This window comes from Lontra canadensis, unplaced genomic scaffold (genome assembly GCF_010015895.1).
Source record: "Lontra canadensis isolate GAN:19392208 unplaced genomic scaffold, GSC_riverotter_1.0 scaffold281, whole genome shotgun sequence".
NCBI classification, from domain to species: domain Eukaryota; kingdom Metazoa; phylum Chordata; class Mammalia; order Carnivora; family Mustelidae; genus Lontra; species Lontra canadensis.
Window position 1 is genome coordinate 135,703 of NW_022631275.1, and position 72,089 is coordinate 207,791.

Genomic DNA, 72,089 nt, shown 5'->3' on the forward strand with positions numbered 1-72,089 from the left:
CCCCATGTACTTTAAGATAATTTAAAACAATTTCTTCTCTTCCAAACAGCTACAGATCATGACTATTTATAGCCAGGACCTATGATTCTGGGGGAAAGTGAAGAAATGGGTCATATTACGTTTGAGACGTACCCCTGTGGGTGGGTTACTTAGAACTCCTGGCCTAAGGGAGGACCCCACGAAGGAGAGCTGAGTTCATGTGTCAGCCGGTGCTCGCTCAGGGATGGGTTCAGGTAACCAGAGCCACCAGATCACCTTCAGAGAGCACCCTGACAGAGATGCAGGGGGGGTTCTGAGATTTGGGGGGATAGAAAGCCCTGAGCATGACAGCCCCCTTCTTAACGGGCACCACAGGATTTCTCTGGCCCTCTCCCCAGAAACGGAGAGTTAGGCATCACAGAATGAAGTTAGATACCACTCTGTGGGGGTGACTACCCCAGGTTTGATGTCTTCTATACGTGGATCACACTTGTGGAAAAGAAATACACTTTGTTTTGGTGATGGCCGCTAATATCTGACATTACCATAGCATTTTCTAGTTAAACCTTTTGCTTTGGCAACAAACAGCAATTAAAAAACAAGCCATTATCAATGACATATAAATAAATGTGACAGAATTCATGACCAGGCTGGTTTTGTTGTTTCGTCTTTGTTTTTTGTTGCTGTTGTTTTTATTATCATTTTTTTTTCAGTGACAGGTGGGAAGCACAGTATTTAATTTCAAAGGGATACTCCGAATTTTTAAATGCAATTTGACAGTGTTTGGAGATTCTTCTCCAAAAAATGCTTATTCTTTTTTTTTTTTTTAAGATTTTATTTATTTGACAAAGAGTAGGCAGAGAGGCAGGCAGAGAGAGAGGGGGAAGCAGGCTCCCTGCTGAGCAGAGAGCCCGATGTGGGGCTCGATCCCAGGACCCTGAGATCGTGACCTGAGCTGAAGGCAGAGGCTTAACCCACTGAGCCACCCAGGTGCCCCTAAAAATGCTTATTCTTGAAATAACCACACATCTTTCTGGATGTATTTTATGAATTCAAAAAAAAAAAATAATGATCCCACAATTTCATGCAGAACCCAGTAAGTTTTCCTTCAGTACTTGAGTGCTATTCACTTCTGTTAACACGTGTATTCCCTCTGTAATGGTATCATGTCTGCATCCTGCCTGTGGCAGCCACTGTTGGTTCCCTACTCAACCACATTCCCTTTGTTCTTCCTTGCTAACAGAATCGTTCCTTCCCTTGGGTGGTTCCTTCTGAGCTTAGGAGATGAATCATGATTAGCCTATGATCTCATCTTCCTTGCCAGTGATTGGTTTAAGCAGTGTGAACATTTGGTGTGATCTGGCCAATGAGAGATGAGGAGAAATTTACATGGAGGTTTCTGGGAAGGATTTCTGGACTCTCAAAAGAAAGGGAGAGGGTGACACCAATTTCTTTTCTACCTTTGAATGTGATGCGATGAAAATGGGATGCTTGAAGTTTCCATCTTGCAGCCAGTGGAGGACAGACCTGAGGACAAAAAATAAAAACCATATGGAGGATGGTACAGGATAACCATGCCCTTTGACCATGGCTTGAACCATCTTGGAATCACTCTGATTTTGAGTTGGAGATAGTAAAATCCTTATAATTTCAGCCAGCTGTTCCAGAATGGAAGAAAGGAGATAATAGAACGTTGATTTCAACTTAACACACAGAATTTTAGAAGTATATTTAAAATATAAATTGAAATCAGTGGCTTTACTTAGTTCATCATTTGTTAGACAGCTGTGTCTCCCAGTGGGACCCTGGAGACGGGATTGGGAGTTCTAGAAACCAGAATGGTGCTTCCCTCCATGTTTTTGTTTGCCTTCAGCATATTGTAACAGATTACAATTAACACATACCCAGTTAAGTAGATTCAAGCATTATACTATCGTAAAAGAATTTTGTCAAAACTTTGAGAGTGTATTTTTAAAATAGATGTTTGAAATGTTTTCATTGTTATTTTGTTGCTAAAAATTATGTCAGTGTGTCATCACCCATATGAACATAGAATATAAAGTTACACGTTTTTTTTTTAAGATTTGTTTATTTATTTTAGAGGGAGAGAGAATGTGGGTATGTGAGTAGAGGGAGCAGCAGGAGAGAATAAGCAGACTCCCTGCTGGGCAAGTATTTACAAATTATACAGACTATATTGATACAGGATTATATGTACTTTATATATGAATAAATATATTGTGTAAATTGTTGAGTGCATTCTCAAACATCCTTACTAGTAGGCATGTACAGTGCAAAAATCTATAAAGCCACTGGTTTAAGCTACTTTCACTCAGTCCTTTGTTACTTGCAATCAAAATATCCTCCAGGAGTGCTTTACTTAGAAATGGCTTTCACATACACTTTTTTTTTAAATCAATGGACTATTTTTTTTAAAGATTTTATTTATTTGACAGAGATCACAAGTAGGCAGAGAGGCAGGCAGAGAGAGGAGGAAGCAGGCTTCCTGCTGAGCAGAGAGCCCAATGCGGGGCTCAATCCCAGGACCCTGAGATCATGACCTGAGCTGAAGGCAGAGGCTTTAACCCACTGAGCTGCCCAGGCACCCCTCAATGGACTATTTTTGAGAGCAGTTTTAGGTTTACAGAAAATTGAACTGAAAGCAGGGAGTTCCCGTATGCCCCCGGCCCCCACCACCGCAGTTTTCCCTGTTACAACACCTTGCATAGTGTGGCATATTTGTTACACTTAATGAGCCAATATTGATACATTATTATTAAACTAAAGGCCAGAGTTTACATGACGTCCACTCTTTGTGCAGTGCATTTGTAATGGAAAAACCCACTCTTCTCTTCCTCTTCCCACATGCCTCCTTTACTCCTTTACACGGGACCCTTCATTACTGACATTTCTGGTCACCAAGTAGGTTGGAGTTTTTCCTTGCACTAAGTGATTCTTCATGACACCAGCTGGATATCCTACAATTTCACTCAGTTCTGACGCTTATCTACCTGGAGACCGCATCAGATCCCCCAGGTCAGGGGCTCAGTTCCACAAGATGGCGCCCACCCTGCTTCAGATGCCCCCACCTGCAAGTAGTAGGTCCCCAGGTTATTCAAGACTTCTGTCTGACTTGGCTGCAAATTGGAGGTTCCCATGACCCCTTTCTTATATGCTTATATATGATTTGCTAGAGCAGCCCACAGAACTCAGGGAAACACTTAAGTTTACCAATTTATTCAAGGATATGATAAAGGATACAGATGGACAGTCAGATGAAGAGATACATACGGCAAGGTCTGGGAGGGTCCTGAGCACAGGAGTTTCTGTCTCTGTGGAATTGGGGTGCCTCACCTTCCTGGGGTATGGATGGTTCACCCACCTGGAAGCTCCTCGAACCCAGCATTGCGATTTATATGGAAGCTTCCTCATAGAGTCAAGATCAATGGCAACTTCATTTGCAGCTCCTGTCCCCACTTGGGAGGGTGGGGGTAGAGGTGGGGCTGGAAGCTCCAAGCTTCTAATCATGGCTTGGTCTTTCTGGAGATATGCCCCCATCCAGGAGCCATCCAGGAGCCCACTCAGAGTTGCCTCAATAGGATAAAAGATGTTTCTAGGGCTCTTGTTGGGAAATCACAAAGGTTTTGGGAGTTCTATGTCAGGAACAGGCAGCAGAGACCAAGATATATTTTTCTATTATCTCATATTAGTCTATGGATTTTGACAAATGTATAATCACATATATCCACCATTATAGTATCATACACAATAGTTTCACTGGCCTAGACATCCCCTGTGCCCTACCTATAAATCTCTCTCTTCCTCCTAATTACTGACAACCACTGATCTTTTTACTTTCCTTTTGGCCTTTTCCAGAATGCCATATCGTTGGAATTAAAAAGTGTGCAACCTTTTCAGACTGGCTTCTTCCACTTAGCAAAGTGCATGTAGGTTTTTCCATGTCTTTTCATGGCTTGATAGCTCATTTTTTAAAAAAGCTAATTTCTTTTCATCACTGAATAATATTCCATTGTCTGGACGTACCACAGTTTGCTTATCCACCCACCTAATGGAAGACACTTTAGCTGCTTTCTAGTTTGACAATTATAAATAAAGCTGCTTTAAACATTTAGTTGTAAGTTTTGGAGTGGACATCTATTGTCAACTCCGTTGAAGGAGCATGATTGCTGGATCGTATGATAGGAGTATGTTGAGTTTTGTAAGAAGCTGCCAAAATGTATTCCAGGATGGCGGCACCATTTTGCCTTCCCTCCAGCAGTGAATGAGAGTTTCTGTTGCTCCACATCCTCACCAGCATTTGCTGTTTTCAGTGTTTTGGATTTTGGCCATTCTAATAAGTGTGATGTGGTAACTCCTTGTTGTTTTAATTTGCACTTAATGAAACATGATGTTGAGCACCTCACGGTGTTCGTATGTTGAGCATATGCTCATGGCCATTTCCTGCATCTTCCTTGGTGAGGTGTCTGTTTAGATCTTTTGTCCTTTTTTAAATTGTGTTGATTGTTTTGTTATTATTGAGTTTCAGCCGTTCTTCGTGTATTTTAGATTAGATTATGGTCCTTCATCAGATTTGCGTTTTGCAAATACTTTCTCCCAGTCTGAGGCTTGTCCTTTCATTTTCTTGGCAGTGTCTTTCACAGAGCAGAAGTTTTAAATTTTAATGAGGTATAACGTATCAACTTATTTTCATGGGGTTTGCTTTTGTTGTCATACATAAAAAGTCATTGCCAAACCCAAGATCACCTAGATTTTCTACTAAGGTATCTTCTAGGAGCTTTATGGTTTTGCATTTTGTATTGACATCTATGATCCATTCTGAGTTAGGTTTTGTGAAAGAGGTGAGGTCTGGGTTAGGATTTTTTTCCTGCACGTGGATGTCCAGCGGTTCCAGCACCATTTGTTGAAAAGACTGTCCTTTCTCCACTTATAACCTTTGCTCCTTTGTCAAAGAGCAATTGACTATATTGTATGGATCTCTATCCAGTTCCATTGATTTCTCTATTCTCTTGCCAATATTACCCTGTCTTGATCACTTAGTTTTATGGTAAGCCTTGAAAACCAGTAGTATCAGTCCTCCAACTGTATTCTTCTCTTTCAATACTGTGTTGACTATTCTGGGTTTTTGTTGTTGTTGTTGCTATTGTTGTTTTTGGTTTTTGCCTTTGTGTATAAAATTTGGGATTTATTGATTACACAGATATACTTTTTGACATTCACAATAGTCCTGAGGTACAGATATGGAAAATGCCACTTACCCATTCACTGATGAAACTGAGTAAGCCCTGGGCAGTTAGAGAGTTGCCCAGTGTCATGCAAAGACGCGAATCCAAGGCTTCTGTTGCCAAGCACCCCTCTGTGTTTTTCTCTCCACTGTATGTCTGGATAGCAGGATCCATTCTGTATATTTGCTGGCTTCAAAATGAGTCAATTGTCTACTGCCTACTTGGCCCGTGTGCAAATCAGTACCCAGCATTCATCAGGGACACGGATCTGCCACACAGCAGCCTGCTCACAAAGCTACCAACACTGGGGCACGGCTGGGAAACTGACAGCTCGTGGTTTCTAGAGGATGGAAGTGAGGAAGCCGGCAGCCTGGTGTGCCAGAAATGAGAGTGGTGAAGCTGTTAGGATGTGGCTGCCCAAACCTGCCTTCAAGAGCCAAACTCGGCTCATGGGAACTACCACCAAAATACTAAGAGACCAGGTAAATTGTTTGTGGTGAGACACGGTTTTCCTTTGATTTAAATCCCTGGCTATTTCGCAAGAACACCTCTAAAGCTGAGTGGAAAATCATTCTCTTGTATCCTCTATGACATGTGACACACTTCCCAAACCAAGTCTTAAAATATCTATTTTTCTATATTTGTTCTGATTAGAAAATAACATGGGTGTTAAAGAAGAATTCAAAAGCACAGACAGCTAGAGGAAGAAGAACAAAATCGCCTATGTTCTTCTCGCCCCAAGATCATCCTATTGACAGTTTAGTAACTTTCCTCCAGCGATTGTTCTGTGCATTTATTAATTTTTTAAAACATTTTATTATAGAGAGCACACATGAGAGAGAGACCACAAGCAGGGGGGAGGGGCAGAGGGAGAAGCAGACCCCCTCCCCCATCCCCCAAGCAGGAAGCGCCATTGTGGGACTCAATCCCAGCACACTGGGATCATGACCTGAGCCGAAGGCAGATGTTCAACCAACAGCCACCCAGGCGTCTGTTCTGTGCATTTATCTAGGGTCTGAAGGTTGTTCTCTTTTAATATTTTTAATTCATTGTTTTACAGGAGCCCACCATAATCAAGAGTGTGTGTGTCTGCGTGTTTTGGTTGCATCTTACCATGGGTGTTTCCTATGATAATGTACCTTATAGGACCATCTATACCTGTAGGACCTTCAGTGGTTGCCTGGTATCCCATCACATAGCTCGTTCCTATGCAAAATTCTGCTGCAGGTGGGCAATCTCCAGATATAATTGTGCTCTCAAAGCATGGCTTTGTATGTATGTATTCCTCCATAACTTTGATTTCAAAATTGTCCTTCCTAAGTAAGGACAAGACTGCTTTTTGTTATAGAAGGCAGCCCTCAGCAAAGGTTTTGTGTCAGTTTTGTCAAAATATGTGTGTTTTTTTTTAACACATTACTGCCATATTCTTCCCCCTGTGTTCACAACGTGAACAACCTGAAAACAACGTGAGACACTTATCTTGTCTCTTTTCCATTTGTTTGTTTTTATCCTTCCGGTAGTTTAGGCAGATGTAAGTATTCTTCCCCAGCTAAAATAGCAGTGTGGGATAGTGACCTTTAAAAGGGTGTCCTCAAATGAAAATGAATCCAAGGAACTGTCAAAAAAAAAAAAAAACCCAAAACAAAACAAAAAAACCCCAAACTCCATCCAAACTTGTCATTAGTAAGGACCTGTCAGCCAGAATTTGCCAATAATTTTGATGCTTCTCTGTGTAAGGATTTAAAAAGATGACCCAAACACTTTCTCTTCTAAACTGGATTTCCTCATTTTGAAATTTACAAATCTAAATGCAAGAAAATAATAATGAAATGGGGGAAAAAAAAGAGCCTCCCTCATCCGTATATATATATATTTAAATATGTATGTGGGTGAATCCTTTCTTTTGTCAATTTAGTGACATTTTTACGCCCAGTTTATCAAATCTGTGCAGTCAGTTGCACTGAGTCATTGAAATCACCTAAGACACTGCACCAGCTATATTTTTACGGCAATGTTTAAACAAACACACATATAAATCTTGTCTTTGAACAGAGTAGGTGATTGGTCTAGTAGTATAATTTCAGAGTCACCAAAAAGCATGCCAAACTCAATATACTTCCTCACAGGCCCAGTCACTCCCATATTACTGATTCATAAAAACATAACCCTTATTACAAGACAATTATAGACTAAAATTCTTCATACATAAATGCAAAAGTGTTTAAAAAATTAACACACCAAATCCAGCAATTTAAATAAAGAATACTATATAATGACAAAGTGGGGTTCATTCTAGGAATACAGGTTAGTTTACCATTTGAAATCAATCATTGTGCTCCATCATGCTAACAGAATAAAAAGAAACACAAATGATTATCTCAGGAGATGAGGAAAAAGCAGTTAGCAAAATTTAACATTATCTGTGATGAAAAATTCCCCCAAAACTGGGAATAGAAAGGAGCTTCATCAATCTGATGACTAGTGTCTTTGAAAATCCTACACCTAACATCAAATCAGCTGAACTCTGAACACTTTGTCGCTAAGGTGGGAACAAGGCAAGGGCATCTGCTCCTACCCCTTTAATTCAGCATTGTACCAGAGGTCCTAACCAGAGCAAAAAAGATAAGAAGAAAGAAAAGACTCAATTGCCAGAAAAAGACAAGTAAAACATTCTCTATTTGTAGGCAATGTAATTGTTTATGGAGAAAACCCTAAGGAGTGGAAATAAACAAAAAAACCCTGCTAGAGCTAAAACACAAGTTTAGCAAAGTCTCAATATACAAGGTCAACATGGTAAAAAAAAAAAAATCAATTCTATTTCTATATGCTAGCAGCAAATAATTGGGAAGATTTTCAATCTGTTTACAATCATGTCAAAAATAAATAAAATACTCCGGAATAAATGGAATAAAAGATGTTGAGAATACCCACACTGAGAGTTCTAAAACATGACTTGGAGAAGTTAAAGAAATCCTAAACAATGGAGAGATATATCATGTTCATGGAGCAGAAACTCAATAGCAGTAAGATGTCATTTCTTCCCACACTGATTTATAGAACCAATGCAGACTCAGCGATAATACAAGCAGGTTGTTTTTTTAAAAACAGAAAATGACAGGTCCACTCTAAAATTTATGGGAAAATGCAAGAGATCTGGAGTGCCAAAATAATCTTAGAGAAGAACAAATCTAGACTTGTACTACCCGACTTCAAGACGTATAAAGCCACACTAATCACAACCAAGCATAGACAAAGAGATCAGTGGGACAGGGTCCACAAAGAGACCTGTCCTTACATAGTCAGTTGATTTTAAACAAAGATGCCAAATAAATTTAGCCGAAAAAGGGAAGTTTGTTCAGCAAATGGTGCTGAAACAATTGGATATCTATATAGAAGAAAGAAAGATAAACTTTGAATTACACCTGATGCTCTACATAAAAATGAAATTGAGTTTGGTTGTAAATCTAAGTGTAAGAACTAAAACAATGATACTTTTAATAAGAAACACAGGATAATATCTTCATGACCAGGAAGTAAGTATGTAGACGGGACACAGACAGCAATAACCATTAAAGAAAAAATATTGGTGACTAAAACTTCATCAAACTGAAACAATTATGTTCATCAAAAGGTTAAGAAAACGAAAAGGCAAGCTACAGACTGGGGAATATGTTTTCAAAGGACTTCTATCTTGTGTACCTACCGTGGAATAAAAAAGTGTCAAGAAAGACAAAGACTGGGTGATGTCCCTAAAACAAAAACAAAAACAAAAGCCAAACATCAAACTCAGAAAAAGGTCAGATTTGTGGCTACTGGAGGCAGAGGGTAGGGAGGAAGGGGAATTGGAGGAAGGTGGTCCAAAGGCACAAACTTCCAGTTATGCAGATAATAGAAGAAAAGTAAATCCTGGGGATGGAATTACAGGATTTCTGTAGTTCACTACTGCTGTATGGCATATTTGAAAGTTGCTAAGAAAGTACGTCCTAAGAGTTCTCATCACAAGTAAAAACCATTTTTTTCTGTTTTCTTTTTAAGCTATGTAAGATGGTGGATGCTGACTAAATTTATTGTGGTCATCATTTCACAGTTATCTAAGCAAAGTCACGATGGTGTCCACTTTAAACTTAGACTGTGGTGTATGTCCATTGTATCTCAATAAAACTGGGTGGGGAGGAGCAAGCAACCCAATTTTTGAAATGGACCAAAGAGTAAGACAGACACTTGGCAAAGAAAGACATATGGACCAATAAACACATGAAAAATACCTAACGTCATGTGTCATGTGGGATTAAAACCACAATTAGATAAGCCTACATACCTGTTAGAAGGCTACGAAAGAGAATGACAATACCAAATGTGGGGGAGAAATGGCATGGTCACACATGGCTATGGGAATGGACAATGGTACAACTACTTCGGAAAAGTGTTGATAAATATAAATATATATTATTTTTTAAAATATGTATATATATGTATGCAAACTTAAATATACATCTTCACCCAGCATTCCTTCTCCTATTTATTCAAGAGAAATGAAATATGTGTGTTCAAAATGTGTAGTTCATAGCAACCTAATTTACAGTAGTCAGTCAGTGGAAACAACTCAGATGCCCACCAGCAGTGAATGGATAAACAAGTTGGGCTATATTCTACAACGGAGTCCCATTTAGCAATAAAATGGGGTGAGCTGATAAGCTCAACTCTGTGGATAAATCTCATGGACACTAAGCTGAATGAAAGACACCAGTCACAAAAGAGGCCATATTGTAGGACTCCATTTATAGAATATTCTGGAACAGACGAAATAAATTGGGCCAAGGAGGAAAAAAAAACAACATCGTAGTGGTTCTCTGGTATTAGGAGGACAGTGAGTGACTCAGGAGGGACACAAGTAGAACTTCTGGAGAGACGGAGATTGTGATAGAGATGGGGATTACAGACCTGTATCCTTCTGTCAAAATGGCAAACTTAAGATCTGTCCATTTCAACGTATATAAATTTTACTTAAAAAAAAAAAAAAAAAGCTGTAGGGGCACATGGGTAGCTCAGGGGGTTAAGTGTCTAACTCTTCCTTTCGGCTCAGGTCATGATCTCAAGGTCCTGAGATTAAACCCTGAGTCAGGCTCCAAGCTCAGTGAAGAGTCTTTGAGAGTCTCTCCTTCTGCCTCTGCCCTTCCCTGTGCTTGCACACACACTCTCTCTGTCTCTCAAAATAAATAAGTAAAATCTTAGGAAGAACTGTAAAATAATCATTATTTAACTGGGAATGGGGAGTATTTGGCAATATATATACAATAAGAGTGGCGAAATGTTAGTAATTCCTGAGGCTGGGTGATGGGCACATGAGGGCTTCTTACAGTCCTTCGTTTAGAATGGCTGTGTTTTATACTTCCCATAATTAAAAAAAATTAAAAGTTGTAACCCTTGCTTTCCCAGACTATGGTAATGTAATGAGGCTAGCCGAAGAAACTGAGTTATTAGAATAGTTTTTGTCCAGAGCTACCTGTGCCCATGTAGGCAAGTCTATCTACTTCTGGAATTCAGTTTTAGGAACTCCACTCCCCCCAGATAAAACTCACATTCTTCTTATGTCAACTTTATTGGCAGTAAAGGTGGTCATTGGCTCTTCATCTCCCTCCCTCTTCTTTTTTTCCAGTTGGTTCAGAAATTCGTTGAGAGGAAAGAATGCAGTCTATTGGACCTGTTTGGTTTTTTCTTTTTAAAATATTTTACGTATTTATTTGATAGAGATCACAAGCAGGCAGAGAGGCAGACAGAGAGTGGCGGGGAAGCCAGCTCCCTGCTGAGCAGAGAGCCTGATGTGGGGCTCGACCCCAAGACCCTGGGATCATGACCTGAGCCAAAGGCAGAAGCTTTAACCCACCGAGCCACCCAGGCGCCCCTGGACCTGTTTGGTTCTATAATAATCCTCTGTCTTTTGCCTTGTGGTTTGGCCTTGGTGTTGCAGGCGGGGGCCTTGCCTTGTCAATATCAGCCTCTGGAGGATGGGGAGGGCTGTCTTCTTGGGGTGTGGCTTAATGTAGGAGGCTTCCCTAGAGAGTAGCTTTGTTTTCCCATTTTCCTGCAGCTCCCTCCCTCAAGAAACTGGAGACCAACCCCCTTTGATCTGATCAAAGGACTTCTGTGAGAAGCTACAGAGCTTCACATTCAAAAAGCATCTTTCTCCCTGGCCCATCAACCATCCAGAGTCCCCGGGCCTTAACTTACCTTAATAAACCCTGACCTGCAGCGTGGGTTCTCGCTCTCCTGGGCCCTCTTTAGAGGCAGACATTTTGGTGTCTAATCCAGGTGTCCTAAGACCTAATTATCTGTCTCTGGGTTCCCTTGATAACTTCTGCAGAGGGACTACAGTGGGTCCTCATCCAAGGAGGCCTCCAAGCGGCCCATCCTGGAGTATCAGCCTTTCTTAACAGACTATGTAGCTAAGGCTTCCCCAGGACAGAATTACAGATCTGGAAGAAAGAGAGCCAACAGACTTTGCAAGACAGGTTGGACTTGTAAGGATCTCCAACAGGGAAGGAGCTCGCCAGAACTAGGATTTGGACATCCTAACCCCCATTCAGAATCAACAGGCTTATCGACAAAGACGTTTGATTAAAAGGCTTATCTGTGTATTGTTTAAAAGACAGGAAAGAAACCCAACGCAAAGTAGTTGAAACCCGGAATGGCATTTCTTGGAAGGCTACTGAGTAGGAATCCAGGAAAGATCTCTGGAATCAAGTTGATTCCTGGAATCAACCACAGGGACTGGCGCTCTGGGCTCAAATACCCTTGACAGGCTATGTCTCTTCTCTCATTTCCCCCCTTTTCTTTCAGGGATCGGTCCCCAGAAATTCGATGCTAGTTATGAAGTCCTTGAGATGGCAGATGTGTTTGAAAACTAGAGGGGGTTTACAGTTATTCTTATAAGCTCGTCAGAATTCCTTATATTTTAGTGCACAGATGTTTTCCTTATGAGTATGATCATTGGAAAATTGGCTATTAAAAACCATCATTAAAGGCCACTTCTTGATAATCGTCCATCTTTCCTGATGGCAGTGATGGCACTGATCTCGATCTGCCTTGCGTTGGTTTACTTATTAGATGACTGCATGAGACGGTCTCTCTCCCAGCTTTGGACAGACCAGCACCCTTGGGCGTCATTGCATTTTGTTTATGTCCTCACCAGCTAAGGAGCTTACATTGATTTTCACTTTCTGTCGTTCGTATTAGGAACACAACAGGTCGTTTTTCACATATATCCCCCTCCAGCAACCTAGCACTCCGGCATGTGGGCAATGTTGGGAAGGCAGCCACACACAGCTTGCTCGACCTTTGCGCAGGCCGCGGAAGGGTGCTGGGACCTGGAACATTCTCTTACATGGAGATAAGGAGGCTTCCCAGACTCTTCTGGGCTTACTGTCTTGTTTGGGAGACTCTTATCCTCTTCTGGGGCTGGATGTGTACTCCTTTGTTCCATGTAAGTGTGTGCACTGCATGGCAGCATGCCAAGCCCGTGGCTAACATCTATTCCTGGTGGGAAAAAACGAGGTCCTCTGCTTGCAGCACAGGAGGGGTGTGTGAACATCATCTCCCTGCGTTGGCTTTCGGATGAGACTCGGGTGGGGGGGACCAGTGCTCACGATTGAACCTCATCTTGGTCTGTTGTCTGTGTAGGCAACTGCTGAAAACGATTACATATTTAATGTCGTCTGTGTAAACGCCGGTGTGAGTCACATCTTCCTTGGTGTCCCCAAAAGCTGCAAACCATGCAGTGGGCTGCCATCAGGACTGCTGTTCCTGGTGGCAGGCATTGTGACTCTCTTTGCTATCCTCTGCGCAGTGGGACACCTCCCCTAACAGGTGTCAGTTGTTCAATAGGGTTGCATGTTGGGAGTGTGTGGGATATGACATCCCTCCCTTTAGAGAAGCATTATCTTAAGAACACACTTATTGTTTTCATGCTTTGCCAGCCCTGGCCTGTTACAGACACTCATGCCTGTTTGTCAGACTGATTTGGCCTTTAATAAACACGACCTCTGAGGTCCTGCTGTGCAAGTCTGAAGGGTGGCAGCTGCCCTCCTGGAGGGATTTCCATGGCACCTTCTGTAGGGACAGAGGAGGTTTATCTCCAACCACAGCCCTGTATCCCCAGGAGCAAGGGCGTCACCTTGTTCCTAGCCCATAACCTGACCACCACTGAGGCTCCTGGAGATGGAGCCACTGACCTACAGAGGACAAGAGCTGAGGCTCCCCAACCCCTCTTTTCCATTGCATTTTCCATGACAAATGCGACTGGATTTTGTTCCATTTTAACCAAGCTCCGATCTAGCAGCACATCCAGAAACTGGGCACAACGGGGCCTCTGTAATTCAGCTGATAACAAAATCGATCAATGACCAGCTTTTCAGCACAATTCTTTCTTGCTTGTCCAGTACATTAAAATGAGGGGGGCTGAAACACCTGGGGACAGACTGCAGCCCACATTCTTTGAGGGTTCCAGACCGTCCCATACATGGAGTGTCGCACAGAGAGAAGGCGTATGACTTCCCCTTCTTAACTCCTTAGGTTTTGTTTCAGAGGCAGCTACATCTGTGCCCATATATCCCCCATTTCTAGCTCCAAGGTGTCTTCCTTCTCCCTGGCACACACACATGACTTACTTGCTAGAACAGACCATGGAGTCCATACATAAAGGCACTGCTAGAAGTTTCCACAGGAAGACCCAAAAAGCTATTTTCCCTGCTCGGTGCCGATGTCGGTCAGCACCCAAGCATCCGGAGGATGTGCTGGGAATTGCATATACACAGAAGTATGCTGTTAGCATATTAGCTGGGGTGACCCATTCCGTGAGGCTGTTCAGAAAAAGAACTGTCATTTGCGGTGGTTTCAGTCAAATGCTCTCTCTATCATTTTATGTCATTAGGGACAGCCATTTTCTTGAGGGTGGCAAAACATGCAGAGACTCGGGCCGTCCTCCTCCCCCCTTCCTTGTCCCCCCATAGAGCGGCTCCATTTCCATAGCCCTCGGAACGTTAATGGTCTTTGGGCAGAGTCAGGCACCGAAGCAGAAGTGGCAATGGGCTGTGAGGGTACCCAAGCAGAGAGACAGACACAGATGACAGGTGCAATCAGCTCCATGGACGGAGGGAAGATGAGTGACAGAGCTGTTTGCTGAACATCCTACCTGTCCATCACCTGGTGCCAGATGCCCCCTTGGATATCCGGCCTCTTCTTCTTTTCAACATGAGAACAGAGGCCCTAATGACCTGAACGCTTATGTATTTTGACATGTCGGAAGAGAAAGTGATAAAATAAAAATTTCCTGCCCCATGGGGTGAAGGGATTCTTATATATGTAATTGTTTTCGGCAGTTGCCTTGTTCTAGCACTACCCTTTCATCTCCTGCTCCTGGAAATGACTTCATTTAGCCGACTCTCCCCCTCCCCCCCCCCCCCCCCCCGTGCCCCACCACAGGCGTCTTCAAAGCAGGAGCCACATGGCTTCGCTTCATTAGCGTCTTTGTCTGTGTAGAGCATTGCTGATGGTATCCGTTATAGCTCTGGGAATTTGGTTTGTTCATACATTAACCATCATTAGGAATAAACAGCAAACAGCTTTTCTCAAGAGCGAAGCCCATTTCTGCACTGACAGAGCCTAAGAAATGGAACTCCTTCTAGGTACCCAACCCCTGGCCTGTCTCTTATTCTAGCTCTGCTACATTCTTCTGAGTTGAGATGGCGAATCCCTACACCAGTGGACAAGGGGTTGTTTATAAGATTCACAAGCAGTATCCTTCTCACTCCCAGGACCTAGGGAGTCCCAGAGTTGTCTTTTGTGAATCTGAGCTCTATCAGGTTGCTGTGAGGTCCTGAATGATCTCATCTGTGGCATTCTGAGGCTGCGTGAAGTCTTGCTTGTCGACACTTCAATTTATATCGCTGATTTTTTAAAGTATATATTTGGAGAAAACTCTGTAGTAGATCTGCTGTCTAATCCATCAAAGATGGATTTTAACCATAAAGATCAAACTGGGGTGGGGGACGCCTCGGGGGCTCAGTCAGTTCAGAGCCTGCCTTCGGCTCAGGGCATGATCTCAAGGTCCTGGGATGGAGCCCCGCATCCAGCCCTGTGTTGGGCTCTGTGTTCAGTGGGGTGCCTGCTTGTCCTACCCGCCCCCCCGCCCACACTCATAAAAATAAAATCTCAAAAGAAAATGATCAAACCGCACTACTGTTAACATTTGAGGGATGTCATTGAGAACAGTTCCAAGTAGTGGTTATTTTCTCCAGTACATTTCCTGTGGTTTGATTTGAAAGAGCAACTTCCAAGGAGCAGGCTGTAGATACGGCATCGCTGAGTGAAGTCCGGCAACTCCTCCGTTTCCCAGTCACCTAAGTGTCACATGGCCAAGCCATCCATCGATGACCGAACTGCGAATACCTTCTTACCAGCTAACACTTATTTGCTTTGTGTTTGATTGGTTTCTCAGGCTAAGACCATCAAGAAACCAAAAATGGCTCTAAAACAGTGGCTTCCATAAAATACCCAGAGACATGGCCAAACAACTACCCCCTGTCCTTCCAGTTTATCTTTGATCACCTGTAACCGGTGGTGGAACACTTGATCTGTGATCTGCAGTGTCCTATTAATAAGTGGCCCAAAGGACTGGCCATGTTTTTCTCATGCGATGCCTCCCACACCATAATAATGACAGGCACAAGTCTTCCTTTGGCCAACAGACCACATCTGTTTTGAACTCTTCCTTGTACGTGGTTCAAGCACGTCACCCCAACCCCACTGTGGCTGAAAGCCTTCAGGCCAAATGTGAAAGCATTCCTTGGGGAACCACGTTTCCAGCCCCAGGAGAGAGCCTGGTGCAGTGCAGAGCTCTCCTAGGCAATTTACCAGTTGCCGGAGTAGCTCTCCTCCCCGTGGAGAAGCTGGTGCTTGGAGACAATGTTTGTGTTCTCTGCCACAGTATCACAGCTTAACCTCTGGTGGGTGTGATGTCTGCCACAAATTTGCAGATTTGTCCTGGCAGGGCTTGATTTCCCGAGGCTATCTGTTGCACCCTTAGATTTGAGGTCTGCAATCAGCTAATTGGCCAACAAGCAGAAGTGGTCCAGGCAGGCACTTAACTAACTAGTTCTGCAAAGAAGGTTAGTAAATATGTTCAGCTTTGTGAGCTATATGTGGTTTCTGTTGCAACTACTGAGTTCTGCCACTGTAGAGAAAAGTGTCTATAATTAAGGAGCATGGCTGTGTTGCAGTTAATTTTATTTATTAAAATGGGCATTGGGCTGAATTTAGCCCATGGGATATATTGTGTCAACAATTTCCTGCTCTTATAGGAGCTGTCTGTTAGTTTTTTGATTGCGTATACTATCAGTTACAACAAAACACTTTTAGGGGAGCCTGAGTGGCTCAGTGGGTTAAGCCTCTGTCTTGGGCTCAGGTCATGATCCCAGCATCCTGGGACAGAGTCCCACATCTGGCTCTCTGCTCAGTGGGGAGTCTGCTTCCCCCTCTCTCTCTGCCTGACTCTCTGCCTACTTGTGATCTCTCTGTCAAATAAATAAATAAAATCTTTTAAAAAAACCAACAACACTTAAATATATAACCCCAATGGCACACATAGGAATAGAACTTAAAAAAAAAATGAGGGACGCGTGGGTGCCTCAGTGGGGTAAAGCCTCTGTCTTGGGCTCAGGTCATGATCCCAGGGTCCTGGGATCGAGCCCCACATTGGGCTCTCTGCTCAGCAGAGATCCTGCTTCCTCCTCTTTCTCTGCCTGCCTCTCTGCCTACTTGTGATCTCTGTCTGTCAAATAAATAAATAATTTAAAAAAAAAAATGAGATATAGGGCACCTGGATTGCTCCATTGGTTGAGCATCTGACTCTTGATCTCAGCTCAAGTTGTGATCTCAGGGTTGTGAATTCAGGCCCTGCACTGGGCTCCATGCTGGGCATGGAGCCTACTTTAAAAGAAAGAGGGGGGGGGGTGCTTGGGGGGCTCAGTCATTACTCATCTGCCTTCGGCTCAGGTCAGATCACAGGGTCCTGGAATGGGCCTGCGTCAGGCTCCCTGCTCTGCAGGAAGCCTGCTTCTCCCCCTCCCAACCCCCCTTCTTGTATTCCCCCCCACTCTCTCTGCCAAATAAATGAATAAATAAAATTCAAAAAGAGAGAGAGAGATGCAATAACACTTCAATTGTAATTTTAATAGGAATAACTTCTTACTGTCCTTACCTAAGATTTAAGAAATAAAAGATTTAAGATTGAGAAATGCAGTATGTACTGAGGTCTAGGTTCACAGTTAATGACCATGGAATTAAATCCATAATTCAAATGGTCTTCTTGATAATTTCAAAGCTTTTTGGCTAACTCACTAGACCCAAATACATCTTAGTTTTATTTTGTAATATTACTGGCAAAGAATTCAAACTATTTTTTTTTTACTTTAACAAATTCATATTGTTTGCTCAGTGCTAGGCACTATCCAAAGTATTTAAAAAATATTAATATATTTAATTTTCATAAAACCCCTGTGAGGTGGGTACTATTATTATCATCCGCTTTTTACATGTTTGAAAACAGTACCATCAAGAGGTTAGGTAGCTTGCTCAAAGTTACACAGTTGCTAGGTGAATGGTTCCAGAATCTTTATTCCTATCTACTGAGCTAAGCTGCTTCTCCCACTTTCTGCTCTTCCCTTCTACATTTACTATTGCAATTAAAGTTCAGTGCACACTTTTTTTTTCAGGAACATTTTAAATTACTTGTCTATTTAGGGTGCAGTGGCTTTAGGGAAAACTAGGTAATAGAGTCAGCATTATGGGTTACACTGAGTTCCCTCAAACTCAGTTTGGTTGAAGTCCTAACCCCCAGTCTGTGTAAATGTAAACATCTGTGGAAATAGGATCATTGAAGATGTAATTAATTAAGATCAGGTCATACTGGAGTACGGTGGGAAATAATGACAGCAATGTTAGCACATCTTTGCTAGGCATTAATACTCAACAGTTTCAGTAATAATTGAAAGAACAGAGTTTTTAAAATTAAAAACACTGGGACAGTTTTTCTTTTCCCATGACTGAAATTTCTTAATCTCTAATGTAATGTGAGAAGCTTCCCTTGAAATTCCTATCCATTTCTATTCAGTTTGATGCTCTGTGTGATAGATAGATTCATTCATTATGTGGCAACATCAAAATCTGTCCAGTATCCTGCAGAAATAAAATGCTCCCGAAGGTGAGAGGAAGGAGGATGGATATCCATTTTGTTTCCTACTCTCCAGAAGATACTCCCTTTGTTCCTGGATCTTGAAGCAGATTTGCTCTGTGAGTGATTATAGGTTATGTCCCAGCTGGTTTGGACCTAACCTAGGACTCAGTTACATTTCGTGATAGGGGATAAGACTCCGTTGGAAACAGAACATACACCTCCCTGCCTTCACCATCCTGGCAGCCTAAACCCAGCCCTCAATTATTTTGGAATCTCAGAGAATGGACACAAGATCACATTCCATGCCTCTGGGCAAGCACAAGGAACCTAAAGAAGAAAACAGAGAAGAAACTAAATGAGCCCCATGGGAGATCAAGCCAGCGTGGACATTCTGGCCAAGTGGCAGAATAACTTTCTGCTTAAATAAGAAACTACTTAGAAGTCAGTTACGTGTAAATGATTAACCAAAATGGTTGTCAGTGTGGGTGATTTCATAAAGAACAGACTGAAGAAAATGATTAGGAAGTAATTAAAACAGCATATCGCACAGAGAAACGTGATGCACGATAAAGTGATCATTCTTCCCTCTTGGGCTTTTTAATTTTTTTCCAAGCTGGAAAAAAATATCCCTGTTTCTGCCCATAATTTGAAATACCTAGAATATTGAATTTATTGACAGAAAGTGTTCTTACCATCTAATCAGAGAAATCTTAAAGGGAAAAGAGCTCTGTACATATCAGAGGTCCCCTAGAGATACTACTGCACATTACGCTGCATGAATGGGGGGAAAGTGCCATATTCCCATTAAAGAGCAACACAGTTGGTTAAAGAATGAACAAAAAGCAGCATTTCTTCATTAGTGTCATTGCAGGAAGCTAATGCTATGAAAGCTGGATGCCATCAAATGGGATATTGCAGCAATAAAACAGAATGAAAAAATGAAATGCTCCATATTCTTGTCAATCTCACATGCTTGTGTCTTTCTTTTTAATATATCAGACTCTATACCCTGGTAAGCTAATGCGTATTTGTGGTTTCGTTTTGTGCTTGGTAATTGTGCTATGGGCACTTATTCATTTGACAGAATGTGCTTTAAATGAAGGAAACTGGCAGGTTGGAAGAAAAAAACCCAGTGTTGCCAAATCACCAATTAAGGAAACTGCCAGAGGGCAAACTGGTCTTGAGATTCGTATCTGTAAGAATGTTATAATGATGCTTCACTTCAAAAGACATCATGAAAAGATACATAATGAAGGACAGAAGGAAGGTGGATTACAGGTTGGCTAAGATTCATGACTGCCAAATTTAAAACACAAAGATAGATACAATGGGGTACATTTTTGCAAGATTGTGGACATCGAAACAATAAACATATTCGATCCTGATGTGTTTGACAGGAAGCCTGATTGTTCCTCTGTAAAGGGAGGGTGGGGAGTCAGCCTCATAATCAATTCTGCTCAAAACTCTTTATTCTGAAGGTATATCACCTGGATAGGCAGTAGGGATATGAAAACAAAGAAACCACCGTCCTGGCCCACCCTCCCGCGTCTCAGTCTGGCAAAGGAAGCAGCACACAGGCTAACTGAATGAAGCCCTAAAGGACAAAGCGAAATCTTCCTCTAGTTTTCCATGGAGTCACCCATCGGGTGTGCATCGGTATTGGGGTGACCTTCCTGTCTCTGTCTCCCTCACTCTTCTTCCCTATAGTATCCTGGATTTGGTTCCATTTCTCTGATTTCTCCCCAAGACCCAGATCATCTGGAGGGGCAGCATCCAAGCCGGAATGTTTGGAATTGCTAAAAGGCTTTCTTTCCTTCACATTCATAAATATATTCTTTTTTTTTTCTACTGTGATCACTTCTCAGGAGTAAATTTCAATGAGTTATTATATTAGCCATGTCCTTGTTTCTTTATTCTGTTTTATTGAAGACCCCTTCCCAAAAATGCATGCAGGAGGAGGGAGCCTGGGTGGCTCCGTCAGTTAAGCTTCCGGCTCTTGGTTTTGGGTCAGAGCATGATCTCATGGGTCCTGGGATTGAGTCCTGTGTGGGGCTCCATGCTCAGCAGGGAATCTGCTTGAGATCCTTTCCCTCTGCCCCCACCTGTTTGAAATAAATAAATCTTAAAAAAAAAAAATCGTACTGTAGGAAAAGATGAGGGAATAAAACCCCATCTTGACATGCATCAAAATAGTGGTATGAACAAAGTCCTTTGAATTCCTGAGAACTGGGGGTGATTTCTGAGGAACTATTGAGAACCCTAGCTTTGTGTGGCCAGCAGTCCAAACCTCTCATGTCATTAACTCTGTTCTACCTTGCTTTCAAGACCTGCCCTAAATCACCTGGCGCAGGCCCTAAACTACCAAAAACATCCTTCCCTGATCTCTTTCCTTGGAGATACCGCAAAGACCATCAAAATTGTACTCTCCTTAATTTCATAAACTTAGCTTTGCATGATTGAAAGTTTTTTTCTGGTGGTCTTTTGGGGGATTGAAGAAACAATTCAATAATTTTCCATAGAGACAGATGTCTTGGGTACCTGGTGATTTCTGTGGTCTTATAGTTTTGTAGTCTTATAGTCTATGCAATGTTCTTTTTCTCTTAATGTATCAAGGATAGGACCCAGAAATATGGCAATAGCCATGACTGAAAGGTCATGCATCTTTATACTAATACGGCATTAGATTAAAGGAAATCATTCATCTGGGCAGTGCCTGGGGACCCGTGGGGTTGGCACTGATATTATACAGACTGGAGTTGAGATTTGGATATAGCTTGGAGTAAGGTTTTGTGATCTCACTTTCATTCCTGGGCTCTAGAAGCCAAGGTTCTTCCTAGAAAAAGAGCTTAAATCATGTCGGTGCCTGGGGATCAGATACACACTGAATTGTCTGGCAAACTGGGAGCAGAAGGACACCTTTAAGGGAGCCAAACTGCAGAGAAGGGCACAAAAGTTCACTGTGAGGTTGAAGTCATAGGGAATGAGCATCCGTGTCTAGGGTCAACACCTGTGCAGGGGTGCTTAGGCCTTGGTTCTTGGACTTATCCATGCCCAGTCATCCTGGGTGCACAGCACGCTCTGGGAGGTATGCATGACTGAAGGAGCCATCTCACTGGACTTAGAACACATTGGAGCTCAAGAAACCCTGGTGTCGTTGTTCCCCAAGTGAGAGAAACACATGATAAGATGTTTCTCTTGTCCAACTCTTGGCAGATCGGGGGGTTGAGACAAAGAAGACTGATCAGCGGGGGCCAAGTATCTTCACCCTGCAAGGCAGAGGCCCCCAGAGGGGGTGACCCTGAAACGTAAATGTACGTCAACCCTTCCCTCACCCCCAGAGACTCCTGAAGGGCTTTGGGGCTGCAATTTTACAAGGAACCTGAATTACTTTTCTGAGTTATCAAAACCAAGAATTAACAGGATTTTGGGATGCAGCTCAAGGAACCCCAAGCTTGAGCCCACAGGCTGATGGTTCTTGGAGAGATCTGAGTCATAGGACACAAAATCATGGATTTCCTGTAGGCGCCTTGGTAGGAGGGAGGGAATTGGGCTGGTGACTGTGCCTGCCAATGGAGGAGATGACCGAACACAGCTGTCTGTCTCAATCTGGATCTCTTTTGCCCATTGAATCCTTACTGTCCATGGACTGAGCATACTGGAAAAGCAAGCAGTCGAAAGCATAAGGAAGTCTAGAATAACAGAAGCCAGTGGGACCTGGAATGGGCACAGAGGTTAGTGGCAGAGATACATAACCTGAAAGGTTGGCTAAAAGAGTGTGATCACTGCCTTGGAGTCTATGTGTCTGGGCACATCCACTCTCCACGGGCTAGCACTGCAGCAGCCAGAGGAGGTCTGACCTCTGTCTTTGTGCCTGAGCGTAGGGAAGTGGAGTTGAACACAGTTCTGTACAATCCAGCACTTACCTCTGTGGGCTCCACATACCGATGTTAATTATGCCTCCTCGCTCTTCCAGGGCGGGGCTCGTTTCAGGTGACCTGTCCCACTGTCCTGGCAGGACGGGAGAGATGAAGAACCGAGATGCTTTCCGCTAGCCAGCTGTGTGTCCTGGAAGGAGTCCATTTATCCCCCTTATCTTTCCCCTCCTCTGTAGAAAGAGGAACTAATACTGACCCTCTGTAAGTGTGACACACTGCCGGCTTTCACTCTGTAGTAATGGACATGGACACAGGGCTGACAGGCTGTCCTACCTTTCACCACCTTCTCTAAAGAAGATGTGACAAAGTTCTCTCCAGTGAAGTATGACAGAAGCAATGTGCCCCAGGTTGGGCATGGAGCTTACTTAAGGAAGGAAGGAAGAAAGGAAGGAGAGAGAGAAAGAAAGAAAGGAAAAGAAAGAAAGAGGGAGGAAGCAAGGAGGGAAAGATGGTAGGAAGGAAAGAGGGAGGGAAAAAGAAAAAGAAAGAAAAAAAAAAAAAAGAAAGGGATAGGAAGAAAGGAGTAGAGAGGACCAAGGTCCATGAATAATTGTAGGGAGAACTGCATGCTGAGCCAGCCAGTTTACATGAGGACAAAATAAAATATTTTGCGTGAGCTATTGCATTTTGGAAGTCCCTAAACTTTAACCTTATCCAAATTGGGTGTATTTCACTAAACTGTTAGAAGCCCAAGAAAATAGAGGATGTGAGATCCCCTTAAAAGCTAAAGTGTTTTACAAATACATTATGACTGCCACATAATTGAATGAGCCATCAGTGGAAGCAACAACTCTAAAAAACGAAATGCACCCTCCTGCCAAGCGGGATTACCCAGCCTTCTCTCACTGCAGCGAGGAAATCAAGCAAGGGCCCTAGACATGCATGGCTGTTGGCGAGTGTGTCAACCCTCTCTTTCTGTTAACAGCCCTTCTGCTCTTTGGAGAGTCTTGGGAGGTAGTGGACACGAAGGCTGAGGGGGTCACATCCCCTCTCCCCACTTCTGCATGTAACCAGCTTAAAATGAGGATGGCTGGAGTTCATGTCCGTCACGCTGCACAGCGCCAAGGTGGATGGGACTGCGCCTGGGGCCTGCCCTTTGCTGCCAAGAACCTTGGCTGATGCCTCAGGCAATTGTCAGCTCGCCACATCTGAGCTTCCTCACAGACAAAACTTAAGCAATTAAACAATATCTGTCTCTAGAATCTCCCTGTTCCCTTCATTATAGCCCTCCACAAGTCCTCTCAACATCCCTGAGAAAAGGGAAAGCAGGTGCATCTTTCTTAACTTGACAGCAAGCAGATGTTTGGGGAAGGAACCAGCCTGCCCACAAGGGCCTCCAGAAACACAGCAGAACCTGGCACAGCCGCCCTGGGCACCTGTGTCTGTCCGGGGCCGTTCTGCCCACCCTCCACCGAAAAGGAATGTCCCTCCTGCCCCTGCTTGGCCAAGGGTCCTTGGCATTCCCATTGTTGGAGATTAGAGACTCATTCCTTTGCATTTCCTAGGAATTATCTTCTTTCAAGATGGAGAAGGTCTGGGGGGAGAGGCTCACTTGTTTATTACCTAAGCCGCTGAGTCACAATGCGGGCTTGTGGCTGAGAATGACAGAAGCTATTTCTGTCCCACCCTAAAGCCCAGGCTTGCGGTTTCCACGTGCCACACTTGGTCCCAGAGCTGAGCAAGACCCAAATTAAAAACATGAATTGGGTCCAGTTTCTCCCATCCATGGCCTCTTGTTTACTATAATTTAACCTCCCCCAGACACAGATTTTTGCTCCGAGTGTTCTGCTGGTGTCATTTTCCCCATTTTATGGTCTCCTCCTCTGAAGGTCCTGTTTGTCCTTGAGCAGTGCCAGTGACAGAATCTTTCCCAATAGCCCCAGAGATGTGAAGTGGGAAAGGGAAGAGAGGGCACACCCCTCGTGCCGTACAGGATAGCAGGTTTCTGATCTGGGCGCTCCGCCCTTGGTGCTCCCTGCAGAAAAGCTGGAGGTGAGCTTTACCCTGGATTTGCTCACACCCCACAAACTGACAAGCTTATACCAGACAAGGCACAGTCTGGATGCTTTCAACCAGTTTCCGAAGCAGAGATCTTTTCCGTTTCCCCCAGCTTGCGACAGGCTTCGGTCGGCTTGTGATCCTTCAACTCTCCTCTTGCCTTCAGCCCTGATTCTCCAAAAAGCCCAGCCTCTCCTCCCAGCTTGGAATCACCCGACCTTTCTTCGAGGGGAATGTCATGTACTTCTCTGGACGGGAAAGGAAGATCTAAGCACTTGCTCCGGACTCCTACTTTCCCTTTATTCTACACCAAGACAGAAACCTGCCTTATCAAGGACCACGCTGAGCAGACACAGGGCTGCTGAAGGAGGGATTCTGGAAAGGCAGGATCTGAACAGAGCCGGCAGGAGATAGCCCTGGATCTGGGGCCCAGGTTAGCCGCTCTCTGCCTGTGACGGTATGGACTGATGGCTTCACGACTCAGTTTCCTGCTCTGTAAATGGAGATCAAAACGGCTTTCTCGTGGGCTTGTTGAAGCCACTGTCCTGGCCCTCTGGCCACCTTCGTATCATTTTCAGCAAGCCCCCCTCGTGACTGATGAACTAAACCTTTCTTTGTATATTTACAGATCATGCAGCGTTTCCTAGAAAGACACAGAACCAAACCCTCTGGGGCAACCTGCCCCCTCCCCCGCTTCCCCCCCTCCCCACCACTCCTCTTCCCCCACCTCCTCCGCCACCGCCCCGGGGGCACCAACACACAATCTCCAAGCACTGAGATATAACCAAGAAATATTACAGACCGCAGTACTTCGCTTTTACTGGTTAACTGCCCTGAAGTTCCTTTAAAAAAATCTTCGGGCCAGGCAGAAACCTTGGACTTGGTTTTTGGACAAGAGTCTGCCTTCTCCCCAGGTGGCTGGTCTCCTGCATAAAGCCCATGTTCTTTTCCAATCAAAACTCCATCTCTTGAGGCTTTTCGAGCCACAGGTAGCCGAGCTTGGGTTGTTCGGTAACATCGGGGGTGGAATGAAGAGCTATAGCGTGTGTGAAGCCTGTGGCATGTGAGTACCCGATGTCACACCATTTAGCTTCCCTCATTTTCCACCGTCCTACCGATGAAGAATTTGGAGGAGGTAGTAACATTCTGACAAATAACACAACGGCTCCTTGAGCTGTGGTCCAAGGCTGCTTCCACTGCAAAGGATACCAGAGCGATCACACACTTGTCCCCAGTGCTTGGCTGCATGTGAAGAGATGCTGCTGTCGTCCGAGCAGGATCTCAGCAATGAGAACATCAGAAGGACACCCCGCTGGCCATGAAGTTACCCCCACACTTACTGGGCACTCCAACACACCAACCTAGAGAAGAGAATGGAAGGTGATAATTTGTTCATTTATTTAGAAAATAAGATAAAAAATAAATACATTGAAAAAAATTGTTAAAGATTCTATTTATTTGACAGAGATACGACGAGAGAGGGAACACAAGCAGGGGAGTGGGAGAGGGAGAAGCAGGCTTCCCGTCGAGCAGGGAGCCGGATGCAGGGCTCGATCCCAGGGTCCTGGGATGATGACCTGAGCTGAAGACACACTTAACAACTGAGCCACCCAAGCGCCCCTAAAATTTTTTTTTTTAACTTCTAAATAACTCTATTGGAACTTTCTTAAATCTGAGTGCACTTGAGTTTTCACTGGGTCTCATCTTTAAGATACAGGCCAGTATTTGATACTAATTTGGGCCACTTCACTCAATTTTTTGACTAAAGATGACATCCATGGCAAAAAGAGGGACAGAGTAAGAACAGGAGTACATGAGTGAGAAAGGGTGTGTCTTAGTCTGTAAGCTAAACTATACCTTCAAAATATATACACTTTTGAAAGAGAAAGTTTTATTAAATTTTTTAAATTAAGTTTTAATTAAGGTTTACGAACTGTAGAAAAAAACCTGAAATAGTCCTATGTGTCATGTGGTAATTCTCTCTCTGACATCTGTATGTTATAAAGAAGCCTTTGAATTTGCTTGCTAGGGAAGGAGTGCTGTGTTTGAACCAGGAACTCTGATAGGACTCCAGCCTCTGTGAAATGACTTGCCAAATTTTGCATGCATACCACTATGTAGTAGTTTTTTTTTTTTTTTCTGGGTCGATGGTCAATCTCTTTCAGCAGATTCTCTATGGGGTTCTTGACACCTATAAATCTTAAAGCCTAAGGTTTAGAGACTGTACACTGCCATGAGATTTTTTAAGTGTCTCGTTCCCGCAGCTAGAACAGGCCATCAACTCCATGTGTTCCCATGGCTACATTCTCATTTCTGCTTTGCTACCTGACCCAGAAGACAGTGACTGAGAATCCCATGGCACTTCTCTTTTACCAGAGAAGGTACAGGTCACCAAACCTCCCCAATGCATTCAGCTAACCCTTGCCTCCCAGAAAAACATCTCCTCCAGATGCCATCGAAGCAGGACAGTAGGCATATACAGAGGCACTGGATTTGTCAAAGAACTAAGCACTGGTTCTCTCTCAGGCACTTTTCTCCTGTCACAGACTTTGTCTCATTTGGTCTTCACTGTAACTCCGTGGGGTGTCTATTTTTATAACCATTTTACAGAGGAAGCGAAGTCTCGACATGGTTGTTAGCGTCACCAGATTTATTAAGTCGGAGAGCTATATAATGAGATTTATATTCTTAAAAGATGGCTGCTCTCTGTGTGGAAATGGGCTGGAGAGGCACAAGGGTAGGACCAGAGAGGACAGCTTAGAGGCTCCTGTAGTGTAGTCAAGAGGCTTGGACTAGAGCGATCACCAGAGACAAAGTCAGAGCAGAGATGAGGTTGACTAGACTTGATATTGACTAAAGATGAGAGAGAGAAGGTGTCAAAGACGACTCTCGGGTTTCTGATGTGAGGAACTGGACAGACAGTGGTGGTAACCAGCTAACAAGGTGGCACCAGTGATCTTGTCTCCTGGCATTCACGCCCTTGTGGAATGCCCTCCTATAATGAATCATGGCTAGCCTGGATGACCAATAGAATACCGAGAAAGCGCCAGTGTTTGCCTTATGAGACTGAGTCAGGAAAGGTATTACAGCATCCTCCTTTTGGGTCACTGGCTCTGGAGGGAGCCAGCAGCTATGTCACGAGGACACTCAAGCAGCTCTCTAGTGGTGGTCCATGTAAGGAGAAACTGAGGTCTCCCACCAACAGACAGCACCAACTTGCAAGGCATAGAAGTGAACCATCCGGGAAGTGGGATCTTCCATCCCCATTCAAACCCTCAAGCAACAGCAGCCCTGGTCAACATCTTGCCTGCAAACTCATGAGACACTTTGAACCAGGAGTCAGCTAGCTGAGCTAATGCCAAATTCCTGACCCACAGAAACTCTGAGATAATAAATACTTCTTATTGTTTAAAGCCACTAGATTGTGCCATAATTTGTTTCACAGCAATAGATAAGTAATTCCACATTAGTACTAGGTTTGGGTTCTTTGAAGGAGGGGTAATGAGTTTGGTTTGGGCATGTTTAGCTTAAGATGCCATCCAAAGGACGGTATTGAGCAAACAATTATACACACATGTCTGAGGCTCAGAAGAGAGCTGGACTGGAGATTTAAATTTGGGAGTTCGTAGCATATGGATGGTATTTGAAACCAAAAAAGAGTGTGAAACTGAAGAGAAGAGAGCAAGAGAGGCTTCTGGGAGGAAGTGAGAGCTCAGCTGAACGTGGACACAGGACCAGGAGTCAGCCTGGAAAAGGGACTGAGAGTCTGACCTGGGAGAGGGGTGGCAGGGAATTCCGGAGCCTGTAGGAAGTTAGGGTGTAAATAACTTCTTGTGGACAGTGGTATCCATTTGGTTGGAGGCCATGTGCATTTCCAAGTATCTCCTGAGTAAATGGTGAAGACCATTCCCTGGTAGGGTGTTAAAGGATGCTGAAACATTCACAAAATATCCGTGATCAATAAAAGACACATGTACCGCACAAGGGTCTGTTTTGCAGTTGGATAAATTCGCGTTAGCAATAACCAAGGAGTTGGTAGTATGTTCTGTGCCTCCTCGAGCCCTCTTTCACAAGGCAAACGGCTTGAGCAGTAGCAGTCTACCCAACTGACTCTTTTATGTCTGCGTCCTGTGGCTATGTTGAGTTTGTGGAATAAATAAAGCTTTGATATTTATATAAGGGATGATGTATAAAAAGTGGCACCAAAAATACCGGGAAAGATTTCAGATATGAGTTACGTTACAAGAATCAAATAAGAAGTACAGAGGTGGTAATCAGGAAAAAAAAAAAACCAACCCAACCATGTATAGATATGTACAGGCACTCCCTATTATTAGATTAGCCCAGATGGCAAGGGTTATGAACACGGTCCCTGCGTTCAGCAGAAAGGAGGGATATGTTTTCTTCTCTGGCCACAGACATGTGAGAAAAGATTAACTCAGCTACCTGACTTTTGGAATTTAATGGATGTATTTATGGAAGAATATTAGAGATGACTGGTCTTGGTTCAAAAATGCTAAATTTCCTGAACCTGGACTATGTTTTCAAAAATTCAAGATGCATTTAGCAAAGCAAGGAAAAATAAATTCAGGCTGCTAGCTTGGCAGCTGGTCTGGATACAGTATTTTGCTCTGTTTACTCTGTTAGGAAGCCAGTTCCATTTGATTAAATTCTGAAATTAGAATGCATGCACTCTGGAAGATACCAAGCAGCTTCATGCTTTCACCCGTATGGAAAATGTGATTAAGGAAATGAACTCAACGGCTGTAGCATCAGAAGAGATCAATGCAAGAGCTGTATTCAACTAGGCTCAATGGGCTAGACCTTTACTTTATTAAAATGGATGGCTTTAGCATAGAAACTGTGTCCACATCACAGAACTGCCATATTGCTCTGAACTCGGGCCAAGAAAGGAGCCAAGTGGAACTGCCATCCAATATTATGGCAGCAATGCCAAATGCAGACCCACTCTCACATCACAGAGCTAAAATTTAGCCAAAAGGAGAGATAATTAAAGAATTTATATGCACAGTCTTCCCACATCAACATATTGGATTATTTTCAAAATCGCCGGTATGTCCTAATTTGGCAAGTTCTACAGAATTCCCCCATAACAATCTTGAAATCCTCTGTGGGGTGGCAATATCTTTTGCTTTGCCTAAAATGAAGTAAACTATGAAAATAACTTGTATGTGAAATACTGTCCAATATAAGCCGATAATCCAGGCCAAAAAGACCCCCCCCCCCAAAACCTGTATATTGTGTTCATTTACCAGTTAATGGAGAGAAAGTTAGGATTCTATTGGAAAATACTTAAATTGGCAACTGTGATTGCCAACTCTTCACTTTGGCCATAGAGGCTTTGTGAGTCAGTTGAAAAAACTGAAATGGAATTAACGTATTATCAGTGTACCTGTGAAGCCCAGGGGATGTGAAGGGAATGTGACCTAAGAGATGCTGAGCCAGAGGACTGTCTAGATAAGACTTTATAGAGTAGCAGTACGTTGATATGGACACTGGGTTCCAGGATCTAATCTTCAGGCTTCACACGCCGAGGAGTTTTTTGTAGGGGCCTCCCAATGTAATCAGATTCTTTGGGATGCTTTTCCTTGGTAACCAAACTCACAAGAAGCTACACATACAGCCGAATGCCAAAAATCACTGGGCTTCGAATGCTCTGGTGAGCCGACGGTGTACTCTTTCCCTTGTGACAAGCTAGATAGATATTTGCTTGGTCAGCTTGGAGCCAGAGCCAGGAGGGCTGATGGACCTCCCTTGTCAGTTTTTTCTGACTGTGTACCCGTCTCTACAGATTACCTGTTGGTGTTCTCACACTGGAACACAATCTTCCTTCAACAGGAGAGAATTCTTACCTATTGGACGCCCCTCTTAGGAATACCACATAAGTTATCCCTTCCGTTAATGCAGTCTTCCTTTGACAGCATCTAAGACAAATGATTCAGCAGAGCGAATATATTTGTTTTTTAATCTAGACTATATCTTGGGCCTATAGAGACTATCACCTCCATATGTCATCTACGATTATTGTGATATTGTGAAATGATCTACCAAAAGGACGATGCAAAAACTGATTGATTGATGTTAAGTAGTGAACAATGTCAACTTATCTGGGTGCCTGGGTAGCTCAGTTGGTTAAGCATTGGACGCTTGGTTTCTGTTCAAGTCATGATCTCAGGGTCATGAGATTGAACTTCACACTGGCTCTGCGCTCTGTGTGAAGTTTTCTGGGGATTCTTTCCCCTTCTCCTTCCTGCTCTGCTCCTCCCCCTGCTCAAGTTCATGCGTGCACGCTCTCTCAATCTCCTGCTCTCTCTTGCAAATAAAGAAATAAATAAAATCTCTTAAAAAAATCAACATAACCTAATTGAAGCTAATATGATTGAAGAATAAAGAGAAGCAATAATGACATTATTAAAATATCTTACAGATGATTTACATTTAAAAATTTTTTTATAAAAATGAATCATTTTAAAAATTATCTTGTAAGTTCAGAAAAACATAACAAGCACATATTACAAATCACACAAAATGCCACCACCCAAATGTAACATTTTGGCAAAATGACTTGTAGACTTTTCTATGCATATTTTGTTCATATAAGTTAGAGCATATAATATATACAATTTTACATCATTTTTGCCAGGTATAACATAAATGTCATTATAACACAATTTAAGATAAATAAATTTCCATGTTATTAAAACTTTCTTTTGAGTGACTACATGAGATGCCTTCTTAAATCAGGCATGACAAACTCAAATGGCCTCTGCCTGGTGGGTCATTAAAATACGTGAAATGCATGGTGTAAGACATAGGGGGTGATGGAAACTGAAAATGTAGATCCACCAAAAGCCTTTCAATTTTATTGTTATTTTAAAAATTTTTTTCTTAAGATTTTATTTTGAGAGAGAGGGAGAGAGAGTGTGTGAGAGCAGGGAGAGGAGCAGACAGGGAGGGAGCAGCAGACTCCATGCTGCTGGGCTCCAGCCCAGGACCTGGAGATCATGACTTGAGCTGAAATTAAGAGTCAGATGCTGAACCAGCTGAGCCACCCAGGTGCCCCAGTTTTATTTTTAAACATGCTGGCAAAATCAAGTGGAGAAAATAAGCCATAGAACATGTTTCATATAATACCATTGTAAAACAATTCTGTGCACCACTCAGAGATACACTAAGGGTAGGTGTGTAATAAAAGTCATCTTTGAAAATAAAGGAGGGAATGCAAAATACCAAATTCAGGACAGTGATTCCTTAGGAAGTGGTATGAACACAAGGTTATCAAACAAGGTAAGCATTAGGGATTTTAAACGTGGGGCAATATCTTATTTAAGTTGGATGGTAAATACATGGGCATTGGTTGCATTTTACTTATTCTGTTTTGTACATATTGAATATTGTATAATGCATCTTGTTAAGAAGAAAACCCCAAATGTCAGCCAATGAAAACCCCATGCTGGATTTGCCCACTGGCTGCCAGTTGGGCTACCCTAGCATGGTAAGTAGTGTAGCATGGTTACCATGTGAGGCCGGGCTGCATCCCTATTCCACCACTAAATAGTTTTGTGCCCTTGGGAAGATAATAAAATTCTCTGCAAACTAAGGCATACAGATCAAACCAGCCTTTTGCCAATTTTTTGCATAGCCCTCTAGCTATGAACAGTTTGCACATTTTTAAAAAACAATTTATTTATTTATTTGAGAGGAAGAGATTGTGGGGGGTGGGGAAGGGTAGAAGGAGAAGGAGAGAGAGAGAGAATCTGAAGCAGACTCCCAGTGGAGCTTGGGGCTGGACGCAAGGGTTAATCTCAGGATTCTGAGATTAAGAGCTGGACGGTTAACCCACTGAGCCACCCAGGTGCCCCATGTACATTTTTAAGTGGTTGGAAGAACTGCCCCCAGTGATGGAACGGGGAATGGCTTTGGAAATTAGCTTTTGCTGCAGGCTTGATAATGTTTCTCAATGAATTAAGTCTAAAGCTATAAAGCAAAACAGCACTTACGCACCAAATTTATACCATGGCAATCTCTACAGCTAGCATTGTTTTTGAATCACAAGCGATTTCAAGCTGTTTTATATACTTCCTGTGCTGTTAAAAAGTTAGGAAGCGAGATCTCCATACCCAGATGAATTTGTAGTAGATACATTTTCTGAGTTCAAACCACAGTTCCAACAGTGTCTTTTGGACCTGGATGTGAGTGCAAAAAAATTTCCATACTTGAAAATCCACTCAACTGTGCAATTGCACGGCTTCCACTTTCAATTGGAAGCAATTAATCTGCAACATAATGACATACTAAAAGGCAAATATCAAGAGAAGAATTTAACAGAATTGCATAAATGCCTTCCAAGCAGTGAATGTGTTCAGTCAAAACCATATACTCATGGACTGACACCAGGATTTGGCAGTACCTATGAAAAGAAAATTTCAAAGACATTTTCAAAGATGAAATATATAAAATCATGCTAAAAATCAGCATTATGAGGATTTGCTAATGATTTTGATGATAGGGAACACGAACTTTGAACTCCAGTGGAATGAAATGTTTCCCCACCCCCGCCAAAAAGAATTCCATCTTCGCCTTAATTGTATAAGCATCACCAAAAGAATGTACTGACTATTAGATTTTGAAATTCATCAACACAAATTTTGTGGAAATTTTTTTGTCTTGTGATATAAATGCCTATATAATAGCCTCAGTTTTGCCCCTTGGTCTGCAAAGTCTAAGATATTTACTACCTGGGTCTTGACAGAAAAAAGTTTGCCACCTCCTGGCATAGAATGTAAGGATTAAATAAAATAATCCTTGGGAAAGTGGTTAATGGCAACTTGGTATACACTAAACACTCATTCTTTTTTCTTTACTCATCATCTATTTTGGACATAGAAGCCATTTCCACATTTTAATTTTTCTTTTAAAGATTTTATTTATTTATTTGACAGAGAGAGAGAGAGATCACAAGTAGGCAGAGAGGCAAGCAGAGAGAGTGGGAGAAGCAGGTTCTCTGCTGAGCAGAGATCCTGATGCGGGGCTCAATCCCAGGACCCTGAGATCATGACCTGAGACGAAGGCAGATGCTTAACAACTGAGCCACCTAGGCGCCCCTTTTCCCACATTTTAAAAATTGTGAATAGGGGCATTTTAAAGTACATAAATTTTTATGTGCATAAATATTTGTGCACATCTTGGATTAGGATTTATCTTTACATTATTTTCTTAGAGGCAGATTGATTCTAAACTGAATAAAACCTTTAAACAAAATTTATCTTGTCTTACCATATTACTCTTATCTGCCCAGATAACTAGATAATTTTAGACTGAAGGGTCTACAATTTCTGCCCCTGCCTTCTTCGAATGCTCCACTTTTGGATTTTGATTCCAAGAAGAGATAGCTTACCTGAAGTTCATTCATTCATGTGACAGGCATTCACTGAATATCTACTCTTTGGGTAATAGGTACTAGTAAATATAAAAATAAATTTAAAGGGGCACCTGGGTGGCTCAGTCAGCTTAGTGTCTGCCTTGGGCTCAGGTCGTGATCCCAGGGTCCTGGGATCGAGCCCTATGTCGGGCTCCCTGCTCAGCAGGGAGCCTGCTTCTCCCTCTTCCTCTGCCTCTCCCCCAAACTTATTATGTTCTCTCTTTCTCTCAAATAAATTAATAAAGTCTTTAAAAAATCAATTTAGGCATGTGTTCTGCTCTTGGGGAGCTTCAGCGTAGTAGAGGAGGTAACACGGATTAGGACTCTATCCCTGGAGGTAGGTGTGAAGCTTCTCCCCGAATACATGAATGGAGGGTGAGGGAGGGGGCTCCGCAGAAAAGCAAAACGAGGAGCTGTTTGATGGAGGATAAATAGTAGCCGAAAAGACAGAACACCCAATATTCACCACACTTTTCCAGCTTTTGGCATCATTCCAGTCCATTTTTTGCTTAACCTGGTTAAAATGGGTATGTCCTTTGTAGTGTAAAGAAACTGGACCAATCTGGAAGGCTAAAAGCTTAATTGGCAGAGAAAGAGACATACAATTTTTATTTATTTTTTTGATTTATTTATTTGGCAGAAAGAGAGAGCACAAGAGAGCCCAAGCAGGGGGAAGGGATGAAGGAGAAGGAGAAGCCTGAGATGGGTCTCAATCCCAGAACCCTGAGATCATGACCCCGGCCGAAGGCAGCTTCTTGACCAACTGAGGCACCCAGGTGTCCCAAGATGTACAAACAATTTAGTTAAGGGGACTACAATAGGCATGGGCAGAGCGGCAGGAAAAACAGCAACCGTTATGGGCACGTTATGAACAAGGAGGCTGGCGAGGTAGTGTGGTCAGACTGTGGAAAGTCTTAGGAGTCTGTTTATGGGGTGTGCAGTTTTTAAGAGCTGCATTGCTTCAGTTACTCTTAGGTCTTCGGGAAGCTGAAGGCAGTATTTTCCTCTTCTGATTTAGAATTGTATCTTGAAGAAGGGCTGCCTTCAGATATTCCACTGAAGGTAACAACCAAGCAAATCATTACATGAAAAAAACATTATGTTATTAGCACACTTAAGACATAATCCCACCTACCTGTTTTCATCAGGGGATGTGCCTAATGCTTTTCTTTAGTGATTATGCCAGTCTTGATCCTCAGTGGCTGGGGAATCTGCAGACGCATGCTTGCCTCCCTCCTCGCCCCCATTCGTCAAAGACAATGATAGGTACCAGTCATCATGTGGAATAAAGATGGGATTGAATCTGATCAAACCACAAGTGAGGAAACCAACCAATTTGTCTAATAACATTCTGGAAACTTCCCAAATTCTGCTACATTTCTATACCTGACATGGGAAGCCCATGAAACTTCTTATGTAAGGCAGCATATAGAATTATGTTTCTGTAGAACTGAGGCTCCTTGGGAAGACAGATAGTATGCAAAAATTTTAAACTTATGGACGAATAAATTTGTGAAACCCTGGTGAAAATGAAGTTAAACAGTTTTCTTTTTCTAAAGGAATTATCAGAACATTTGACATATTATTATACATCATGACTCCCTAACAAGGTGATAAAACAGGCACCACTTGTCAAATTTATTTCTCTCTCGTCTTTTTACAAAGTAGTTTTTTATTTTTTTAAAACAAATTTATTTAAATTCAGTTTAATTAACATATACTGTATTATTAGTTTCAGAGGTAGAATCTAGTGATTCATCAGTTGCATAGAACGCCCAGTGCTCATTCCATCAAGTGCCCTCCTTAATGCTCCTCACCCAGTGACCCCATCCTCCCACCCAGTTCCCTCCCAGCAACCCTGTTTGTTTCCTGTAAGAAATAGCTTATATTTCTAGTGGAGGTTTTGTGGAGTAGACTGTGGGGAACACTGAAGTAGTAACTATGTAATCAGAGATATGCTTTAGGCTCATTAGTCTGGAGGCTGTATACATTGAGGATGAAGAAGAGAAACAGAGGCAAATAGGTTAAATACCCAGGTAAGTAAAATCCAGGTGGTGAAAGTAAATGTAGGAACATACACTGTGAAGATAAAATGGACAGGACTTTGCATTTGAATGAGCATAGGTAACAAGGACAAGAAATCGGTGGCATGAAGTCATAGGTGTTGAGGCATACATTTGGTTGAGAGTACTTTTCATGGAAATCGGTAGACTAAGCTGTACTTTAGGGACATCTGGGTAGATTCACTAAAGGAATGAAAGACAACCAATTTTGCTCACAAGATAGCTGAGCCTCTGACCATCAGAGGTTCACTTACTCATCCTTCCTATAGGACTTTCCTCCCTCTTTTCCTTCCTGTCCAAGTTACCCCTCTTAGAGGTAAGGCTTATTGGATACTGAGGGAAAGTCTCCATGGCCTCTTTTTTCTATATCCCTAATGCGCATTCTTCTTAAGAGTTTTAGTGTTGATGAATAGAGGAAGTAAATATTCTAAAAGGACTCCACTTCAACATATGCTAGTCAGTTACTTAGTATGATATGATAAATAAGAGACAATAAAAAACAAACAGGAATTTACAATGTCTTTTTTTAAAAAAAACTGATATTAAGTATTGACTTTTTTGGACTATTTTTTGCATTACTCTTAGAAAATGCATCTGTTTTAGAATGCCAACATGCTATACTTAACTGCTGATATTAAACAAAAATTCATTTTGTACACTAACATTTTTAATGACATGGGTTGCTCTTGGGAAAACTTTGTCCCTGCTTCAAGCTAATTTCATTGACAGAGGTTTATGTTGGTTCTTGACTCCATGGTACGGTCTTTGTAAAGGAACACATTGTTACTTGAACACTAGCACAGATGCTAAGAATAAGGGAAATTTAGATATTCATTGGCTCAGATTTAAAATGATGGAACATTTATGTGAACAAGGGTCTCCTCCTGTCAAACAAGGCACAATAAACCACAGTATTTTTTTCTTCCCCTCTTGCACATGTACACTATTAGTCAATCAAAACCCCATTCCTGAAAATCTCACATCTAAACAAACAGAAATGAAGTCATTCTCTTTGGGTCTTCCTTTTCTCACATGCACTTTTTTTTTTTTTCTAAGATTTTATTTATTTATTTGACAGGCAGAGATCACAAGCAGGCAGAGAGGCAGGCAGAGAGAGAGGGGAAAGCAGGCTCCCCGCTGAGCAGAGAGCCTGATGCGGGCCGTCGATCCCAGGACTCTGGGATCATGACCTGAGCCGAAGGCAGAGGCTTTAACCCACTGAGCCACCCAGGTGCTCCTCTCATGTGCACTTTTATGCCAGACTTTTGTTTCTTGCTTACAAATCTCAGACTTTCCCTGAAGCTAGGAAATACGTTTTAAAGGCATATTTAATGCTGTATCATCTCCAAGGGTTAGATGGCCTGGAACAGCCTCTAGTTATGCCTGTTGCCTCAGCAGAGTTAATAGCACCCTCTCCCACCCTCGAGTGTTCTGGTTTGTACAGGAAATATGGTCATTCTGTATATTATACCTCATTTTCCTCTTCTCATCCTGTTCTCCACTTCCAATTTTAACAAGTTTAATTTTTAAGGCACAGAATTATAGGTTAAATGGGGGAAGATCTAATTAGACCTCTAACCCGATTTCATACTTGGTAGTATTCAGCCTCTCTCTGAATTTTTTCGCTGAACTTATCATACCTTCAGAGTTGTTATTTTTCACTTTTAGGCATCTCTAACTTTTATGAAAACACTTCTTACCTTCAGCCTTAATTTTATTATCCTTCCCAGTCTGAAACTCAACATGTAGATTGGGGATTCCTTTCTCAATGGCAGGTTTTTGTAACGCCCGGTCTAAGGCATCCATTGTGCGTTATGCATTAACCTTTTGGATATGTAGAAGAGTATTAGATATATACTATCCTTGGGAGAATTGAGAAAATAGTTACTCAAATAACTTTTTGTATGACATGGTTCAAATGAAACTAGATTTCAAGGCTGCAAGGCTCTATCATTGACTAGCTGTATGACCTTGGAAAGTTTACTTCATCTCTTTGTGACTCGGTTTCTGGGCAGTAAAATGAAGTATGACCTCTGTCATATGGGCCATTGTGAGAATTAAATGACATATATAAAGGTCCACCAAAGCAGAGACATTATTGATCTTGCTCAACACTATTCCAACTGTTTAATATAGGTCGTATCAGGCACAGAATAAGTTCTCAGTAAATATCTGAATAATGAATAAAAGCCTCTATGACATTGCCTTATACCTAGCACTCAGTAAAACATAGATGTTTCTGTCCTTTCAACCATTTTTCCTATGATCTGATTTCCAGATCACTCGCCATATATCAATCACTCTCTTATGGAAATTCTCTGATTTACCAACATTCCTCTTCAGATGTGGTTCTAACAATTCAATACTGTGTGGCGTGTGGTAACTTTGCTTTATCTGATCATAATTAGACACAAGAGTCCACTGGGAAAAAGCTAGTCTACCTGCTTACACAGAATTGGCACTTAAAAAGCCCACTAATTTTCTCCCAATACCATCCTGTAAACCTTAGGAAATATATGGTTAAGAGAATCAAAGTATCAGAAAATAAGGAGTGATCAGCCAGGTAAGAGAAGAAGCAGGACAGTCCATTATGGAAAGCCATTGCAACCAATGCTATTGTTATCACGGCACCTAATGAACAGGGTATGGTGATCACCTATTTATTTATTAGCCTATCTAGAATACATTCCTGGACTGTAATTTATCTACAGTGCTCACCACCGTGAAGATCTTTAAATATTGCTGCACTGTTGAATGAGTAAAAATAAAGTTTTAGGAAAACGTTATGGTGTATTGATGAACAGCTTCCTAACAGGAGTGTGAGCCCAAATTATCCTTGTATTTCAGGACAACAGACTCAGATTAAGGAAACCGGGACTGAATGCTAGTAATAAAATGATAAATAGAAATGTAAAAACTCATTTGGAGACTTTGGAAAAAAAAAAAAAAGATCGAGAGAGAGAAAGAAACAAATGAAACTGGTTTAATCATGTGAAGAAACAGCAAATTTTAGGTTTGGTTTTTAGTACAACTGAGATTGGAGTTTGTTAGGTATTCATGAAGAAAAAGTGGAGGGAGATGGAAAAAAGAGTTAAAGACAAAATGACAGGGGCACCTGGTTGGCTCAGTGGGTTAAAGCCTCTGCCTTTGGCTCAGGTCATGATCCCCAAAGTCCTGGGATCAGGCCATCATCGGGCTGGCTCTCAGCAGGGAGCCTGCTTCCTCCTCTCTCTCTCTCTCTCTCTCTGCCTGCCTCTCTGCCTACTTGTGATTTCTGTCAAATAAAATAAATAAAATAAAAATAAATATAAAAAATAAAAAAATTAAAAAAAAAAAAAAGACAAAATGACAGAATAAGCCTTGGGCCCTATGGAAAAAGCAGCATTTCCTTTTCACCAACTAAAGTAACTGTAACGGCAACAGTCTGGGGTAGAGAGGTAGACAGTCAAGCAAGCTCTAATTACAAGTCTCAAAGTAAGAGAATCTGCCAGGGTGGGAGAAAAGATCTGTGGAAAGCAGAGAAATTTGGGTCCGGTGTCAGGATGGAGTGCACCAGGCGTGAAAAAATGCTAACCTCTGGGAAAGGTGGTTCAACTTGGTGACTTCAGCGTAAAATCCCTTCTACCCCCTTCCTGATCTAACCACTCTGGCCGCCTAAAACCGTGGGAATTCGGAAGGTCAAGTCTCCTCCGTACTAGGCCTGCACTAGGCCGTTTTCGCAGGACCCGGACGTGTTTTTACACGACAGAGAAAATACATCCCCTGAAAATAAGACTGCCGAGGCGCCAAGGAGGTTAGAGAGGCCTTGTTTAAGAGCGAACCGAGGGGCCGGGGAGGTGTTCAGCCGAGAGGCGGGCTGCGATCACACTTCCAATGGCAACCAGCCGCTGCTGCAGCAAGCTCCTCAGGAGATCCAGTTTTACCCCGGGGGCCGGGTACGGCGAGAATCTGGCCTGGCGGCTCCGGTTCCGCCCATCGGGTTCCCTTCCTTTTATAAAGCGGGTCGGGCTCCGGCCGCCCCCACTCGCCCGACGGCTCTCGGTACGAACGCTCGGCCTCACGGCCTGCCGAGGAGCGGGTCCTGGAAGAACAGCCTCGGGCCTGGCGACGAGGAAGCTGTCTCCGGAGACCATCGCCCGCTCTAAGGCCGACGAGCTGAGGGCGCCGAGGGACGCGCGGTAGGCCCGCCGGGTCCTTTGATCGCCGGCGGACAAGGACACGTTGTTCAGCGCCATCTTCAAACACTGCCCGCAGTGTCTGTTACGTCCCTCGGTCAAGGTGGGCCCTTCGCGGCTCCACAGATCAGTCCTGGCCGTCTCAAGCGCCGCCACTCGCTACATGTTAGGCCATAACTAGAGCCGCGGCCGACCAGAGAGCCGCCTCTCACCGGTGCTCTCCTCGCGAGCATGCGCAGCGCGTCCGCGCACGGCGACGCGGGCCGGCGCGAGCGAGATTGACGTTTACGTCCGTGACGCCGGGGAGGGAGAGGACGTGGGGTTTCCGAGCGTGCGCAGTGAGTGCGACGGTGACGACCCTTCGGCCTTTTTAGGGAGGGGGCTACGCTGAGATGGGGGCGGCGGCAGCGGAAGCGGATCGTACTCTCTTTGTCGGCAACCTTGAAACTAAAGTGACCGAGGAGCTCCTTTTCGAGCTTTTCCACCAGGTCAGCAGCCGAGAGCGGGCTTTCCTTTCGCTGTGCGGCTCCCGTAGGGCCCGGCCCGACGGCCGTGCCCGCCTTGCTGGGGAAAGCGGGGCTGTGGGTCGGGGCGCCAGACGGGTGGGCCGCTTGGGGCTGCAGGTCCACCGGGAAAGCGAGGCTCTCGCTGGGTGTTGCTTGAAGGGGAAGAACCCTAGTCAGTTCGCTCCAGGTTGGTGGAGGCTTCCTCAGTGAAGCATTCCCGAGGTAAAGATTCAAGGATCCTAAGGGGCGCGGTGTGTGTGGGTTCTTCGGGGAGCCGGGCTTTTTCCTATTCCTTTGCTCATCTCCGGTTTATCTGGCTAATTAGATTTCAGTTGCTTGGTCAGTGTATGTTTTCCACTTAAGTGTTTTTTTTTTTTAAATTAATTGCAACATTAAAATATTTAAAGTACACTAAATAACTCCGTAGAAAAGCAGACTTGTAGTGTTTCAGTATTCACATCTGCATTGAAATGTGTTAAAGATTCAGAGTATCTGGTTCCCTCCAGTTCTAGTCTCTAACAACTGGTAATATTTGGTTAGTCAGTACAAAAGTGAATTTTTAGTCCAAGGAAGCCACTTTCTCTAGCTCTTGATAAACGTTACCCAGAGTGGGAAAGTGATGGATGTTGGTCACCTTGTTAAAAAGTCATAAAGCATCATGAAACGTAAACCGAGTAACTGTTTCCAGTTCCTTGTGGGCTTCCTTCCCCCAAATAAATTAATCAGGTGTTCAGTCGTATGACAGAATCTTTAACTGAGGTGGAAATCCCTGTTTGTCCATTTTTTAGATTTTTCCTGGTTATGTTTCTGTTTTTTTTTTTTAATTAACTTTTTACTATTTATTAACATATGTCATTAGCCCCAGGGTTTACACACTCCACAGCACTCACCATAGCCAGTACCTTCCCCAATACCCAACATTTCTGTTGTTTTTAAACGTCGTAAAATTTGAGTATTTTCTTGAAATTGCCTCATTTAAATTCCGAAGACTTTTGTTTGTTTGTTTGTTTGTAGGCGGGGCCGGTAGTAAAAGTGAAAATTCCAAAAGATAAGGATGGTAAACCAAAACAGTTTGCATTTGTGAATTTCAAACATGAAGTGTCTGTTCCTTATGCAATGAATCTACTTAATGGAATCAAACTTTTCGGGAGGCCCATCAAAATTCAATTTAGATCAGGTAACTGTTCAGTGTTACTGTTTGGGGAGAGGTTTTCTTTGCTGCTTTGTTCCTTTTTAATTTTATTATTCAGTTTTAAAGAGCCTCTTGTTGGATGAAAATACCTTAAGCTTTGTGGATAGTAAGCTTTACATATCCCAGTTTAGTACTGATAACGTCGACAGTATGGATTTTGAAAGTTGTCATTTTAAAATTAAGTTTGGGTTACTGAAAAGAGCATAAACTTTGTTGTTAGAAAGACTTGGGTTTGGGTTCGTGCTCTGAAAGGGGCGGGGATTGTTTTTTTAACATACTTTAACCGACTGCTTTGTGACTGGCATTTACAAATTTTGATTCTGGGTGACGTGAGGAGGAAACTTTCCATGTATCCAGTTAAAATTTAGTGTGGGCATCAGAATATTATGGCCAGATTGGATGTTTGTACATTAGATAGTACTTATTTGGAACCCTTTGTTTTGGACACTTAAAATTTTCACTCTGATGAAACTATAAAGCAGTCCTCTGAAATTCGAGCTTTTGTCTTGTAGCGTCTGCCTACCATTTGGCATGATTTAGGGGAGGGATAAAATTTAACTTGAGTTTTCTGTCAAGGATAATTTCTCAAATTATTTCATTTTAGGAAGTAGCCATGCCTCACAGGATGTCAGTTTGTCATATCCCCAGCATCATGTTGGGAATTCAAGCCCTACATCTACATCTCCTAGCAGGTAACATTTTGGACCTATTAAAATCATTTATTGGAAAATTTTTTTTAGGTATTCTCTCAAGACATACTGAGGGATTTGTTCCTTTTTTAAGTTCCCACCTCTTTATTTTTCTGCTATATTATTCATATTTTGGATTATAATTAGGTATCTATTTAAGGGGACTATAAACAGACTTATATAGTACCCCTAAAATAGATACATATGTACCTATAATTAGCTTCATTTGTGAAGATGTATACCCACAGCCACATATTTAATATGTAACTGAAAATTTCCCGGAACATTACTCTCTCTACTCTCAGTTTACTCTATTTTCTATTTTATTTTCTTTTAAAAATTCAAGTTAGTTTTCAGCACTGATTGGTTTTTACTTGCATTTTAAAAATAGCTATCAGTAAACAGACTAGTGGACTAAGAGTTTATAGAGTTAGATTCTAGGTCTGCCTCTCCGATCGTGAAATTTTGAAGTAGTCTCATTTCTCTGGTCTTGTCCTCCCATTTGTAAGGAAAAGCTGAATTGAATGGTCTCCAGAGTCTCTTCCAGCTACTGAGGCTTAGAAAAGGTTCCACATTTATACTAAATAATTTTATTTGCTTTGGGAAGTGCGATCTTTTACCAGAGACATTTTTTCCCTGGTTTATCAGTAGAGCTATTTATCAGTTATAATGGGCTTCATTCAAGAAAGCAATATCTGTCATGGGTCAGGTCCTTCACCAAGTCGTTTGCATTTATGGTCTTGTTTCTCTCAGCACTCTTAGGAGGTAGGGATTATTGTTAGTTCTGCCTGGCCTGTGAAGAAAGTGAGGATTGGATATTAACGTGAGTTTGAATTGCTCATGAGCAGTGGGCTGGGACAGAAACCCAGGCATTGTGACTGAGCCCCAGCCACTGTGATAGGCTTCCTAGTGAAGGTGTAAAGTCTGTAGGAAGACCATGGATTTTGTGACTACCTTTAATAAGTTCTGTAAAGAGAGCATAGAATGTGGTTGTAGAAAGGTTTGACAGGGAGAGATGATATAAATGAATGAGGAACTAAAAGAGGCGAATGTATCTAGATCATAATGAAAGAAAAATAGAGTAGTAGGTCATGTTGGTGAAGTAGAATGAGGGTCTTTTACTTTTTTTTTTTTTTTTTTGGATTTTATTTATTTATTTGACAGACAGAGATCACAAGTAGGCAGAGAGGCAGGCAGAGAGAGAGGAGGAAGCAGGCTTCCTGCCGAGCAGAGAGCCCGATGCGGGACTCGATCCCAGGACCCTGGGATCATGACCTGAGCCAAAGGCAGAGGCACTCAGCCACCCAGGTGCCCGGGTATTTTTTTTTTAAGTTTTTTATTTTTTATTAATATATAATGTATTATTATACATTATATATTAATATAATGTATTATTAATATATAATTATATATTATATATTATAATTATTATATATTATATATTATATATATTATTAATATATATGTATATGTATGTATTATTATACATTATATATTAATATAATGTATTATTAGCCCCAGGGGTACGGGTCTGTGAATTGCCAGGTTTACACACTTCACAGCACTCACCATAGCACATACCCTCCCCAATGTCCATCACCAAACCACCCTCTCCCAAACCCCTCCCCCCAGCAACCCTCAGTTTGTTTTGTGAGATTAAGAGTCTCTTAATGTTTGTCTCCCTCCCAATCCCATCTTGTTTCATTTTTTCCTTCCTTACTCCCCAAACCCCCCATGTTGCCTCTCAAATTCTTCGTATCAGGGAGATCATATGATAATTGTCTTTCTCTGATTGACCTATTTTGCTCAGCATAATACCCTCTAGTTCCATCCACATCGTTGCAAAAGGCAAGATTTCATTTCTTTTGATGGCTGCATAGTATTCCATTGTATGTATGTATGTGTGTATATATTTATACATACACACATCCCACGTCTTTATCCATTCATCTGTTGATGGACATCTAGACTGAAAGAGGGTCTTTCTTATAGGCCATAGTTACAATTTGGGAATTTTCTCCTAAAAACAGAAGAAAGACACTGAAATGTTTTCAGTAGGATAGTAATAGGAACACGTTTATAGTTTAACAAGTTATTTGCTGTGGGAGAATGGATTGGAGGGGACAAGGCTGAAAATAGACCAGTTGAGAAGCTATTGATAGCAAAGTATTGGTATTAGTAGCAAGACAGCAAGGAAGTTATTAGGGTGAGGTTGTTGGTTTGGATTAGGGTGGTGCCAAGAGCTGGAGTGAAGTGGCTTTGGTAGGAGAAGATAACTGGCAAGTAAAATTGCAAGAAAGAATAGTGTAAGAAGGGTATCCTCTTAGCATCCTTTCTTGCCAACTGAAATTGTGTTTAAATGCTTCTCAGTACATTTGGAACTTGAAGCATTTCCAACCACTTTTTTTTTTTTTTTTAATTTCTTTTCAGTGTAACATCCAACCACTTTTGTAGACTCTTCAAAGATATCTCAGGTGGAGGAAAAAAGTTTACCTCCCAGAGAATTTCTTTGGAAAAATATATACAAGTAAATAAGTTGTTTTTAGTTTAAGGTTAGAGTGCCCATCATTTTTGTAAGGAAATTTATACTTTTTACTCCTTGAACATACACAGGTCTAACCTGATTTAAGAAAACCCAAAATGAAAAGATCTAAACTATGAGACAAATCAATTAGTGATTTGATTCTAAGTATTGTAAAATTTAAAGCATTTGATAAAGTGGCTTTCTGTAGAGCAAGCTACTTTTTTAGGAATTGAGGAATAAGGTATAATTTCTTAAAACTAATATCCAGTTTATGTTAAAGAACTCTTCATTCCTTGCTCCCCCAGACCTGTTCTTCCTCCCTATCACAGTAAATGTCTATGTAATTGCTCAAGGCCCAAATCTAGATTTTATCCTTTATTTTTCTTTTCCCCCTCATCTGTCATATCTAGTAGAACAAATCCTTTTCATCTTAGTTTTCAACCTAGGCCTCTGCACTAGCCCTGGGATTGATGGGTTTGGTTTTTTTTCTGTGAAGGGCCATATAGTTAATGTTTCAGACTTTGCAGGCCCAGCCACTGTAATAGGCTGCCTAGTGAAGGTGTAAAGTCTACAGAAGACAAATGTGTGTCGTGTCATCCGTGGAGGGGGGGTGGGGCTGGGGGAGGTGAAAGGTCCTTGTGACACTACATAGATAAAACAGACACAGGAGTGTTAAAGAAATGGGATTTGGACCACAGGCTCTATAGCTTGCTCTCCCCGTGCTAATTCTTCCCTCAGCTGCAATGTTTTGCTTCCAAGTAATCTGGTTACTCCGTTTTTACTTCAAATGTGCCTCCTTTTTAGAAAGACAATCCCTGACCAGCTGAGCTAAAATAGAATATCAATTATTATATCACTGTTACAAGGTGAAGTTGTTTTACTATCTGAATCCTTACTCTTATCCATGAGAGCAAATAGATATGTTGTCTTTCTTGTTCATTCCTACCTTTGACTCTGTGTCTTGCTCATGATTGGTATATAGTAAGTATTTGTTAAATGGATGATTATATGTTGGTTGTTTTACTCTTCACAGATATGAAAGGAGTGTGGATAGCATGAGTCCATCAGTACAGATAATTCAGAGATCTTTCTCTTCTCCAGAAAATTTTCAGAGACAAGCAGTGGTAGGTTGATTTTCTTCTTTTCTTTTCTCTTCTTTTCTTTTCTTCTCTACTTTTTTAAAAAATATTTCATTTATTCATTTGAGAGAGAGAGAGAGAGCACAAGCAGGGGGAAGGGCAGAGGGAGAAGGAGAAGCGCAGACTCCCTGCTGAGTTGGGAGCCCGATGTGGTGCTTGATCCCAGGACCTGGGGATCATGACCTGAGCCGAAGGCCGACGCTTAACCAACTGAGCCACCCAGGTGCCCCTTCTTTCCCTTCCCTTTCCTCTTCTTTTTCTTAATAAACTAGTAATTCCTTTTATTTAAAAAAAACTAGCACACACCCACAGACACAAAACTAGCACATATCTGTGTTGTACTCTTTACTTACAGGTACAAACTATTCTCTTAGTAGCCATGAAAAATACCATGCAGTCTTCTACAAATAGAGTAATTTCTAAGATATTACCTAAAATGTTAGTTTCATGAGGAGTAAATTATCAAATTCTTGAATTTAAAACAAATTAGACCTTGATTAGCATCTACTCGTGCTAGAATTGGGGTTACCCAAATGTCTAGACTAAGCCTTTTGTAGCTTACACATACACACACACTCATACTCACTCAAATGAAACCCCTAGAAAAATAAAAATAATTACAATGTATTGATTATGTAATATGTGTCAGGCAGTATCACCCAAAAGTGTTACATACATTATTTATTCTTTAGGGTAACTGAGATACAGCCTATTGTAATACATAAGAAAATTAAGGGTGAGAAAGGTCATAAATTAGCAAGTAGCTGGATTGAGATTACAATTGTAGCCTGCTAAAATTTGAAACCATGCTTTGAAGTGTTACCCAGAAAATTTAATGAGGAAGAGCAACACAATAAAAATAATTAAAGTAGAAAACCCAGAAAATCATGATTAAGTTACTCAATAAAATATCACATTTCAAAAAGAAAATACATTTGATAACTGTTTAGTGCAACAGACTGTGGTGTACACTTGCAAATACAATTTAGTTTATGAAGTTTTCAAAATTGTCAGAAGTCTTTCATCTTAAAAAGACAAAAGCAGAAGTTCATGATTGCTTTTACCACTAATTTGTGGACCTGGAGGGTTTTAAACTCAGCTTCTCAAAAATAGTCACATTTGATATATTGAATGCTTGCTGAAACATTCATTCTTTCAACATGCAGTCTAGATTTTTACCAGCTAATTAACATCATGCTACGAACTTCCATCTCTCTCACGGCTGAAAAATAAAATTTATGCCTCATTTACTTTCCACTACAAATAAACTAAAATGTACTTCTTGAGACATTCTTTTTCGGCCTAAATGTGACTTATAACTGAAGTTAAATAATGTTTCTAGAGGTTGCGCAGAAATAAAACTCAGACATCTTCAACTTGAACTTCTAAAACCCCCCAAAACTTAGAATGTTCAAATAGGGGTGCCTGGGTGGCTCATTTGGTTAAGCATCTGACTTTTAATTTCAGCTCAGATCAGGATCTCAGGGTCATGAGATTGAGCCCCATGTTCAGCTCTGCACTCAGTGGGGAGTCTGCATGAGATTCTCTCCTGCCCCTGTCCTTACTGGCACATGTGTGCGCACTCACACATGCATGTTTGCTCGCTCATGCTCTCTCTCTCTAAAATAAATGTTTAAAAAATTGTTTAGGGGCGCCTGGGTGGCTCAGTGGGTTAAAGCCTCTGTCTTCGGCTTGGGTCATGGTCTCAGGGTCCTGGGATCAAGCCATGCATTGGGCTTTCTGCTCGGCGGGGAGCCTGTCCCCCCATCCCACCCCCCGCCTCTGCCTGCCTCTCTGCCTACCTGTGATCTCTCTCTGTCAAATAAATAAATAAAATCTTTAACAAAAAAAAATGTTCAAATGATTCTTAGGTAATATCCTAAGTTTTAGTTAGACTAGCGTGATCTCCATACGTTGATCACCCATTTTGATTTTCACTGGGCTGAAGAATATATTCAACAGATTGAAGATAAGTAGAACAACTGCATTTCACATCTGTATTTTTCTTGAGCCGTTATGGAGGGTTGTATGTGTGTGTTTCAAGGACTGGACGTGTCTTCTCTGATATTCTTGGAACCTGTGCTCAAGGGCTTCTTATAATACATTGTCCTTAATGCTTAAAAACAGTACTTAAATACATTGATTGGAGTCTTTGACCAGTTTCCTCTTGATTTCCATTTTTTTTTTTTTGTAATAATGAGACTGTGCGACTAGGCTTAAAATCTTTGGTGTGTTTTACGATTCCATCTTTGTCTCCAGTCTTTCATTTTTTTTTTTTCATTTTGTCACGACGTCCTGTATTTTTTTCTTTTTCTTGAGTTCATTTCTTCTTTTCTCTTTGCCCAAATCACAGTGTTGGCTTGTGACCCCTCAACCTTTTGCAGGTCTGCAAAATACAAATACAAGTAAACTTAACTTGAGGGACCAGTATAAAGGGAAGTCAGCTTTTCTGTACACACCACAGATTGTGGTGTAGGCTTTTTTAAAAAAAAAAACATCGCTGGCTAATACTTAACCACGGGCAGAATTTGGGGACCACTGGTCTGGTCAGTTTGTACTTGTCTCCATTTTCTTCTTGCTAGCCCATCTCTCACACTGTTTCTAAATGAATGTTAATAACTCTGTTTTGCTTATCTTCCTGATAATTTGATTTTCCATCATTTGCAAGATAAAGTCTGAATTCCCTAGCCTAGTTATGAGGCACTGCCATCATATGGTGCCAATAAAGCTTTCTAGCCTAACTGTCCATTATTCACTGCTTATGAGATCTCTAATCAGTCAGAATTCTTGCTGTTCTACAAACTCATTCTGTTTCCTTATTTTCTTCGTGCAATTTCCCTTCCTTGGTATACTTCCCCATTAAAATATTCCATCCATACTTTAATACTTAGATAATATGCCACCTTCATGAAGCCTTTCCTAATGATCCTGAGCTCTTGGCTCTTTATGTGTCCACCAGACAATGATTTACATTATAATCATTTGTATGGCCTCTTCTAAGTTGTATTCTTGAGGGCAAGAAGTAGTTATGTACAGATATCATGCAGGTATACACTGGAGCGAACAAAGCCATCATGTGTTTTTTTACTTCAAGTTCTGTTTAACCTAAGATCCATCTGGGCAAGAGTAATTTTGCTTTCCCATCATTATCTGTTTGGTTCACTGTGGCTAAGTATATATATTGGCTTTGATACCTAGAAATACTTGGCAGTTAACATTTCTTTCTTTTTCTCTTCTCTTAGATGAACAATGTTCTGAGACAGATGTCCTATGGTGGGAAATTTGGTTCTCCACATCTGGATCCATCAGGATTTTCCCCATCACATAGTCACAGTTTTAATCAGTCTTCAAGCTCCCAGTGGCGCCAAGATACACCATCATCACAGCGTAAAGTCAGACAGAATTCTCATCCTTACATACCAGATAGACATCATAGCCGTGAACAACGTTACACTGATCATGGGTCTGACCATCATTACCGAGGAAACAGAGATGACTACTTCTATGAAGATAGGAATCCTGATGGCTGGAGCCATGACTATGATAACAGAAGAGACAGTAGTCGAGATGGAAAATGGCGTTCATCTCGACATTAACAAGTACTAAAAGGACAATGTTATAGGGTCATTCTAGGTCCCTTTGGCTAAATTGACCTGGAAATGTTTTGTTAAACTGTACAGAGCAGCTTTACAAGTTGCCACGTTACTTTATAAAATTTTTAAAACCTATAGCTACAGTCTAATACAGAAATAAGAGTTGTGGTTCCCGTTTTATTACATTTTAGTAACCTTTCACCTCAGGGTTTTATGAAGAGGAAAGGGTTTTTTTGCAAAAGAAAGTGCCACAATTCCTAATCATTTTAGATAAATGAGGAAGGGATGTATTATATGGGTTGGTTGTATTATAAAGCAAATATTTTAATTATCTGTTATCTTTTTGTATTGCAAGAAGTTTCTTGTTAGTGAATCAGATTTTGGTTTGTATAATAGAAAACATTCAAGTTCTGATAGTCTGAATTGACTAGCAGTATTTTGTTAAATGAGAAAATGTAATTTCAGTGATTCATTTTACATAGAAAGCATATTGGTAAAGTTTGGGGATAAATCATTTGACTTCGTAGGAGAATTTTTAGTGTAAGTTCTGTGACATGATCTTTTGAGTTTTACTCTAATTGAACATAAAATTGTAAATTTATACGTGCTATCTCATTCTAAAATTTTAGAATTTGCTCATTAAATCAAGTTTGATGTATAACTGAAGTCACTCAGGAAGTTAAATATTTCTAAATGTATTTTTTTACATTAAAATACAGTGTTAATATAAATCCCCCTTTTCAGGAAGAACACAAATGTAAATGCATAGTCAGATAAAAATGGTAAAATGTTTTACTGAAAGTATGCTTTTTTGGGGGGAAAAAAGTTCCTGAAGCCTTTAAGAGCTGCCTCTGTCATTCAAATTTTAAAAATTTTAACATTTTCAAAGTGCCCAGGACATGTTATAAGGATATGCTTTATTATGGAGATTGTACAGCTTGCTTTTTTGTTTGCACATTTGAAAGAATTTAGTCTTAAACATTTTCTGACTTAAAAATTTTAAAATCTTGTTTAGCAGAACTTTTGTGTACCAAGATGCTGTTTTCCCCTTTGTTGTAGAACTTGTTTATAAAAATGTTATTCCTTGAAAATTTTTGATCCTTTTTAGTAGTAACCACAGCATTTGTACTCTGTTGCTTTTTAATATATTGAAAACATAAAAAGGAGTGTGCCTTATTTTTTTTGACATCACTAACTTTGAAGACATTGTGTACAACATTAGCAGGATGCTTCAGTTCAGTGATTGCCTAATGTTAAGAACATCTGTTCTTAGAGCATCCTGAAATACTCCTTTTGTACATATAGAACTTAATGTTTTACAATCAGATCTTCAGTGACATGATTATAGAGCGTTATGAACTGTTACCCTCCTTGAGAGTTCACATACTCTCAGGTCTTCCCTATTTGTAAATAAAATGCATGGAGTTTTAGATAAATGGAGCCATTTACTCAACCTAGAGGGTGTTTGGATCAAAAATTTCTCTTTGCTTTAGCATTTTAATAGAAGGAGTTGTTTCCAATGAGCTTATTCTCAGGTATTTTACCTTTATGATATTCGGTAGCTTTTACAGAGATTCACAAAGATTAATTCTGGTTTATTGTAGTTTATCTGTGGGTCAGATCTTTTCATATTGATTCATAGGTAATCCTGCTTCAGAATGATCCTTTTATGTTTTAATGACGGGACGCACCCCTTTTGAGGTTCCAGTGAATCTTTTTCACTTCAACCTCAGCCAGTTGAGGGTAATCAAACTAATAAATATCCTGTGTAAGAGGATCAAACAAGACAGCGTCAACAAACTGAATATGTTAGATGATTCACGTGGGTTTGGGAGCTGCAGTAGAAAGGAGTGGTTTTTGTGGGAGCAGTTTCTCCCCAGATGTTCATGAGCAACCATTTCTTACAATGTTCTGTAGAATAAGGGTTCTGTAATCAAGTGTTTTGGTAAATGTTGGGGACTATAACTGGGTGGCTTTCTTTAGTGACAACACCATAAAGTTTCTGACAAGTACTGCAGTAAAGAAATCCTTAGGCTTACCGTAGTATTTTCCAAACTTACTTGACCCTTATTTGACCCTTTTGTACATAATACATATTAAGGTACTAAGACTTCCAAAGAATCTGACTCAACCCTTCTCCATCCAATCAACCAACATTTTTTATACTACTTTGTAGTCATGCCATGTAGGTCCATAATCCTCACACCAATTGCCATGATCCAAGAAGGGGTAGTCCTCAATAGGATTATTCCAACAGCATCCAATGTGCCAGTTTATGTATTACAATAGTACCCTGTGTTTCTCTTGTCATAGCCTTATACTGTGTTATAATTTTCTTTTTATCTGTATCTCTTTAGGTAACTCCATGAAGGCAGCATATCTTACCACTGAATTCTCAGTATCCAGTGCCTGGCACTACAGTAATACTTGGTAAATTTTTGATGAATAAATGAATGTATGTCAAATAATTGAATAAAAAAGGGAGGCTTCAGCATAGTAGTGTTTTTTTAATCAGTTTCCTAATCCTGAACCATCATTGTGTCCTGTTATAATTACGCCTTTAATATACTCTAGAATTCTATCTTTCAAAAATGTTAAGATTTAGATATGTACTCAGGTTTTCTTTTAAAAATTGTTATCTTAGTTTGGTTTGGGAATTATAGTTCTGCTAGTTTTATGGAATGAGTTGGTAAGCTTATCTTTTTCTATGCCCTGGCGAGAAAATTGAATAATATAGGAATTATGTTAATTTAAGACTTGAACTCCTAAAACAGTCTTAGAAGTAAATGATTTACCCCCCACCCCATTTTCCTTTATTAACCATGGGGAAAACTATTTGTTTCCTCTTTTCTCAGAAATCAATTTGAATAGTTTCTACCTTTCTAAAAAAAAAATCAACCATATCTTTCCAAATTAATTGATAGACAGTTGCACTTGGCATTTCTTTTTTTTTTTAAATTTTATTTTTTATAAACATATAATATATTTTTATCCCCAGGGGTACAGGTTGCACATGGTATTTCTTACAATTTTTGTTAAACTCTTCCTCCAGTTAGAGTCCAGTTTTAGTTCTGATCTATTTTACTTTCCCTCCTACAACCTGGTCAGACTTATTAGAGGCTATGCTGTTACACAGTTTACATTTATATATATAAAAGCTCCTCACTGCATTTTTTCTTTTTTTTTTTTAAGATTTATGTATTTATTTGACAGAGAGAGCAGGGGGAGAGGCAGGCAGAGGGAGAGCCCAGCAGGGGCTTGATCCCAGGACCCTGGGATCATGACCTGAGCTAAAGGCAGACACTTAACTGACGGAGCCAAGCAGGTGTCCTGTTTTTGTTTTTGAAACATTCTCTTTTAAAGGTATTTAAATAAAAATCATAGATATTATTCCAGTACTTACCATTTCTGGAGCTCTTCGTGCCTCTGTGTGCATCCGTTTATCCGTCTGCTATTCTACCTGAAGTGTTCTGGATATCTCTTACAGTGCGGGCTTGCTGGTGATGAATTCTTTTAGCTTTCATCTCTGAAGACGTATTTTTCACCCTTGTTTCTGGAATATCTTTTTGTTGGGTACAGAACTCTAACTTGACAGGCTTTTTTTTTTTTTTTTTCCTTTCATTACTTCAAAAATGTGGCTCCACTGTCATCCTGCTTTTATTTTTTCCTGTAAGAAATATGCTGTCAGGTATATAATGTGTCATTTTTCTCTGGCTGGCTTTGAGCAATTGGATGAAAAATGTGTCTTACTACAGTTTTTTTTTTTTTTTTCATGTCCTTTTTGCTTGGAGTTCATTGAGCTTCATGGATCTGCAGGTTTATAGTTTTCATCAAAATTGGAAACATTTTGGCCATTATTAAAAAAAATGTTTTGTCCTCACTTTCCTCTTGGGAAACTCCAACTACAGTTATATGAGACCATTTGATGTGATCCCATAGCTCACGGATACACTATTTATTTTTTAAATCATTTTTCCTCTGTTTCATTTTGGATAGTTGTATTACTAGGTCTTCAAGCCTCCTTGTCTTTTTTTTTCCCTGCAGTGTCTAGTCAGCAATTACTTCCAATAGAATCTTCATCTTAGACATTGTAGTTTTTCTCTCTGCAAGTTTGATTGACATCATTTCTGATTGTTCCTCATTTTTTCTTCAGCTCTAGTGAGGTACAATTGACAAAACTGTAAGCTATTTAAAGTATACAACATGATTCACTGTACTTGTGAGAGGGTTCTCACCCCCCAACCCTGCCCCGAGTAATTAACATATGACTTGGACTATTTTTTTACATCTTCACTATCCTTACTTAAATTTTCTTTTTTTTTTTTTAAAGATTTTATTTATTTGACACAGAAAAAGAGATCACAAGTAGGCAGAGAGGCAGGCAGAGAGGGAGAAGCAGTCTCCCTGCCGAGCAGAGAGCCCTATGTAGGGCTCGATTCCAGGACCTTGAGATCGGAACCTGAGCTGAACACAGAGGCTCAACCCACTGAGCCACCCAGACGCCCCCCGCCCCCTGACTATCTTCACTTAAATTTTCAACAAATGGAATAAAGTTACAGTAATTTTTAATGTTCTTGCCTGCTAATTCTAATATTTTCCTCAGTTCTCAGTTGGTCTCTGTTGGTTCACTGTCATTACTGGATGTACTTTCCTGCTTCTTTGCATGCCTTTTCATTTTGATTGATTGCTAGGCCATATGAATTTTACCTTATTGGATACTTGATAGTTTGTACTTCTGTAAGTATTCTTGAGCTTTGTTCTGGGACACAAATTTGTTACTTGTAAACCATTGTATCCAGGACATGATTAAAGATTTGTTAGGCAGAATTTGAGAACTAGTTAGGATTAACTCACCCCATTACTGAGGCAAAAGTCTTGAATACTGTTAACAGGTGCCTCATGAATTACCAAGACTTTCAGTCTGACTAGTGGGAACAGATACTGTTCCTGGTCCTATGTGAGTGCTGAGTAGTATCCCTCTGATTTTTGGGAGCAATTCTTTTCTCCACCTTAGATAATTTCTTCAAACATATATGCTGCTCATTACTCTCATGGATACTGGAAGAAACTTGCAGATCTCTGAGAGTTTTCTCCTGGGCAACTTAACCTTCTTCAGTCCTGTGTCCTGGACATTCTAGCTGGCTTGGTTTCCCTAGATTCTCAGTTTTAGCTCCTCAACCCATGAGTTTGTCAGGCTCTGCCTACCCTGCCTCAACCACACGGCAGCCTAGAAATCTCGAGGCAGCAAGCTGAGGCAATCGTAAAGCTCACCTCATTTGTCTCCTGCTTCTCGGGATCACTGTCCTTTCTACCTGGTGTCCATTGTCTTGTTTTGTGCTTTCTTTGTGTGTATTGGTTGTTTCGGGCAGTAGGGTAAATCCAGTCCTTGTTACTCCATCTTGACTGGAGGTTGACGGTGATTCCCGGGTTTTGACATGTAATGTACTCACCATCCTTCCTTTAAATGGTCTGTATTTTTATGTTTGATTTTTCTAAGTTGAGTTATTTAGATCTTTTTTTATTTCTAAATGACTGTTTTTTCTTCTACTGTGACTTTTAGTTTTATAGCCTGTGGACAGAGAATGTGGCCAAGGTGATGTAAACTTGGAGAGATACAAACCAGACGACTGGCCGGATGATCACAGGCTTTCTCTAGGTTTCCTGGCCGTCAGCTACCTGTGCTGACCCATGGCCTGCACACCTGCTCTGGGATTGCCCGGGAGAACCCGGAGCCACACCCATCCTCCTCGCCTGGCCCTCCTGCCTGTGAGTTCCATCCTGCACTGTGTGATGCCTGCAAAGTGTTTGCCTAAAGGTTTCTTTTCCCAATTTTTATAATGGTTCCATCCACGTTTGAAAAACATTTATTTTCTCTGTTTCAAAATTACGTCTTTACAAAATTATCTCTTACCGGGCAAGATTTGTAAGTCAAAAATATCAGAATGAGGAGTCATTTTAAAAAAATGAAAATGTATGCATTTTAATTTAATACACATAAATATCCATTCATTTGCCGATCTTTTGATGTGGGGCCAAGTCCTTTTCCTTACATCTAGCTACACCAGTTGGAGTTTAGTTGGCCTTTCTTGTATAAATCACTGCCAGACTGCGTTGCCTATAATTTCCATTTTGGGTTTCTTTATAGTGAAATGCAAATGTAGAGAAACTTGTGAAGGATTCAAGTTTTCTAGGATTCATATCTTTTTTTTTTATAGTCATCTTGCTTACATTTAATCTGACAGCAAGTTCTTAGAATGATTTATCTTTACTGAATATTTGCAGAGCATTCAACTAGTTTTCCAGAAATTATTATTTTTCAAATTCACATTCATATTTCACATTCACATTCTTATTCACTTGCTTACATAATATTTAAGTTAAAAACTTGGATTAATGAGAACTAGCATAAGCAGGTTTAGAACCACTTAACCTGGTGAGAGCAGGAGCTGGTGAACATAGAGGAGGGTTTGACCAGCACCTAGCCTGCAGTATTTCAAGGACAAAGACCTTTATTACAGAAAGAATAGAGAACGTCAGTTAATCCAACAAATCAGTTATGTGGAATTCAGGGAGTTAAATGTGCTAACATGGTAGATAAATTCTATTGTGTTTTAAATTCTATATGTGTTTCTCTTCTTGATCTCTTAGTTCTGAAAGAGATGATTTTGATTTATCCTTTTCTCTGAGTAATAAATACATCTTGCAGTTAGTGTATATCCCGAAGCTCTGCTGGACGCAAAAAGATGTATGACGCTCCTTCCGCGTGTCTTGTGGTGGGTTATCAATGGAAATAACCTTGACCCAACTACTAACTTTGGTCTCTATTCTGTTTTATATTGCTGTTTCACACACTTTTTTTGTTATTGTTAATATTGGCCTGATTTGTCTTTGTCTATTTATTTTTAAAACCTTTATGTCACTTGATTTTATGAATACCTCTTATAGGAAGGTATATTTTAATTTATTGCTGCTTTACTTCCTTGCATATGTAGGCTTATAGGGTTGATCACCTTTTCTTTGTTTTGTTTTGTTTTGTTTTTCTCCTTGCTTCTAGGGCAGCATTTAATCACTCTGGAAGCAGACTGGAATCACCTTTCAAAAATCAGCTTAATGCCTAAACTTTACCCCAGAATCTCAGGGGAGGACAATGGTATCAGTATTTTTTTTTAAAAGAGTCTGGTATGCAGTCAGGATCAAAAGCCCTAGCATCATACTGTTTCTGTTCCTATAGTGTATTCCTTTAAATTCTCATCCATCATACTAAAGTCAATAGTTTTTTATCAGACAGACTGAAACAGTTGTAGCAGTCAAGGTAGAATCAGAGTGAGAACATATAAGGGACTTATTATGGGGATTTAACCTTATGTCGGTTGTGATTGCAGGTGGAAAAATCTGCCCTACATCTGGTGTAGGGCCTGAAGTCATGATAAGTTCCCCAGATCCACAGCTGGGAAGAAAAGCTGAACAAGAACAGGAGCAGGGACAAACCGGAAACTGCTAGAAAACAAACCAAGAGCTTGCATCTGTCTCTCATCACTTGGCCTTGGTGTAAGGCCACGATGCCTGCAGGTGTAACCGGCACTCTTGGCTACAGAACCACATGCATCTTTGGCTCAGGATTGGAGGACATGTGGCAGGACCTGGAGGAGCTACAGGATGGGTGCTGCCCCACGCCAGCAGGGTGAGCCCGGGACTCAGCAACATGCATGAGGTGCCACAGTGTTTGGCACCCCCCGCTGATCTGCCGTGTAAAAAAACATGACCGCTGCTTCCCTCGTGAGGTCCAGATCTCAAGGGCATTTCTGTTGTGGTCAAGATTGCCTTGTGATCTGAACACTAACTACCTGGAGTTGGGCCAAACGTCGCAGCTCCAGGGCTTACCCCGTAGCTGCTGCCCTCACTTCAGACACCAGCTGCAAGGTCAGTGGTTCCTAGGTCAACCACACTTCTGATCAATTGGCTACAAATTCAGAGGTTCCCACTACTCCCTCGGGTTTGATAATTCACTAGAATGACTCACAGAACTCAGCTAAGAGCTTTATTTGTGACTACATTTAATTACAGCAAAAGGATACAAATCCAGTGAGACAAAAGAGGAGACGCACAGGGTGAGGTCTGGGAGGGTCTCAAATGCAAGGCTTCTGTGTCCTCTTCCGGAGGAGTCAGGATGCCTCACCCACCTGGCACATCAGTGTGTGTTCCCAGGCAGGGAACTTATCCAAGCTTTGTGTCCAGAGTTTTTACTGGGGTTTCATTATGGAGGTGTGATTGGTTGAACCTTGGCTGTGAGATTGAACTCTCCCAGGAGTTTGGATGGCTATCAAGTGGCTCAGAGCCTCAACTCTAATCACATGGCTGATCTTCCCAGCACAGCCAGCCCCAATCCTGAAATGATCTAGGATATCTAAGAATCTCAAAGACACTCCTCTCACGTAGAAAATTCCAAGGATTTAGAGAGGGAGCAGGAACAAAGGCCAGTCAAAACCTTCACTATAGAACACCAACTGTAAATGGAACTAGGTGGGGCAGGGGACTGGCTGGAATTCTGGGGACCAAAGTTCCACCTTAGCTAAACTGACCCAGTGCGAAACCATCACAGCAGTATTATGTCTGACACCCTTGCTCCACCAAGAAAATACCTTTAGCATGTCTTCACTCTCCTTGCTGCTCCTCTCCCACAAGCATACAGCCCCCCTTCAATGCTTTATCACAATTACTTGGATTTTAGTTTCAGATTGCCATTAATATTTAAACATTTTATCTCCTTGGGGTACCAGAGTGGCTTGGTTGGTTAGTAAGCATATGACACTTGATTTTGGCTCAGGACATGATCTCAGGGTCTTGAGCTAGAGCCCCATGTTGGGCTCATGCTGAGTTTGTAGCGTGTGTGAGATTCTCTCTCTCTCCCCTGCTCCTAACCCCTAACCTCTAACCCTAATCCCTAACCCTAACACACCCTAAAACTCCATGTTTGAAAAAAAAAAAAACAAACAAAAAACAGTCATTTGGCTGGGTCTCAACAGGAATTTCTTTTCTCTGCTTCGCATCACTCAGTGGCTCAGTTTGTGGCTGGCTGGCTGGTCCACTGTTAAGATGGATTACTACTCACATGCAAGTTGATTCTGCTCTTGGCTGAGAGCTCAGCCAGGGTTGTGAGCTGGGTGGTTTGGTTCCTCTCCTTGTGGTCCTGCTTGGGCTTCCTTTCAGCATGGCAAATGCGTTCCAAGAGCATCCCAAGAGAGCAAGGTGGGAGTACATGGCATTTTATAATCTAGCCCAGGAAGTCACTTCCTCTGTATTCTTCTGGTCAAACAAGTCACAGTGGTCCACCCCAGTTCATGGAGAGGGGACACAGAGTCCAATGATCAATGAGAGGAGTGTTTTTTTTTTTCAAAGATTTTATTTATTTATTTGACAGAGATCACAAGTAGGCAGAGAGGCAGGCAGAGAGATAGAGAGAGGAGGAAGCAGGCTCCCTGCAAAGTAGAGAGCCTGATGTGGGGCTCAATCCCAGGATCCTGGAATCATGACCTGAGCCGAAGGCAGAGGCTTTAACCCACTGAGCCACCCAGGCGCCCCAATGAGAGGAGTTTTAAGATCATATTGTAAGAGAAGACTGTGGGACAGGAGCTATGTTTATGACCGTTCTTCCAGGACCTAGATTCTGCAGACAGCACAGCTAAAAACAATTACTGTTGTTTTCTTCTAGCAATTTTATTTTTAATTTTTCCCACTTAAATGCTTAATCCATTTAGCTTTTATTTTGGTGATAATTTTGAAGTCAGGAGCCAATTTAATTTTTTTTCTCCAGATAACTTCCTAGTTGCTAACAAAATTTATTATCAATCCATCTTTCATCACTTGCGTGAGATGGTGTCTAAATCCCCCCCTTTGTATTGTCTATTTCTGAGCTTTGTAATTTATAAATGTCTGTCTATTCCTGCCCCAGAACCTAATTATTCCAGGAGTAGTTTCTCTCCCACCCACCCCGTTGGTCGTCTTTTTCAAGAAATTCTTGCATGCTTATTTTTCTATGTGAATTTTTCTGTGTCAATTTAGCCTGTCCACTTTTCAACTACTCTGTGGTATTTCCATCAGAATAGTGGTTATTAATTCAAATCACTTTTATCATTAATGAAGTTGGGGGCTTTGACTACTTTATATCAGCCAATTCCATTTTCTCATGAATCATTCATAGTCTTTGGCCATTTTTCTGCTAGGGTCTTGGTTCTTATTCATCTGTGAAAGCTCTTTGCATTTGGAGATATCAGACTTTGTTTGAAATGTTTCTTGTAAAAATTTTCCCCAGTTAAGGAGTCCTCCCCTATCTTTGGTTTTGCTTTCTGTGGTTTGAGGTACCCATTGTCAGTCAGCTGTGTTCAGAAAGCAGATGACCCTCCTCTGACGGTCTGTCAGTGGTAGTCTCATTCTATGCCTACTCATTCCCCTCCCTTCTTCTCAGCACTAGATCTCTTGTCATTTTACATCATCACAAGAAGGGTGAATATAGTTACAATACAATATTTTGAGAGGGAGAGAGACCACCACATGCACATAACCTTTATTACAGTATATATTGTTATTATAGTTCTCTTTTATTAATGTTGTTAATCTCTTACTATGCCTAATTTATAAATTAAACTATCATAGGTATGTATGTATGTATGTATAAGAAAAAACATGGGGGGTGCATCCACTGGGGGTCTTGGAACTATCTTGCACATAAGGGGGACTGCTATAGTTTCTTTTGGTTCTGATTTTTTTTTTAAAGTATTGAGATAAATAGTAAATGCATGTGTGTGCGCACATGTGTGAGCAGGGGATGAAAGCTATCTTTTTCTTGGGTGGTTTCTTCTGCTGTTTTGAGATTTATGCATTCTTTCCCAATCCCAAAATAAATTAGTCATATATTTTCAGGATTTTTTATGACCTTGTGTTTATATTTAAGTGTTTAATCCATTTAAAATGTATTTCAGTGTATTGTGTGAAGCTCTGATCGAAACAGTTTTTTTGCCAGTCTATTTCTCCCAACAGTATTCAACACAAACCTTTATTTAACTGTTTTTTCAGAATTCAAAACATAATCAAGAAAACGTTATTTTTCAGGTTGAAAGAAAAATCCCAATTGTGATTTTGACTGTGACTGTATGAAGCCTATAGACTTACAGGCGTTCAGGCCTGAATGTGAAATGACTCATTGCTAGAGTATAAATACACCAAGTCACAGATCTGAGGTCCTCTAGTTTCTATTTTACGATGGGCCTCCTCCCAAATTTTTTGATGTGTAAATTTTAAATTAAAAATTTTAATTCCTATTCATAAAGAATTTCTATTAAAATTTTTTTATTGAGATAAAATATACAAAATTTGGCATTTTAACCATCTTAAATTGTATAGTTCAGTGGCATTTAGTACTTTCACACTGTGCAACCATCACTCTGTATTTCCAAAGTTTTCTTGTCTCCCCCAAACATACCTAGTACCTGTTACATAGTAACTTCCCATTCTACTGCCCTTCCCACCCCCAACATTTCAGCCCACAGACTTTCTGCCTCGATGAATTTACCTTTTCTAGATAGATATATATATCTTAAATGGGTGAAAGCATGAATTATTTGACCTTCTATGTCTGGCTTATTTCATTTATCATAATGAAAAGAGTAATTGTAGGAAGTGGTTACTACTGTTATTTTATGAATGAAGGATAAGAGATTTAGACGGTTTTCATTACTAGCCCAAGGTCACCCAGGTAGCATCAGAATTTGAATGTAGGTCTTTCTGACTCCCAGACTCACACTCCTGAATACCCTAGTATCACATGTTACCCCCATTCCCCTGCTCTCCCAAGATGAAGTGTTTTGCTTGGGAAACAACTGTAAAGATGGGGCAAAAAAAGGTGAAAATAATTTATTAATTTTTTTTTATGTCTGTAAAATTTTTTTAAAGATTTTATTTATTTATTTGACAGAAAGATCACAAGTAGGCAGAGAGGCAGGCAGAGAAAGAGGGGAAAGCAGGCTCCCTGCTGAGCAGAGAGCCCAACAGGGGGCTCAATCCCAGGACCCTGAGATCATGACTTGAGCTGAAGGCAGAAGCTTAACCCACTGAGCCACCCAGGTGCCCCATGTCTGTAAATTTTTAGATCCACACCTTTTCCTCTCAACATGGAATTCAAAGGCTACTTTGAGGTCAGTGCAGAATCAGAAGATAGGAAGCGGATGTTTTCCTATTTGAATAGTTAGGATTAGTCATCAAAGTGTTCTCTAAAGTGAAATACGTATTTCTTACTGCTTTTTACAGGAAGCAAAATAGAGGCAATAAATTCCAAGAATGAAATAGTACTAAGGAGTTTGTAGAGTTTGCCTTTAAAGCAAGGCTTTTACGTTGGGCTAGATCAGTAATAAGTTTTGTGAAATAAAATGAAGATATATACAATGAGATGAAAAAGAAATAGGTCATTAAAATTTGGGTTGTGGCACAGGATGACTAAAATTCAAAGGTAAACCATAAGCTCTGAAGAGGGTCTGATTTCATGAACATACTTCTGATGTATTAGTTTGCTCTTAGTGTATTTGCAGTTAATGACAATTTTAAAAATATGGAAAACTAATTATGCAATTTTCCCAACAATTACTTTGCCGCATGTTTTGTTGTTGGTGTTGCAAGATTTTTCCCCTTTCAGAATTACATTCTGAGTGCTCTTTTGCTCATTTAAAATGTAATGCAAGTGTTTGAAGGTGGCACTTAATTTACCGTGTAGAAATAGAATTTCTGCTGTCAGCACTTACATTTGGAATATTTTGTCAGGACAATATAATTATTTAAAAAAACAGCGTTCATTCAAAGGAGAAGATTTCATTTGTGCAAGTTACCATTCTAAGGCTTATCCCAGCAGCTGTGCTTCCGTGATTTGTTCTCCCAGAATCTTTTGCAGATACCTTTTCTCAATTTCATTCTTCTCTACCTGTTTCCCTTTATTTCTTGAGCTTTTCTTATCAGTGGCATTGCAGTTCTTACTCTTAACAAGCTTGTTTACCCTGTGCAGCTTCTCTTCATTTTCTCCAAGGTGCCAAGAAAGAACCTTTATTACTCACTTTGTCAACGTGCAATTCTCAGATTTATTTCTCAAGCTGCCACAAAATTTTTTTTTTTTAAAGACTTTTGTTCATTTATTTGAGAGAGAGAGTGTGTGTGAGTGGGAAGGGAGTGGGGAGCAAAAGGGAAGGGAGAGGGACAAGCAGACTTCATACTCTGTGTGGGGCTCAATCCCATGACCCCAAGATCATGACCTGAGCTGAAACCAAGAGTCGGACACCCAACTGACTGAGCCACCCTCAATTTTATGTTCTAATCACCAAATACAATGACATCTTTCTGAGCTCATCCTGAGTTTGATACTAACGACTTCACACTTTCATTCAAATTTTTTTCTCCTTTATTTTCTATATTTGCTCCCTTTTCTCGAAACTTTTCCTCTTCCTACCACTTTGACCAATAGTTATCTTTCCGATTTCCTTTCTTCACTCAGCACTTAAATATAGGCAGTCTCCAAAGCATGTTATGTAGGGGGTAGGAATTGTGTTAGGTTATCAAAAACAGAGGCTCAAAATAGTGCTTCACAAAGTAGGGAATTTTCTTTCATCTCAGCCAATTTTCTAGCTCGTATGGAAGCTCCCCTAAGTCACCATGCATAGAGAGACCAAAATCACTCCTATCTTTCTGCTTGAGCATCCTCACCACTAGTTCTGTGCTCAAGATGGTATCACGGTGCTGCATAGATCCTAAGGCTTTAGCCACTGTGCCAAAATTCCAGGCACCAGGAAGGGTAGAGAACACTTACCAGTTAAATCAATTCCTTTCAAGAAAACTTTCGGAAATCCAATAATATCATTGGCTAGAACTTAGTCACATGACCACAGCCAGCCTGGGATGACAAAGGATCTTGCTAAAACTCAGAAATATATCATGCATGAAGAAAGAAGGGTATTTGGTAAGTAATGATCACTCTGTGCCACAGTCTGCTTTCTCAGATGCTGGTGCATGATCAGAAATATTTGGTATTTATAAAAGGTGAGTGGGGTGGGTCTATTAATAATAGTGACTATTAATAGGTGCTACTAATAATAGCACCTACCACATGCCAGGTATTGTGCTGCCTTAATGCAAAGTATTTGCAGCTCTTACAATACTTCAAATGCCGTTGTGTTCTCGGTATTTTAAAGATGAGGAAAGTAAGGCTCAGAGAGATTTGAGTCAACTTGTTTAAGGAGATACAGGTAGAAAGGAGCTGAGATAGGCTTTGAATTCAGCTAGTTTGTCTCCAAAGCCTATTTTTTTTATTATACATGACCCACATTGAATATTCATGCACATATTCTTTTATCCAATGATTATTTAGACTACTCTAGCCTGGTGTCATAATTTCCAGGAACATTTTCATTGGACTATTCAGAATTATAGAGTTGTCTAAACTCGGTTGCAATGCCAATTACTAGTTGGTTCAAGGTTGTTATCAAGATACCCACAGATCACCAGGTAGCTTGGTACCACACGGAGGTGGTTAGATCTGAACAGGCTGTGGGTGCCGGTGACAGGAAGTGCTCACAGGTAGCTCTCTGGGGCCTCCACCTGAGCAACACAGGACCTCAGCTCTGCAAAGCCTCCTGCGCAAGGACTTCTAAACACACCCACCCCCTAGGACACTGCTTTTGGACGGGGTTGCCCTTATCTAATTTTCTGTTCCAAATCTTGAAATGTTACTCCATGTTTTCATGGAGAAATCAGAGAGGCCAAGTGTAGGAGGCCAGGACTGTTATGGCAGCGGCACCCTCCTCCACATGGATGGTAAGTTTGAGGAGTGAGAAGAACTAGCCCCCCTCATTCCCCATCTCTGCCCCTGCCTCACTTCAGTTTTGTCTTTTTTTATTTTGTTGTGCTAGTGGAGAACTCAAGCAATATTGTGTGATACCATTATCATATGGGCTTTTTATTGAAAAAGCTCTTTTAGAACACCTGCGGCCTCTCTGTTCCCCAGAGACCTTAGACACACATCCAGTGGGGACTGAGCCAGGAGACCGATCTACTACATGCCAGTTGCTGTGCTGTCAGAACTGCCCTTTCCCTCCCTCTGACTTAGCTTCTGTGCTGCACTGTGTGCTTTGTTTCAGGCTGCTTCCTTTAGCTGATTTCTCTCCCAGGATACTCCTTACTCTTCCAAGAAATCAGCTTCTCATGGGCTTCCTTCACCGTTTTGTTCAATATGTGCCAAAATGTATAAATCCAGCTGCAAATCTTCTTTACGCGTGAACTGGGTTTGAAAATTAGGTGTGCAAAAAAATCAAGTTCTTAAGGTTGGCCTGAGCCTATAGCTGTATTTTTTTAGACAACTTGCGCTCTTCTTCTCTCCTACTGCTCCCTCTATCCTGTGTACATGACTTCAAGTTCATATTTCCATCTGTACTCTCTTCCCAGCTGCCTGCTGGACCTCTGTGTAGTTGTTCCTCCTGAAGTGTGACTCCAACCTTCCCCAAACTGACCTCTTACCTGTTCTTCTTGGATTTGTTCTCTTCATTGGGTTCCTCTCTTAAAGATTTGTCATTCTAGTTGCTTAGGTTCAAGATATTCTTTCTATGTGGGATAGGCTTACCATAATATCTGCTGTGAAAGTTATCTTTTTTAAGGATTTTTTAATTCAATTGCCATACGCCTGTATCTCTTGAGACAAAATGAATCCCTTTCCCCTATATTCCCACAGCACTCTCTAATCATTTAAAGCATTGACACAATTTTCTTTATTTAATTTATATCTTTTGATTTGCTTACAGAAATAAATTAAATGAGCACATATTATGCAATGTATTAAACATTTTATGTTTTTGTTTAATTGTGCAACCCATTTTACAGATGGAAAAATTAAAGCTGTTTCCTTATCTGCAAAGAAAGAACTCTAAACCAAAAATGAACCATCTTATTCTTAGATGGTAAGCCTATCAATATCTTAAATACCTACAGGGTCTCATATAATAAATGTCATCCTAAGTGATTTTTTACTTTGATATTCTAGCACAGTGTTTGACACACTCTGAAGATTCAGTGTTTGTTAAACTGAATTGAGATAAAATGCAATTGGAATTTCGTGAAAGGCTTTACAGAGTGTCCATTTTGTACAAGGTGCATTTTGAAGATATGTTTGGTTTCTATTTTTACCACTTTTTTTTTCACAGTGATAAAGGGAAAAGGCAAAAGATTTATCATCCTTTATTCCCCAGACCACTAGATGGAAGTAAATAGCAGTTATCAGTACTTATCAGCAGTAAACCTGACGTCAACATTTCTCAAGACTAAGTTCCACAAAGCAGTTGAAAGGAAGAGAGATTATCATCAACTGGTAAGTATTCATGAGGTACCTACTGCCTATTTAAAAATGTTTTATGAACTCTAGGACAGAAATAGTTTCATTACTTTAGTGACTATTGACTAGTACTACTACCATTATTATATGGCTCTGTTTGACTCCTATGAAAGTATAAAAATAAATGTGTTTGGAAATTAAAGTCATTTAATAGGATGGAGATAAAGCATATCAGGTTAAGTTCACTAGACCACAATTTTAACAGTGTTAGTTTTATGAACTTGCTGTCACGATTAACAGGAGGAACCAGGGCCTCTCCTAAGAGGGAGTAGTAGGAAAGGGCATTTTAGAAGGTAGCATTTGGAATGGTTCTAAAGAGGAACCAGGGAGAGTAGGGATCACCTCTGGATTGATTATCATAGTAATCTTTGCTTAGGAAGTGAGAGAGCAAAGCAGGTCTGGGGAAGTTCTAGTAAGAAAGCTCAATTAAAAAAATATATATATAATAATTATTATTATTATTAAAAACCATGTCAGTGCACAACAGTCAAAGGGTGGAAGCAACCCAAATGTTCATCCACTGATGACTGGATAAATAAGATACCATGTGCCTTGTATATATAATGAAATATTAGTCAGCCTTTAAAAGGAAGATAATTCTGGTGCATGTTACAACATGGATGAAATCTGAGGGCATTGTGCTAAGTGAAATAAGCCAGGCACAAAAGGACAAATATTGTATGATTCCACTTGTATGAGATACTTAGTGTAGTCAAATTCAGAGAGACAGACAGTTGGTGTTTGCCAAGGGCTGGGTGAGTGGGTTGAGTGGGTGGGAATGGGAAGTTCGTGTTAAATGGACATGTAGTTTCAGTTCGGGAAGATGAGAAAATTCTGGAGATGGGTGGCAGTGATGGGTGCACAGCAGTGTGAATGTACTTCATGCCACTGAACTGTCCGCTTAAAAATGGCTAAAGTGGGTTGAGGGGGGGCGTGCCTGGGTGGCTCAGTAGTTAAGCATCAGCCTTCAGCTCAAGTCATGATCCCAGGCTCCTGGGATGGAACCCCACATCAGGCTTCCTGCTCAGTGGGAAGTTTGTTTCTCCCTCTCCCACTCCCCCACTTGTGTTCCCTCTTTAGCTGTTTCTCTCTGTCAAATAAATAAAATCTTTTAAAAAATGGTTAAGATAGGAAAATTTATCACAATTAAGACAATAAGATCATATTTTACCACAATTAAGATAAAATTTTAAAAACGTGTAAAAAATAACTAGTGATCTCTCAATTAGGGGAGTGTGTGGCCTTGGCCATGTTCTGTTAGAAACATTGTCATTGATTCTGTTAAAAACATCATAGTCTGACTACCCACAGTGTTGAGAAGCTGACTCAGAGCCCTGTTTATTTAGAAACAAAAAAGTCAAGATAAATGTGGAATGCTGTGTCTGAAAACCTTTTATCTGAATCTCTGCCCCTGGGTTGACAATTGAGGCAGCTTTTCTGTGTCAGTGACTCACAAGGCTCAGATTCTTTAAGAGGAGGTGTTCTATTCTCACTAAAATGACTTCAAACAGCAAAGTTTATCAGTCTATGATATTAGAGAACAAGATTTCTTAGCGCTTTAACCTTGTTGTTAATTAACAAAAGCAGTTTTTATAATCCGAATCCTAATTGAAAAAAGCAAAGTCTCTCAAGAGAGTGGTGTGGAAAAGACAAAGAAATGATTGAGCCCACCATTGCATGAGGCTGCTTGCAGATTCTAACGTTCCATGTTCTTGTGTCTGTCCGCATTTACATGGTTGGGATTTCTGAATGTGGTGCATACATTGCTCTGCTTTGGGACATTAAACTTTAAGATCACCAATGTAACAATATTACAACCAAAAACCAACAACTGTGAAGTCTCCTTACATTATAGCACCATTCACCTAAAATGTGTCTGTATCATTATAAAGTAGTTAATTCGAAAACCAAAGTTGCAAAAATGTCCACACATAATGTTTACACAGTATTTTAAAATTAAAGTCATAAGTTTTCAAGATATAAGTTCTTAAATGTAAATAGCATTTTCTAATATGTAATTTCTAATAAAACTGAACAGTGTTTCAGTAGTAACTTTGAAAACAAAAGGTGTTAAAAAGCTCAATTGATAAAAGGTTCTGTATTTCAGCTGATACTACTTCGTATGAACCAAGTTAAAAACTAAGAGAGACAAAAAGGAAGAAATGTAGACTACTTCTCATAAAGTAGGCTACAATGAATCAAAAGCTATAGCAAAACAATGTGACTCATCAGGCAATGCAGTTATAATATATACACATTGTGCACAATAAAAGTCTTTGTAAGTATGCAATCTGTGCACACAATTTCATGACCCTTCAAAGAGTTTCTGTGTGCCCCGGCAGGTGGTGGGTTGGGTACACCAAAGGAGTTAAAGTTGACATCCGGTATACTACGCTGTCCTTACAGCTCTGATTAGGCAACAAGTTTCTCTCTCACAAAACCAGCTCACCAGGTACGAATTACTACGTAATGGACCACAAGCTCTGTAATTAGTGGCAATAGGGCTTTCAGAAAAAATATATAGAAGGTATAATTCCAGGCTGAGGCCAATGTTTGTGACAAAGTTGCACTCTGCACACGACTTTGCTACTGAATAGCCAAGATTTAAAGAGATTGATGCAATTTGACAGTACCGGGTCGACAGGTTCTGTTGACGGCTGTCCCTACTCCTGGAAATGATGGAACTATAGCTACGTCGGAGATTACCCATACTTCGATCAAAACCAAAGCAGATTACAGAGCAGGTAGAGCTGTTTTTAATTCATTTTAATTTGCGGCATAGACTCGTTATAAAAGGACAAGATTTAAACTTTGAGGACTCGTAAGGGTTAAGCAGGAAGTCGTTACCGTTGACACCCCACAGCTGAGCTGAAACGAACCACCTCCCTCCATAATAAAGAGCAACTGTTCGCCAGCGAACAAAGTCTTTTTGAACACCTAGTGCGTGCTAAGCGATGTCTCACACGAGATCTCAAGGATTTCTGAAGGATTTCACGATAGCCAAACCGGCCTTCTGGCCGCGAAAGAAGCACACCGCACTGCTGCCTTACGTCAAAGAGAAAAATACATGCCTGGTGGGGAGTGGAGGGGCAGGTAAGTAAAAAAAAAAAAAGGGGGGGGGCAAACAGAAGAAAGATATATTTCGAAAAAAATTATGAATAAATAACCAGGTCTTTTTTGGCCAAAGTAAGAGACTTCTTTCTCAACTAGGCGGTTTGCAACTAATCCAAACTCAGGAAATAACTCTTGTGAGACGAATAAACTTAGTTCTGAAAAACATGCGCGTCCAGTAACATCCGAAAACACGTGGCGGGGGTGGGGAAATCGGTCGGAACACGCAGCGAGACTCCAACTCCCATCATCCCATTCGGCAGCTAAGCCGGATTGTTCAGGGCCAGCTGGCGCACTGGTTGCTGGGACTTGTGGTTTTCACTCCTGCGCCTCCCCGCGGATTTGCGACGTTTAGCGACCATCGCGCCTGCGCCAGCGCCGGCTGAGAGGCTGGGGCCGTGGCGGCTCGTGCCGGGTGATGCTAGGCGGCTCCCTGGGCTCCAGGCTGTTGCGAGGTGTGGGTGGGAGTCGAGGGCAGTTCAGGTCGCGGGGTGTCCGCGAAGGTGGCGCAGCCATGGCGGCAGGGGAGAGCATGGCTCAGCGGATGGTTTGGGTGGACCTGGAGGTGAGTGCGGTCGGCGAGGGTGAGGGGAGACGAGTGAGGTTCCGCGCGTAGACGGAGTAGCTGAGCCTGTCCGCGGACAGCGGCGGGTCTCTGGGTTTCAGGTGTGGCAGGTGAGCGCCGACGGGCTGTAGGCTGCGCGGGCAGGTCGGCCGGCTGGAGTCCTGTAGGTGTTGGGGACTGTGCTGGGCTGTGGGGTTTCTTTTCCAAAGGGAAGAGTCATCCATATGGCTCCCCAACCCCCTCTGCCCAAGCGTGACCCTCCCTAACGCTTTGGTCCTTCTGGGTTTAGGCTCGCTTGAGGGGGGGCGGGGGTGTTGGGACAGCGACTGTGCTAGACTCCAGACTCTCCTTCCGCAGTCTTACAGGACCCTAGGTTGTTAGCTGGCCCGGACTCCGGACATGACTCAGCCTTACCTCTCATTCCACAAACGAGAAAACTGAGGCCCCGAGAGAGGACTGAACTCACTGAAGGTCATGCTGTTAGGTTCCGAGATGGGACTAGAACCCGGTTCTGATCCGTTTAGGTTTTCCATACTTACGCTGAAGACTGCCCCCTCGGTTGGGCCTCAGTTTTCTTATATATGAAATGGGGGTAAGAACAGTGCTTTATACGTTAGGTTGTAAGGAAGATCAAGAGGTGTAATTAATATGAAAACTTTGTAAACTGCAGAGACGTAGTGATGTGGGTCGTATCTTACCAAATTGAATGCTGTCAGCACTCAATTTTGCTGACTTTGCATCTATCCTACAGTAGAACTAGGGTGCCTGACATACAGCAGGCCCCTGGCAAATATTCACTGAATAAGTTACTCATGTTCAGTGTCTTGGGGGCTTGCCAGAGAAGCATTATTGTCTCTTTTACCCAGGCTATGGGACATGAATGGAATATGCTTGAGGGAATTACTGTCAAATAAAAATTGGGTAAAATAGACCAGAAAGATGATTTTGTGTGTTACCTATTTATTTTTGATTGCAGATGACAGGATTGGACATTGAGAAGGACCAGATTATTGAGATGGCCTGTCTGATAACTGACTCTGATCTCAACATTTTGGCTGAAGTAGGTGATGCCACGTAATACAGCCATACTCTTTAGAGCGTATTAGAAATCAAAGTCATTTTTCAAACTGGGGTCCATCTAGGTTAAGTTCCAAAGGAATATGCTAGGTCATGGTAGGGTTGGTTCTGGAACCAAAGTAGTCTGTCTCACAGTCTAGTTATTTTTCAGTTACCCATGCCAAAAATTACAGAAGCATACGTGCCCTTGTTTACGGAGCCCTTACTGTGTGCCTCGCACAGTTCTAAGTGCTTTACGTGTATCTACTTTTAGTCCTTACAACAACTATGAGGTAAGTAGTTGCACACATAGAGGAGGACATTTTGGCACAGACATACTGGGTAATTTGCCTAAGGCCACCTGGCTTGTTACTGGGGAAGTCAGAAATTTAACCCAGCTGGTTTGAGTGAAGTACTTCTAGCGAATAAGAGAACCAGCTATTGTCTCTTCAGGATTAGTGACTCAGGCCAAAGTTAATCTATCACCACCTTACTTTTAACTCTACTCTCTCTATGTCCAATTTCTGTTTTCTCAACTAGGGTATGTGCTTGTCTAGATCTGTTTTAAGATTTTAGAATTCTGTTGATGCAGAATCAGAATACTCTCTTGTTGATATATTGAGCATGATTAAGGTTTTAACATGCTGCTTTTAGCTGAAATATTAAAGCAACATACCTGTTGCCTTTTGGCCACTTATGAAGCATTTGAGAAGTGTGTGAGGGTATCTGATTGGTAGAGGGTGAAAGCCCTAGTCTGGAATTGGTCCCTGGTCTCATACTGTCAGCAGTTTCAGAGGCTATAAGAAATTCTAGAATAGGAACACGGTAAGGATGTTTGTGGAAAAGGTAGTCCTATTAAAATCAGTTCCCAGAGAGCAGGAGTGATGTGCTATTGCCATTGGTAGATTTCATTAATGCACAGTAAGACTTCTACTTATCTTAGTAGGTAAGGGATGGGAGGAGGCATTTATAGATGATTTGTGACTTTTGTGGAGTATCGCTGGATACGTCAGCTGGAGGAGAGTCCTGAGACTTTGTGTTTCTCGTCATAACAACTAGCTCTTTTTTTTTTTTTTTTTAATTATATAAATAAACTTCTGCGTTTTAGGTTTGGTTGTTTTTTCCGTGTCACTTGGAATTTAGTGCGGATGAATAGTGAAGTGTCTTTATTTTGTGAGCCCTACTTACCCCTGGCTGAAGAAGAGTTTTTCCTTTAGACTGTTGATATAATGTGAAATAC

At 41.2% G+C, this 72,089-nt stretch overlaps 3 protein-coding genes across 3 annotated transcripts in view; 2 read left to right on the plus strand and 1 right to left on the minus strand.

The window, feature by feature from the left end:
* Positions 1–39,678: 39,678 nt before the first annotated feature.
* LOC116862627 (uncharacterized protein C11orf71 homolog) lies at positions 39,679–40,241 on the minus strand. Its single transcript, XM_032849982.1, has one exon. It carries the CDS (start codon positions 40,121–40,123, stop codon positions 39,698–39,700), a length of 426 nt encoding a protein of 141 aa, XP_032705873.1. The 5' UTR covers positions 40,124–40,241; the 3' UTR covers positions 39,679–39,697.
* A 121-nt stretch (positions 40,242–40,362) lies between these two features.
* LOC116862626 (RNA-binding protein 7) lies at positions 40,363–50,872 on the plus strand. Its single transcript, XM_032849981.1, has 5 exons — positions 40,363–40,551; positions 41,584–41,746; positions 42,366–42,453; positions 46,008–46,098; positions 49,356–50,872. Exons 1-5 carry the CDS (start codon positions 40,456–40,458, stop codon positions 49,707–49,709), a joined length of 792 nt encoding a protein of 263 aa, XP_032705872.1. The 5' UTR covers positions 40,363–40,455; the 3' UTR covers positions 49,710–50,872.
* Positions 50,873–69,587: 18,715 nt separating this feature from the next.
* The window catches only part of LOC116862629 (oligoribonuclease, mitochondrial), a 9,856-nt gene continuing 7,354 nt past the window's right edge, over positions 69,588–72,089 (plus strand). The window contains exons 1-2 of the mRNA XM_032849983.1: positions 69,588–69,793; positions 70,770–70,853. Coding sequence (XP_032705874.1) covers positions 69,647–69,793; positions 70,770–70,853 — 231 coding nt within the window. The 5' untranslated portion in view covers positions 69,588–69,646. The remainder of the gene's footprint in view (positions 69,794–70,769; positions 70,854–72,089) is intronic.

What these genes read in the sequence shown, in the direction of transcription:
- LOC116862627 (XM_032849982.1), bottom strand. Translation starts at nt 40,123, where the DNA reads ATGGCGCTGAACAACGTGTCCTTGTCCGCCGGCGATCAAAGGACCCGG.
- LOC116862626 (XM_032849981.1), top strand. Translation starts at nt 40,456, where the DNA reads ATGGGGGCGGCGGCAGCGGAAGCGGATCGTACTCTCTTTGTCGGCAAC. An exon ending in TTTTCGAGCTTTTCCACCAG is followed by an intron (nt 40,552 to 41,583) that starts GTCAGCAGCCGA and finishes GTTTGTTTGTAG; the next exon opens with GCGGGGCCGGTAGTAAAAGT. An exon ending in CAAAATTCAATTTAGATCAG is followed by an intron (nt 41,747 to 42,365) that starts GTAACTGTTCAG and finishes ATTTCATTTTAG; the next exon opens with GAAGTAGCCATGCCTCACAG.